Source organism: Lucilia sericata, unplaced genomic scaffold (assembly GCF_015586225.1).
Source record: "Lucilia sericata isolate MDLA Ls3-8-SP2 unplaced genomic scaffold, ASM1558622v1 Contig001418F_arrow, whole genome shotgun sequence".
Taxonomy (NCBI): Eukaryota; Metazoa; Arthropoda; class Insecta; order Diptera; family Calliphoridae; genus Lucilia; species Lucilia sericata.
The window spans coordinates 42,081-114,169 of record NW_023995351.1 but is presented as its reverse complement, the minus strand read 5'-3'; the positions used below and the strand labels follow the sequence as shown (position 1 = coordinate 114,169).

General features: G+C 31.9%; 1 protein-coding gene across 3 annotated transcripts; it reads right to left on the bottom strand.

Moving 5' to 3' along the window:
* Positions 1–15,991: 15,991 nt before the first annotated feature.
* LOC119611310 lies at positions 15,992–63,653 on the bottom strand. Of its 3 annotated transcripts, none has more exons than XM_037966848.1 (5): positions 60,228–60,271; positions 58,979–59,197; positions 20,009–21,063; positions 17,789–19,297; positions 15,992–16,541 (listed from the first exon to the last, which is right to left on the bottom strand). In XM_037966848.1, the coding sequence occupies exons 3-5, from the start codon at positions 20,632–20,634 to the stop codon at positions 16,079–16,081; spliced, it is 2,598 nt and encodes an 865-aa protein (XP_037822776.1). In that variant the 5' UTR covers positions 20,635–21,063; positions 58,979–59,197; positions 60,228–60,271; the 3' UTR covers positions 15,992–16,078. The 3 variants fall into 3 exon arrangements, with proteins under 3 accessions (XP_037822776.1, XP_037822774.1, XP_037822775.1); XM_037966846.1 differs by lacking the exon at positions 60,228–60,271 and adding an exon at positions 59,654–60,048; XM_037966847.1 differs by lacking the exons at positions 58,979–59,197; positions 60,228–60,271 and adding an exon at positions 63,592–63,653.
* Positions 63,654–72,089: the final 8,436 nt, after the last annotated feature.

The following is a 72,089-nucleotide window of genomic DNA, read 5'->3' as shown; positions in this document are numbered from 1 at the left end:
GATATCTGTTACGGGCCTCACCCATATACGTAGTGTGAGTATGTCGTGTGCTGGGTTAAATGATGATGGAAATTACCTTATGCAAGTGATGAATTTTCCTTCCTTGTCCGGGTATGTTCAGGGTTTGCTCTGTTTATACCAGGTTTACCACAATGTGTTCTCTGTGAGTAAGATGGATTCGTAATTCGGTCTACCAGTTACGTCTCTAGGGGCTGTTGCCGACTCAATAGAAGCCATCCCATCTGGTGGTTGTAAACGAAAGTGATGTTTTTGCATCTCGGAAGTTAAGCAAAGGGGCAGCAAGGGTGAAGAGATTAGAGGTTCTAACTTTGAACAAGGGGAAAGTAAAGTTTTCATTTCCAAGACATGGTATCATATTTCTAGTCTTAGGCAGCCTGGATGATCCAGTTTAGGAATTTTGGATTTTAAACCCTAGTAGAAACAGATATTCGAATAAGTAAAGATCACCCTGTCTGTTATTCTTGCAAGGATTATTATATTGATTATAAGGTCTATAACGTTCTATAAAATACTAGCAAGGAAGATTGGGCTGAATACGCTATCCTTCGAAGGTGCAATCTCATTCTACACTACCAGTTCAAAAACTGTTACAGGATGGAATATTTCACTAATATTTAAAATGTTTCGTCATACTATACTTACCACTTTCGACCCACTGTGCATTAATGTAGCACTTTTAATCTGTTTTTTTTCATTTCAAGTGAAAATTGCACACAATTTCCTCAAACACATTTAAACATTTTATATGTATGTTGTTGCATTTTGATGCTATTGTTGTTGTCACGTTTAAAGTGTTATTGTTGTTATTGTCGTTTGTTGTAATCGTCGTATACTTAACGTACTAGACCAATTATGGACAAATCAAGTTGTATTGACGCTTTAATTATTTGTAATTTTTTGGTCGTTGTTGCCGTTTTTTTGTCTTTAATTTTTATGTTTAAAACAATTGTTATTTCCTTTGTCTTTTGTTGTTGCTGTGTCTATAGTTAATTATTTCATTGTTGTTGTTAATTTGTTGTTTATTGTCAAAATTAAAGGAAATTTTGTGTGTGTATGTGACTCTATTTGAGCCATTAAGTCAATTTGTAACGTTTTTCAACAAGGTGGTCGTTAGTTGCCAGTTTTATTGACAGCATAATATTTTATTGTTGCAATTCGCTTCATGAAAATGCATTAAATGGTTGTAAGATTTGTTTTTTGTTGAATTCCATTAAGTTAGAGTTTTATTTATAGATCAAATTGACCTTTTTAGAGTGCAATTAGATTTAAAATGTAATGAGAGATCCTTTAAAATTCGGACATAAGTAAATCTATATCTCAATGCATGTTTTCGTTTCCTATATACCTTGGAGCTCCTGTTACGTATATCCTGTATCCAGGCGTATACCAAGGTTTGTAACGTGATCAAATTGTTTAAAGACAAGGAGAGCAACTCTCCTAAGTTGTGTGTTTACTTTTAAGTTCATTTACTGACGTTTTACACGTCTGAGATAAGCAGATAGATTTATAGAAGCTAGTCCACATGACTACTAAGACTGGCAGTCTCATCAGCAAAGGTGGAAATGGTAGGTAAAGTGTAAAGGTAAAAGCCCGAATACAAATCTATTTGTAGGGGGTTCGGTTGAAATATTTAACTTAAATGTTCAGGGAATACTATGGCTTTATCATTTGGACTACGTACTTAAGTGTCATCAGATTTTCTTAACGGACTTTGACCCTTTGCGGTCCTTCCAAATGAAGGCTTTTTTTGAACTTTATACTTGCTAATATCTTCTAAATCTCCTATATATTAATTTCTGTATTAACAAGTGAGAGTGTTATATTCGGCTGTGCCGAATCTCATATACCCACCATCAAACCGTATGCCTTAAAAGGAATGCTCCCCTATAAACATCAGGGTGATATTACTTAACAAATTAAGTGAAGAGGACCTTATATGAGTGATAGGGTTAATTATTGACCGTTTTTCATAAATTTTTTAGACCAATTTTGGTTTGGATCTTATGGACCGATCCTCAATACATTTGGTAGAGAGATTTTAACTCGTATAAAACATATGTGTGTCGAATTTCATCCCTTGTCTGGTATTTTTTAGCTAGTAATGAGCTTTAAAGTCATTTTCTGAAGGGGATGTCGAATTCCATCTCTATACTCGTACTTTTAAGGCAGTAATGAGCATTAAACTAATTATCTGAAGGGGATCCGATCCACATAAAATTTGCTTATTATTATTAAGCCAGTAATGATCGTTTAAGTATTTTTTTTAAGGGGACCTTATATGTAGGGTAGGGTCAATTATGGACCGATCCACATAAAATTTGGTGATTTTAGTTCGCAAGGAACTTACTTGGTACTCGTATTTTTAAGCCAGTAATGATCGTTAAAGTCATTTTCTAAAGGAGACCTTATATGGGGGGTAGGGTCAATTATGGACCAATCAACAATAAAATTGGTAGAGAGATTTTGGATCATAAGAGACTTACTTATGTCAAATTTCATAGTTATACTAGTATTTTTAAGTCAGCGTTAACTTATTTTTTAAAGGAGTCCTTACAAGGGGGGTAGGTTCAACTATGGACCGATCCACATAAAGTTTAATATGGAGATTTTGGCTTCATTGAAACGTATGTGTGTCGAATTTCATCACTATACTCGCATTTTCAAGCCAGTAATAAGCGTTGAAGTCATTTTCTGAAGGGGACCTTATGGGCCGATCCTCATCAAATTTGGTAGGGAGATTTTGGATCATATAAACTTATTTATGTCCAATTTCATCGTAATACTGGTACTTTTAAAACAAATACGTCCGTTAAAGCCGTTTTTCGAGGTCCACTTGTATGGGGGCTATCCGAAAACGTGGACCGATATTGCCCATTTTCAATACCAAACAAATCTTACTTATTGTAATGTACTTTATAAAAAATACTTTTTTATTATTACTTTAAAAAATCAATGTTTCTTAGATTTAAATTACTATTATTGAAAAATTATGAAAAATAAAATAGTTTTACGAAAGCAAATTTATAAATCAGGTGTGGGGTCGCAATAAAAAAAAAAAATAAAAAATTAATTAAAATGGATCTACGGCCAAATTGACAAAAAATGATTGATACTTTAATTGCATCAGGAATACAATTTCCTGAATCAGCAACTATGAGCCAGTTAAGATGTTTATATGATTCTGTGCTTTTGAATCAAACCCATAATGAGTCAATTCCTTGTGAGAAGATTGCTTCTCCTGTTACTCTTGATTTAACTTCCAATTCAAGTATTGGTAAATTAACAGTTACTACTTCCGCAGCTCTTATTTCTACAACTTCCGTTACAACTTCCGATTTATGTGCCTCTATAATTCCCGAAACTACTTCCGGTGGAATACTTTATACAACTTCCGTCCCTTTTAATTATTCAAACCCTGTTGTTACAATTCCTTCAAGAATCCCTAATGCAATACTCGGTGGAACATCATCATCGTTTGCTGCAACAGCTGACGCAACATTGCCTTTAAACAATGACATACCAAGATATACTTCTGTTTATTCCAATTTCTCGAGAACCGTTCCTCCTGTTACCAATTCTACAACTTCATCTCAAGAGTTAGAACTTGAAACCCAAATTAAGATATTAAAATGAGATGTGAGATGATAAACCTACAAAAACATCTTAACGACCTGGAATATAATTCAGTTAGTAAAACACACAGGATCAATTATGATGAACTGAACAAAATGGTCCCGAAATTTGACGGTGGTAATGACGATGATATTGAAAAATTTTTTAAAAAATTGGAAGAATATACTTATAATTATAATGATGAAGAAAAGCTGTTATGTTTCAAGTGGTTATTGGAAGGAACAGCTAGGGAATTTATGGAAATTCAAGCAATTGGACATACAATAATTTGAAGGGAGCTCTTTTCAAAATATTTAAAAGGGTTATTACCCGAGAAGATGTATATCGCAAATTACGTGCTCGAACTTTGAAGGCTTCTGAATCCTGCATTAGCTACATCATTTCAATGCAAACCATCGCGTCTCAAGCAAAAATTGAAGGCCAGGAACTAGTTGACATTATTATTGATGGTATGCAAGACAGTTCTAACAACATTTCCCTTTTATATGGTTCAACTACTGTTGAAGAACTAATTACTTGCGTTGATAGATATGAAAAACGTCGTAACAGATTGTACGAAAAGCGTCAAGGGAAAACACAAGTAAAAAGCCAAGTAACAACAATAATCAAGATTCTATACGCTGTTTCAATTGCTCTCAATTTGGACATATGAAGAGTTCATGTCCGAAACCCATAAATCCTCCAGGTTCATGTTTCATTTGCCAACAAATGGGACATATTCATAAAAATTGTCCTAACCGTCAAAATATTTCAGCGTCAGTTTTTCCAGAAGATGTTGTTAATTCTAATGAAGTTGTTGTTGTTGATCCAATGTTAATGGTGAGTGTGGCATTTTTCCTACCTTTAAGAAACAAATATGCTAATTACCTTAATGTTTCATGTTTAATTGATTCGGGTAGCCCAATTAATCTAATTTCGAAAACAATTGTGCCAAAATCTATTCAACTTTCTGAAGATCTACTTCCAACCCGCTATGTTGGAATCGGAAATTGTAATATGAAAATGTATGGCATAATTTCGTGTCAAATTAAATTTCAAAATATAGTTAAATCAATTGAATTAGTTGTAATACCAGATAATGATATAAAAATTCCAATGATATTGGGTAGGAATTTTATGGAAAAATTTAATATAAATCTAATTCATGTTAAACGATTAAATGATAAAAATGTATGCATATTTGATTCTAAACAGGAAATAAATAATACAGATAAAATTTCTTTGGTGTCTAAAGTTAATGTTGAGGGTAATTCAGACTTTCAGTTGACTGACACTCAAGAACTTTCAAAAGATTTTATTAATTACAATTCGAAGCTAAGTGATGAACAAATATTGAAATTGAATAACATAATAGATAAGTTTTATATAAATCCTACAGATATTATTAGAAAACCACATAACTACAGAATTAAAATTCGTTTATCTGATGATGTGCCAGTTTATTGTTCTCCTCGTCGTTTATCTGTACGAGATCGAGATGAAGTTCAAAAGATAACATCCGATCTGTTAAATAGAAATATTATACGTCCCAGTAGTTCACCTTATGCATCCGCTATTGTTTTAACTAAAAAGAAAAGTGGTGAAACACGAATGTGTGTAGACTATAGGGCATTAAATAAAAAGACAATTCGAGATAATTTTCCATTGCCTCTGATTGAGGATTGTATAGAATATGTGGGAGGAAAAAAATGGTTTACTCTTTTAGATTTAAAAGATGGGTTTTATCACATAGAAGTTGAAAAAGATTCGATACCACTGACCTCCTTTGTGACACCTCATGGACAGTATGAATATTTAAGAATGCCTTTCGGTCTTAAGAATGCACCAGCCAATTTTCAACGATTTGTTACAAATATTTTCCGAGACCTAATTGATAATAGGAAAATCGTTATTTATATAGATGATATTTTAATAGCTTCAACAGATTTTGAGTCTCACCTTCAAATATTAACGGAAGTTTTAAAACGTGCTTATGAAACAGGTTTACAATTTAAATTGAAAAAATGCAAATTTTGTTATCAGTCCATTGAATATTTGGGATACTCTATAGATCCGTTAGGAATCCGTCCAACTGAAAATCACTTAAATGCAATAAAAAATTTCCCTGTTCCAAAAAATCAAAAAGAACTCCAAACATGCATAGGTCTTTTCTCGTATTTCAGGAAATTTATACAATCTTTTTCAGTTATTGCCAGACCTTTATTAGATTTATTACGAAAAGAGAAAAAATACGACTTTTCTCCAGATTGTGTCAGATCCTTTAAAGAACTTAAGAAATGCTTAATGAAACAACCTAAAAGAGAAACAGAATTGCATTGCGATGCAAGCACAAAGGGATTTGGAGCAATACTGATGCAAAAACAAGATGACAAAAAATTCCACCCTGTTGCATTTTTTTCAAAATCTACTTCCTCAGCCGAGAGTCGTTACCATAGTTTTGAACTTGAGACACTTTCAATTATTTATGCATTACGTAGGTTTAGAGCATATTTAGAAGGAATTCATTTTACTATAATAACAGATTGCAATTCTCTCACAATGACACTGAATAAGAAGCAAGTAAATCCAAGAATTGCTAGATGGGCTTTAGAATTAGAAAACTTTGACTATTCTATTCAGCATCGTAGAGGGATGTCTATGGGACACGTCGATGCCTTAAGTAGATCTTTAAGTGAAAATTGTAGTAATGTTATTACGGACAAATGTAATGTAATAGCTGCTTTAGATTGCAATGAACTTGACACTAGACTACAATTAACACAAGGGAGAGATAGTAATATCAAGAAATTAATCTTAGAATTGGAATCTAGAAAAATTAAAGGATATGAACTTATAGATGGTCTGCTATTTCGTAAGGATGATACTAATAACTTAATGTTGTATGTGCCTAAGGAAATGGAGGAAAATGTTATAAGAATGATCCATGAAAAAATTGGCCATTTAGGTCCAGGGAAATGTTATGATCAAATTCGCTTTAATTATTGGTTCCCAAATATGAAGGCCAAAATTGTTTCGTACATACAAAATTGTATAAAATGTATAACATATTCAGCTCCTGCTCGTGTAAACGAACAAAATTTATATAACATTCCAAAGAAACCTATACCTTTTGATACTATTCACATTGATCATTTTGGACCACTTCCATCATTGAAATCAAAACGTAAGCACATATTAGTTGTCATAGATGCATTTACAAAATTTGTCCGATTATATCCTGTAAATTCAACCAGTACTAAAGAAGTTTGTTGTTCTTTAGAAAAGTACTTTAACTATTATAGTAGACCAAAAAGACTAATAACAGATCGAGGTTCTTGTTTTACATCTATGGAATTCGCAAATTTTGTTTTGAAGAATAATATTGAACATATTAAGGTGGCAGTGGCATCCCCTCAGGCTAATGGCCAAGTTGGACGAGTAAATCGTGTCATTAAGGGTATTTTAAGTAAGATTAGTAATCCGATAGATCATGCTGATTGGTCTCTAAAATTATCTCAAGTTGAGTATGCTATAAACAATACTGTACATGGGTCTACAAAAGATACACCAAGCAGATTATTATTTGGTGTAAAACAGCGAGGTGCAGTAGTGGATGCATTAACAGAATATTTGGATGATAAAGTGGAAAACCAGAATAGTCGTGATTTAGAATCACAGAGACTAAAAGCGTTAGAAGATATTGAACGATCCCAGAAAAACAACGAGAACTATTTTAACAAACATCATGTGCCTGCTAAACAATATTCAGCAGGAGATTATGTTGTAGTCATGAATACTGATAATACTGTGGGTAAGAACAAAAAATTTATTGAAAAATATCGAGGACCTTTAATTGTGGACAAGGTATTATCTAACGATCGCTATATTATAAAAGATATTGATAATTGTCAACTTACTCAAATTCCTTATAAGGGCATTGTAGAAGCTAAACGACTTAGAAAATGGGTGACACCAAATTAATTTTTATGTATTATTTGCCACACTACTTCATTATTATTTTTTATATGTTGTTTTTGATTGAGGTCAATCAAATTGTCAGATTGGCCGAACTGTAATGTACTTTATAAAAAATACTTTTTTATTATTATTTTAAAAAATCAATGTTTCTTAGATTTAAATTACTATTATTGAAAAATTATGAAAAATAAAATAGTTTTACGAAAGCAAATTTATATTATAGACAATATTTGTGGGAAATTTCAATCCTCTAGCTTGTTCCGTTCAGAATCGTATCGTGCTTTCAACAGACAGACCTGGCTAGATCGTCTTAGAATTTAATAAGAACCCAGTTTGTCTTGAAGAATGAGTACTATAGTACTCATTCTTAACTATAGTTAAGTATCACGGGAGAACGGGAAATATTCTTTTTGTTTATGTTGATTACACAGGCCGAAAAATTTTGAAAAAAAGTCTAAACCCTGAGTTAGCCTTTTCTAAATCCGAATCTCTATCACATTTGAGATTTGAGATATCGTGTCCTGAAATTTAAGAAAACGTCAATTTTGGAGACGTTATAACAGCGCCATGAAATGTTGTATGTTATCTGAAAGTCCATTCCGTCAGTTTTAAAATAAAGGCTTAACATTTGACATATCTTCTTTCTCCTTCAAGATATCTTCATCTAAAGTTTGAAAACTCGTGGTTTTAGTATATTCAAGGTTTTTGAATTACTATAGTGCGGTCTCTAGGTTAAAGTATTTTGTACTTGGTTAAGGGAAAAAACGCACTTACCGTACTTCTGACACTGCTCGGGTTTGATTTGAGTACGAATTACTCTCTTCTTTTATTGAGTATTGTTAAATTCAAAACTAAACCGAATCACACTGTTAAAAATTGAAGGACTATTGGTTTATTTAATGGATTTACATCTTTCTAAAACCAATTATGCTTTTGTTCCCGAATATACACAGTAATTAACTAATTAATTTAAATACTTACATATTCAAAAAATTGTATTTCTTTTAAACTTTAACCAATAAAAAAATTATTTAAATTTCATATTTAATAATATTTTGTATTTTTCTCTTTATTTTTAATAATTTTTTTTAATAGACATAAAATATATTTATACGTATGTTTTATATATTTATTTCTATGTACGAGTACATGGTTGTATGCATGGATGTATTTTTTCCTTAAAACAAAAAACTATAATTAACATAATCAAGTTAATAATCAATTTAATCAATAATACGAATACGTTTTAATTAATAATAGAAATGACTGACTGTCTGCAGCAGTGCAAATTCTTCTTCTTTCCATTCTAATTAAACAAATATAATATTATTTTTTTTTTTAATTATTAATACAAATACAAAGACATGTACTATTTATTATAAACTATTAAATTGTAAAATAATAATTAAATATAATAATAGAAAAATATAATTAAAATACATTTAAAGAATTTTAAGTAATTCTTCGTTTTTTTATTATAAATTTAAATTTTAAAAGCAAAGTATGTAAATAATGACGAGTAAATGTTTTTTTCATTTTTTTTAATTTGTGTAACTTTTAAAAAGATTTGTGTTTATATTAATTTATGTTTTATATATTTTTAGTTATAGACATTTATATTGCAAATTTAATAATTATTGCTTGTTTTTGCATATTTGAATTTTTTTTAATTTATATTTCAGTTAAATTCTTTTAATATGGTTTTGTTTATAGCAACAGCTTTAAGTTTAAGTACGGGTGTATTTCTATATAAATATTTAGTTTTTTTTTCAGTTTAAACAATTTTTAATTTAATAAAAATTGCTTATTTTTTTAATTAATTATTTAATGTGTGACTTTGAGAACATTTATGGTTTAGATTTAAAAACTAGCAGGCAGTTTGCTAAAATTCCTCTCCACCTGTTTTTAATAATAATTACTATATGTTATTTAAAAGGTTACTTTTATTGCTAAAATAAACTTTTAAAAATATATAAAAAGTTTAAAATCTTTTAATTTTAACTTTGATAAAAAATTAAAAAAACACTAAATTAAAATCACAATTTTAAAGACTTGACAAATGTTAAATTTAAATTAAATTTTGCTTTTCATTTATGTTTTCATCTAGAGAAAAGTTTGAAAATTTAGACTTTAGTTTTAAAGTCTTTATTTCGGGTGAAAACAGACCTTAAATGAAATCCAATTAATTTTTTTGTTGTATTTGTTAATCTTGTCGTTTAAACAAATTTCATTTTCAGTTGACTTGACTCCAATATGAAATATTTGTTTGAGATAAATATTTAAATGGAATTGTTGTTGAGTTTCGTTTTCAAGCCGTATTCTTTTAGGGTTTAAATAGAGGAAATTTTTTAAAATTTACAATAATATAAATTAAAAAAAGGCACATTTCTTTATTTTTACTTTAAACAAAACAATTAAAGCTATTTTTATTTTTGTCTTAAAATTAAACAAAAAAATTTTGAACACAAATCGAATACAATAGTTGTGTTTAATGATTTATGCATAATTTTCTAGCGTATTAAAGGTAATAAAATAGTTTAATATCCCTGGTATTATAGAAATTCCAGATATGTTATTCGAAAAATCTGTAAAGAGAATAAATATAATTTCCACATTAATATTTTTGCAAATTTTTAAGTTGAAAACATAGAAATGAATTCAATTCTATAAATTATAAATTTCTTAACTTTTTAACTTCTATTCGATTATTAAAAAGAACAGGTCATATGGGGTCCTGCTCCAACTATATTCGAACTAACGCTTTTATAAACTGGTATATTCCTATGGACAGAAAGAGTAACGAAATATCAGTATATGTTGCTAAAATTTTAAAAATATTGCCTAATAATCTTTCAATTAAAACACAAGTAAGATACCAAGCGACTCTCACAGTCGAGCGTCTCTTAACTTTAGCCATCAATACAAATATCCGATGTGTATGATATCATTCTGAGGCATTGGTACCAGAAAGTAGATTGTGAACAAGCGTTAGATTTGGGTAAACTCCTGTGGGAACCTGTTGCAATATGAATGACTCTAAACTGAATGAATGACTCATGCTCTGAAAACTTGGACATCTTCCTAATCACAATATTAGGCGCAAGTCCATGCTATCACGGACTGTGTAAAACATTTTCCGACTAGACTCTACTAGACTATACTAGACTAGACTATAGACTAGACTATTGACTAGACCATAGACTAGACTATTGACTAGACCATAGACTAGACTATAGATAAGACTATAGACTAGACTATAGACTAGACTATAGACTAGACTATAGACTAGACTATAGACTAGACTATAGACTAGACTATAGACTAGACTATAGACCTTGACTATAGACTAGACTATAGACTGACTATAGACTAGACTATAGACTAGACTATAGACTAGACTATAGACTAGACTATAGACTAGACTATAGACTAGACTATAGACTAGACTATAGACTAGACTATAGACTAGACTATAGACTAGACTATAGACTAGACTATAGACTAGACTATAGACTAGACTATAGACTAGACTATAGACTAGACTATAGACTAGACTATAGACTAGACTATAGACTAGACTATAGACTAGACTAGACTAGACTATAGACTAGACTATAGACTAGACTATAGACTAGACTATAGACTAGACTATAGACTAGACTATAGACTAGACTATAGACTAGACTATAGACTAGACTATAGACTAGACTATAGACTAGACTATAGACTAGACTATAGACTAGACTATAGACTAGACTATAGACTAGACTATAGACTAGACTATAGACTAGACTATAGACTAGACTATAGACTAGACTATAGACTAGACTATAGACTAGACTATAGACTAGACTATAGACTAGACTATAGACTAGACTATAGACTAGACTATAGACTAGACTATAGACTAGACTATAGACTAGACTATAGACTAGACTATAGACTAGACTATAGACTAGACTATAGACTAGACTATAGACTAGACTAGACTATAGACTAATAGTCTAGTCTATAGACTAGACTATAGACTAGACTATAGACTAGACTATAGACTAGACTATAGACTAGACTATAGACTAGACTATAGACTAGACTATAGACTAGACTATAGACTAGACTATAGACTAGACTATAGACTAGACTATAGACTAGACTATAGACTAGACTATAGACTAGACTATAGACTAGACTATAGACTAGACTATAGACTAGACTATAGACTAGACTATAGACTAGACTATAGACTAGACTATAGACTAGACTATAGACTAGACTATAGACTAGACTATATAGACTATAGACTAGACTATAGACTAGACTATAGACTAGACTATAGACTAGACTATAGACTAGACTATAGACTAGACTATAGACTAGACTATAGACTAGACTATAGACTAGACTATAGACTAGACTATAGACTAGACTATAGACTAGACTATAGACTAGACTATAGACTAGACTATAGACTAGACTATAGACTAGACTATAGACTAGACTATAGACTAGACTATAGACTAGACTATAGACTAGACTATAGACTAGACTATAGACTAGACTATAGACTAGACTATAGACTAGACTATAGACTAGACTATAGACTAGACTATAGACTAGACTATAGACTAGACTATAGACTAGACTAAGACTAGACTATAGACTAGACTATAGACTAGACTATAGACTAGACTATAGACTAGACTATAGACTAGACTATAGACTAGACTAAGATAGACTAGACTAGACTATAGACTAGACTATAGACTAGACTATTAGACTAGACTATAGACTAGACTATAAGACTAGACTATAGACTAGACTATAGACTAGACTATAGACTAGACTATAGACTAGACTATAGACTAGACTATAGACTAGACTATAGACTAGACTATAGACTAGACTATAGACTAGACTATAGACTAGACTATAGACTAGACTATAGATAGGACTATAGACTACTATAGACTAGACTATAGAACTAGACTATAGACTAGACTATAGACTAGACTATAGACTAGACTATAGACTAGACTATAGACTAGAATAGACTAGACTATAGACTAGACTATAGACTAGACTATAGACTAGACTATAGACTAGACTAGACTATAGACTAGACTATAGACTAGACTATAGACTAGACTATAGACTAGACTATAGACTAGACTATAGACTAGACTATAGACTAGACTATAGACTAGACTATAGACTAGACTATAGACTAGACTATAGACTAGACTATAGACTAGACTATAGACTAGACTATTGACTCAATTTGAAATTTGAATCAATGAGTGTCCATCAGTCAGTCATAAAACTTATATATCAGGTCATGATTCGTCATTTATGTTGGTGTGCTGATATGAACATATTCATTAACAATTGTTATGATTCCATGAAACTAGTAACGGTATTTTTGTTTCTTCTAGTTGCGTTACCCTCAACTTTTAACACCCACAATAGAAAGAATTTAGAAAAATTAAACTATTTATTTCCTACATAACTCAACTAAACTAAAACAATTTACGGCGAATTTCTGTCAAACTCTAAAAAAATTAAATAAATGAAGAAATTGGTGTGTCTGGAAATTCTTTTTCAAATTATGTTTGCTTAACGTACGACTTACAAAGACTATTTGAGTTTATTTTATTTTCTGGCCTAAACTTAAAAAAAAGTTAATTTAAATTTAACTACAAAGACGTTAATATGTTAACAACTTCAACATTAATCTACTGTCGTAGAAGTACCCATCTCCACCTTTACCTCTAGCTCCAACAACATTTTCATTTAATATGTTTTTGTCTTTGGAGTTCTTCCTTTCTGGAGATTTTCTTATTATTTTTTGTTTCTTTTTCGTTTTTTTATAACAAAAACATTAAAATAAATGAGAAAATTTTAAACTGCAAACAACAAATAAAACATTTTAACTCATTTGCGTTTGAATTTTACAACGAAATACAAGAAAAATCGGGACACTAAGGCACGATTCAATTTACAAAATTTGTTTTTTAAAGAAAAAAAAAAAAAAAAAAAGAGTTTTCAATATTCTATTTGCTGAATGTGATTGGCTACAACATTTGTCAACAGTAGAAGTGGAGGAGAAATTATCTAGGTTTGTGTTTATTATTATAAGTTCTAAAATATCGTGAGATGAAATGCATATTTGCTTTCATAGGATGAAAATTTATAACGAACTAGTTACGTGACTGGTTTTTAAGGGTTAGTAAGTGGTTATAAGAAAATAAATCAATAAGTATTAGAAAAGCCGAATTTTTTATGACCACTGTCAATACTTGTACGTATATCAATACTTGTAAGTATATCAATATGATCATCAGAAGAGCTTGGATCAATTATTGATCGAATTCTACAGAAAAAAATATGGACCGACCTTCATGAAATTTCGTAGATAAACTTTGGTTCTTATAAAACCTGTTTGAGTATGAAACAATATTTTAGAGTATTATTTTCGACTACTTAGGCTAATGAGGCAGAATAAGGACCGACTTATTTGGGTCCATATACTGGTCTCGTTGTGTTATCCTATAACAGATCATACCTCGACCCACCTATAAATTATAACATTTCCGCGTTCAACATGGAATCGAACCAACCAGAGGCACGAATGAATCTTATTTGTATGAACACAAGAGAGAGCAGCTAGTTCATGAAACATCGGTCTGCCAAAACCTAATGCCCATCAAGGCAGGACACAGAAAGTATTCTATAGTTTCCTATTCTTTCTCTGGCAATATTCTGTGAGGATGGCTACCAACAGACTTAGCCTCATCCTGAAAACCCCATCAAGCTTAAAGACCTTTGCTCATCATAGAGAGGCCAGGTCATTCCTGATTGATTTTGATCAGGTGGCCAGGAATGACCATCTGAACAGACCTGCTAGATAAGATATTTTTAAAATCAATGTGGGGCGCCAACTAATGTTTCAATATGCCCTGCATGCGGAATCCAGAGCAGTTTCAGGCACGAATATTAAATCAGGGAATAAAGAAAGTACCTCCCTCGCACATTAAAGATTTGGATCCATCAGTATAGATTTCGAGTGCATCATCAGGATAACTCGATATCATAATTGAGAAACTTTTGTCAGTAAGGAGCATGGGGGAGAAGTATCCGATATTTTCGGATGTGTGGATTGAGTTCCCTAAAATATATGCATGGTCGATGTGGTTAGTCTTCTAGAAACATAGAGTCTAAATGCCGATATTAGAACTACTTGATTGGCCATAATATCGGGGAAGCTTCTGATAATTGCTGTAGGCGGATTTTTCCAACGTTTTCCATCAGACATGTGTACCATACCATAACAGTTTCAGAGCAGTTTCAGACACGAATATTTAATCAGGAAATGAAGAAAGTCCATTCCTCACACATTAAAGATTTCGATCCATCAGTATAGATTTCGAGTGCTTTATAGAGAGTAGAGTTATTAACTCGATATCCTAACTGAGAATCTTTTGTTAGGAAGGAGCATGGTGGAAATGTATCCGATGTTTTCGGATGTATAGATTGAGTTCCCTAGAATAAAGTCTTGAGCTATGTGGTTAGTCTACTAGATCGCAGAGACATAGAGTCTAAATGCCGATATTAGAACCACTTGAGTGAGGCTGCCTGCTGATCTATATATTTGCAGTAGGAGGTTTTTCAACGCTTTCTACCAGACAAGTGTACCATACATTAGAATGTGATTTGTTATCATGTAGAAGAGCCATGATGGTGTCTTGTGGCTTATTCCCCAATGGCTTTTCTAAATGCATAACTGGCGATAGATGCCTTAGAGGTTCTCGGAGGACTTTTGTGGGTCTACGATTATTTCCATGTATTTTGCTTTTTTGATGGTGGGAATAATAATGGGAGTATGTATGAAAAGTGTATCCTTTATTAACAGACAGACTGGAAGTCCAAGAGAAGAAGTACTTCTGTAGTATAATATATTGGGAGATGTACAAAATTGTTCAATAGGAGTACTAAATATGTTATATATCTATCTTATATTAAGTGACTAGAAGAATAGTTTATATAGGACTTACCTCATTAATATGTACTAAAGATCCTTGTTATTTTCTTTTTGCTTTTCTTACGAACACTTCAGAGGATTGAGGATTATTTAGAAAATTTATATTGATTTTTGTTTTTATGTTTTCTTAATGTTTTGTTAATGATGGCAACATTTAATAAAATTAAAAGAAAATTGTGTAATCTGCTACAATGATAACGATGACGACTATATAATAGAAATGTATTTATGTAAGTAAATGTATCTGTATCTAATAAGATCCTTGTCGAAGGTGTGTGTAGGTGTTTAAGCATTTTAAGATCATTTTGCTGTTAAACAGAAATTTAGCTTAAAGTGTTTTATCAACTAAACATTTATATCATTTTAGTTTTTGTTCTCTAATTATTTCATTTTCGTTCCTTCTTTCGCACACACACAGCTATGAATTGACTACAAATACAAAGTCGCCTGCTGACGATGATCAAAATGATGAATATATAATTTCTTTTTGGATTTCTCTTTGGATGGCCTTAAATCCCAGACTAAATTCGAAAGACTACGTGGTCGCGACAGACGTCGTGTTTTCTTTTCGGGCAATTTATTGGAATCGCCTGATGTACGACCACCACTGCGTGATGAGTCGAGTGTACCTTCGCGAGGATTATTATGATTGTGACTGTGTGAAGATGATGTGACGTTGTGTAGCATTCCATTTAGACCACCAGTGGTACTAGAACTTTTACTTAACGGCAGTGGTATTGGATGTTGATTGTTGTTAATATTATTGTTATTACATTTAAGTACTAGATCGGGTGGTGCCACAACGACTGGTTGTCCTTTGGGATTTGTTGAGATCGGCGGTGAAATTGAATTACTATCGGGTGTCAACTGAAGACTACTGAGACTTTTATATCTAAAAAAAAAATAAGAAAAAGGATTTAGGGGAGTGAAATGGGGGATGACTTAAAAAAAGATCTTATTATTCTAAATATTCTATATATGGAAATGTTATTTAGATTTTAGGTTACTGGAGTTTTTAACTAATTTTATTACGATTTCATAGTTCAACGATGTTGAATCTAAGAAGTTATTCCGAAAGATATGGCTTGTCTAACTAGGCGAGGTATTTCTGGGTTTAGGGTTTGAATTTAGTCCTTGAATATGGGACCCAAAGTGTGGAATGTCGAAAATTGCTTTTGAGACAATTGCTGAAGTTTTAGCTTGGTCTATGTTGTTAAAAATATCAACCATCACAATTGCATAATACTCGAGAGCTTTCGAAGCTTTTCATATATTTTAATCTTAACTTTCTGGATCTGAAAACATTAAATATTTTGTGGCATTTGAGATAATTTCTGCACTTTTAGCTTGATCTATGTCATTACACATATTAATCATCACAAGTGCATAATACCCTTGAGCTTTCGAAACCTTTGATATACTTTAATCTTGATTTTCTGGATCTAAAAAAATTACTTAGTTTGAAGCTTTAGGAAAGTTTTAATCTTTTGATTACAATGAAAAGATGCAAGCTTTTTGATTCAGCTTTAAGATAAATCATGTGCCACAGAGCACGAAATTTATAACTTTTTTAATATTTGGAAGAGCTTTCGGTTATTTTTGAGAAGTTTTAATCCAAATCTAAAACGGATTGTGTAAAATTGAAATTGGAAGCCTTTTTTAGGACTCATAAGATGACTGTAAAAATGTACAAACATCGTTTTTTATCCCGTTTTAAGAACTTTGCAAAAAGTCCGCAGAAAAACTCAAAGTTGTGAAAATCCAAAGATTGTTAATCACTATCTAAGCCTCCATCTTCCATTTCAATTAAAAAATTAACTTGTTATGAAAATTTGGAGCTGCTAATTACCTTGTAATCAAGTTTACAATATTCGGTAATGTAAAATCTCTTTATTTTTGCTAGCAACACATAATTTTTCTACTACTAAATTTTAAGGAAACATTAAAACTTTGACATGAAAACTAAAACTATAAACAACATAATTGCAACAAGGAACAAACTTTATGTGGGAGTAAGTATGCGATAAAAAAAAAAACAAAAACACGTTGCATTTAACACCCAAACTATAGTTTTAATTAGGCCTTAATATTCTACTTGTAGTACTTACTCACATACAAAGTTGCAACTTTACAACTCACCTGATATGAAATAATGGTGACTGAGGCTCTAAACCACAATCTTTGCTTAGGATGCCAGCACTTAAAGGTGCCACATTGCCATTAATGGGCGTATGATGATGATTACTTGGTGTCAAAACTCTGCCATTAGACGCTGCTACATTACCATGATGATGGTGATGATGCGTATGATGATGGGCTGCCACAGCGGCGGCCACGGATGATGATGTTACATTTACCACCGACGCTTGATGACTATGAGAATTTGGATGATGATGGCTGCTGTGCGGATGCTGTTGCTGATGATGGCTGTGGTGATGATTATTGTGATGACTACCATTGGAACTGCTAGTGTTGGTTGTGTTGCCACTGCCCAAACCACCACCTCCACTACTGCTGCCAGCACTATGAGAATTTTTCAAATAAAGCTTTGGTAGTGTGGGACGTTGACGTTTCTCTGGTAATTTTTTACCCGGTATTGTTTCAATTGGTGGTGGCACTGGCTTAATATCCTCTTGGACATGTGAGTGTTGATAGTGATTGACTACTCCACCGCCAGCACCACTACCGCCTCCTCCTCCACCCGAAGTGGGATGATTATGCGAATGATTCTGATGATGATGATGTTGACTGTGATGTTGCAACTGTGGGCCAACGGCGGCTGGCAAATGATGCTGGTGATGATGATGATGGTGGTGTTGATGACTCTGATTACTACTGCTATTGTGACTGCTGTTGGTGTTTGTATGTTTATTCGATTCCAGACTACTATAATTGTTGTTGTTATTATTTGAGTTATTGTTGTTGTTGTTGTTGCTGCCACCACCATTGCCACTATTATTTAAACTGTTATTATTGCTACTAGAATTATTGTTATTGTTGTTATTGCTGTTGTTATTATGGCTGCTTGAATTCTGATTAACCCGTATTAAACTACAATAGTTACCACTACTATCGGTATATTGTGACTTAATTGTGGGCGTTTCACTGATGGGCTCAAAACGTGCTAAAGCTTTCGACAGTGGCGTCAAACCCCTCACATAATCATATATATGATCAATATCTTTATAATCTTCCGATATTTCCGCAGACGGTTGACTTTTACTATACGAATCACAGCTGGCGCTACGCTTGAGTATATAACCGTTCTCCAACAGACCATTGGCCACATACGCTACACCGGCTGCTGATGGCAACATAACCACGGGTAATTTATTACGACTGCTAAATTTCGAGTCTTTTTTCTCTTTCTCCGACAGCTTAATATCTACTATTTGCAAGCGATCACGTGCATCGCTTAGCAGACGTTGAGCTTTCTCGAGAAATCGTGTGTACTCGATGAAATGTTCCAATTGATCCATATTTTTGGCTCGTTGCAATTTGATTTTAGCATTTAGGGGTACTGGCACCAAGTCATTATCTTTTTGCAATGGCAAAGCAAAAATACGATCAATCTCAACACAGCCCAAAAGACGCATTTCCGGTACGAAAGGTTGTTTCAGACCCTTCGGTACGCTACCATGAACTAATCTGTAAGTAGAAAAAACCGAAATGTGATTATTGCATGATTTGAGCGACATTTTGAAAAAGTAAAAATAATGTTAATTTTTGTTTCTTAAAAGATCAAGTTAGATTGAAAAGATGGACTAACTGACGATTATACAGGCCAATAAAGATTGAAAAAATTCGAAATCCATAGATCTAGATATATTTTCTTAAAGAAAGAAGATGGAGATTAAATCATTATGTTAAGTTTAACAGATAAATAAAGGTGTCTTCTCGCTATTATAACGTATTTTTTTGAGAAAAAACAAGGTATTTGAAACTTTAAGACATGATGTCTCGAAAACCAGATGCGGACTCAGCGCAGCATACAAATAGGAAGTATACTTAGGTTTCTGTGCTCAAAAATTTGTTGGCCTGTATTAAGGATCGTCTAACAATAATGTACAAGAGAAATGTTGAACGAATAACGAAGGGAGAGTTTTATGTGAGGTGTAGAAACCATGACATCAATCTGCATTTTTCGTAATTCTCCTGATAAATAGGTTAGGTTTGTAGTAAATTTTCCTATTTATTTAGAATAATGGAAATAAATGAAGATGTTGATCATATTCAATTCAAAATTTTTAGATAAGAACTTAAGAAAATTAAGACAACATCCTTTGCTCTACACCACTCACACATTGATTTAGATTAGGACCTTAAAAACGAAAAAAAATTATTTTCTCATTAACTTACCTCACAACAACTGGCATTCTTTTCAATAATAGATTCTTCACAGTATGAACTCCGCTTATACTATCCTCCTTAGCTATAGGTGAAAATTTCGCTTTGGTATCGAGTGGCAGATTTATGATCTCATCCTTGATATTTTTACACTGCAACACTTTGCCATTGTCGTTCATGGTCGTCAGCATTTCACCCGCATGTATGGTACGACTCATCTGGGGACAACGAAATGTTTCACGCACCAAAACGCGACAATTGCGACGTTTCGACAACTCCAACACCGATTCGATGCAACGCGTCGAACGACCATCTTCGCTCAGCAGCTCAAAATAGCCAGGATACGTTTCGGGTATTAGAACCTTAGCACCAACATTTGTAGGCTTACGACCCTCTTTTAGTTTTATGGGCTGGGCGAGAATTTGATATTTTTTGCCCGAACTTAAAAAGAGCGCCGTACTCTGTAATGATGGTGCTGAGAGTGTGGGTACGCCGAGATTTTGATGTTGACCCTTGACAATTTTGGCTACAGCCGGTAGTTTTTGTTTCGAAAAGTCACGCAAATAAACGGGTGGCGATGATGTCGAGTCCCCAAAGCGGGATGCGGCCAATATTATTTGGCCATCAGTAGCGGCCATGTCGCGATTAAAGAATGATAACAGTTTGTTTCGCGCAAAGTTAACATTAAATGTAAGTAAATTTCATGGATTTTGTGTTGGATCCAAATCACTAGAGCTGTTGTTTGTTGGTGGTGGTGTGTTTGTGGACGTTGATGGGCTCTCAATGTTGGCGTTTAAATTATCTATACAGGGATTACTGATTGAATTTTGATTGTGGCTAGAGGGGGAGGCCAAATTGTTGGTTGTTGACGTTTTTATCAGGTTTGAGGTATTCGTTGAGGATGTAGCAGTAGTTGTTGCTGTGGTTGAGGTTAGGAAACGTGAGGAAGTTTGTAGGGCGTAATTAAAATACTGCATTCGGTTTGAATCTCAATACTTTGTATGTCTCTTGTTGTCTGATTTTGTTTGGATAATATTTCCACAATATTGGTTTGTTGGCAAATTATCCTGCAATGAAGAAGAGAAACGTTAAGGGGCGGGGGTTAAAAGAGAATATAATATATTTTGCGAAATAATATAAATGGTAGGAACTAATTGGATTTTTTTTAAATTGTGCGTAATACAATAAAATAACATTTGTTAAAATTCCCAAGGCAATTGCATAAATATTTTTGCATAGAAGAATTTAAATTGAAATTATTATGTGGGCAAAATTGAATTTAAACCTTGACTGTTAAAGAGTAATTTTGATCTTCTATAGAATGTGGGATAGTCAGATTTTTTAAATGTAACTAATGTTACTTGATCCATGATTTTTAATTATTTTAAATTTCTTAATCTTGTGTTTTAATCAATCCATTTAATTTAACCACAATATTAAAATTAAGCCAAAGTTTACTTTTAAAACTTTTTAAGTTTTCAAAGAATTCTGTTCTTTTTAAATTAATATTTAATAAAAAATTCCCAAGTGAATCAATCGTTATCACAGTCAATTTGTATTAAAAACTTAATTAATAATAAATGACTTCTTTACGTCACAATGTCGACAAAACTAATTCAATGAGTCAAACTTTAAAAACCCCCCTTGTTTTAAAATATTTAAAATTCTTGCCAGAATTCTGAAATAATTTTTTACATAAACCAACTGTTTTATTGATAATACTCTCAGTTAAAAATATTTTCCAATGAATCATTTTATAGACATCTGTGTTTTTAAACAGTGATTTAAAACAAGTTGCCTTCGAATTAATTTTATGCTAATTTTTTTATAAAATCTGTGGTTGTTCTTGTCATTTCAAATAAAAGATTATTTACATTTTGTTCTTTATAAGAATAGTATAAGAATATTTAATTTTATGTCTTGATTATTGTTATAAAGTGTCTAAATGTTTTAATATTTTATTTATTTGCAATTTAAATTATTCAATTACAAATTAGAGAAATTTAATTTGACAAGTTTTGTAAGCAAAAATTGTTTAACAAATGTTACGTTAATCATACATATTTTAAAATATATTAATATAAAATATTAATTTAAAATGTAAATTTGTTCATTATTTGTTTATAAATATAGCGTATTTTAATCTTTTGTTAAAAAATAAAACAAATATATCATTATTAAATATTTTAATTTGTTTTATTAATCAATTACAAATTTTTTGTTAACATCGTTTTTGCAGTAAGTGATTTATTAATAAATTTTAATTGGCCCGGCATAATGGTTAGTTGCAAGGTTTTCAATACCTGAACCAGTCAAAAAGGTTTGAAAACCAGGAATTGGAGGCATTACTCCATGAAGATCATTGTCAAACTTAAAAAAGCTGGCACAATCACTGATAGTTATAATGTATAGTACCAATTTAAAACTTTTATGACCCGTAGAATTCATCCAAAAAAAGGGAAATTAGATACCAAAACGAATTGAAGTCAAAAGACCTAGAAAGGGGGCTTGATCAGTATGAAAGAAATTAAGCAAAAAAGAAGCGTAAGATACCGGCTAAATAGCCGAATCGATGCAAAATATCGACGGCGTTGAGGTAATACTCTGTTTTGGTTGGAGCTACAAAACCTGACCAGGCCATCAGAGATAACCTACATTGAATAAGACTGATTCGTGTACGAAGAAAATAACAGAAAAGAAGCGCAAGAGCCCGGCCAATCTGTCAAATAGATGCTAAACAGACATAAAAGCGTGGAGAAGTAAATGGAGAAGAGGTCAATGTGGATTTTGGTCGTAAGCTGAGTTGCTAGCGGATGCTGCTATGACACGGTCGGGAGGGCAGATGAGAATGTCAACTGTCACAGGATTCTTCATGTGTTTTGATTTGTTAATGTAGTGTCAGTTATAATGTAGTGTTTTTGTAGCGCCTATTTACTGTTCGGTTCTGTATCTGGTGAGTAGGGTTGAAACCACCTTAGGTCTTTACATGCCCGAGTTAGCTTTAAATGTCGCCAGAAACGCGTTCCGTAACAAATATGGCCGGAGGAGTACAAACATTAACATCACACAGTTGCACGCTCTCCCGATGGATGTCAGGAAGAACCTCCATGTGCAGGATACCTTGGATCTTAATTAGTATGCAGCAGTTTTGAACGACATTCATAGAGATCCCAACAATACCGCGCTTTCAAGTAGCCCACTGCCCAATGCAGAAATGGAGAAGAACTTGCCGTGGCAAACAAGAGTTATTCAGGAACAACTTAGATCTGGATAGAGTAACAGGGTCAAAGCCTACTCGTTCCGCATAGATCATGCCGTCCCCAATGCCAGCATGTGGTTAGGATCCCCAAGATGTCCACTACATATTCTCTTCAGCCCAACCTACTTCACTTAACCCAATGTTGACCAATTTCTTGGTTTGGATCTTAATGCAGAACTCCCTGATTAAATTTGTATAGTTTCAGCTGTTGCAACAACAACGCTCTGTTGTCACATGTGGCCTTAAAGACCAAACCTTGACCCGTTCGACTTCTATTTGTATCGATAGTTGCAGATACGTTTCACTTCGGAACTGGGTGTCAGAAGTTAGCTTGATTTTTTCTTGATCTCAAAATATGAATAGTTCGCGGAGTTCTTCAGGCTCGAGTTCGATTCCCACCCAATACTTTTAAAATTTAAAATTTATTTCTTTTTGTCAAAGTTCTCAAAATACTCTTGAAACAAAATGAGAATGTAAAGTCCTTCCATATAGGAAAACAAATAAATGGTAGCGATTTAAACAAGATCAGACAAGATGAATAAACTTTTTCATATACAAGATCAAAAGTAGATATTTTGTAATTTTCTGATAATTTCAATGTAAATTATTATTGAATATTTTAAATTTAAATTTCTTAAATTCAAAGAATTGTCCTTTTAGCACCATATTTGTAAAAACACATTTCGTTTTTTTTTTATTAGAAATCACTTTAAATGTATAACTGGTTCTCGAGGCAATTTTGATTATCGGTATGATTCTAGGAATTTTATATAAACACGTTTCTCTTCCGTGATTTGTTTGTAAGATTAATTGTTTTTAATATAATATCAACATGGTTTAAATATTACTCGTAATAATAATTTTATTATAGACATATTTAATTTGCAAAAAAAAAAATCTAGAAAAGGGGAAAAATAAGAGCACTAAATAGATAAATACTTGAAGACATGTTATGTGCTTAAATATTAATGTAAATATGTTCATTAGGGGGGCACTATGAAAAGAAAATGTAAAATTTTCTCGAGTTTTTTTATATCATTGGAAAGCTTGTAAAATTTTTCATATTTATTTAGTAGATGTAGTAGTATATGTGCTTATGCTTGTGAAGCACAAACATATTGGATCTATAACCACCTTAAAATATGCCAATCAACTTTCTGAGTCGTTTAAGCTTTTCCATCTGTCCGTCCAGATGATATTTGGAAGATAAGCCTCTTTTAGCTCGCGTACGAGGCCTATTTATATGTCCGAATATATTTCCTTACTTGTTTAATATGGATTAATTTCAAATATTACAAAATTTTATATTCAGTGGAAATAATAAATGTGAAGATCACATAACAAAGACCTGTCTAATGTACTGGCCCACAATAATTCGAAGCATGTAAAAGTGTGGATATGGTGTTGTAAACTTAAGTAATATAATCATAAAATATGTGGCAATATTAACATGAAGAAAAAAACTACAAACGACATATGTACGAGTACAGAAATAAAAATGCCTTAAAACTTTTATAAAACAATTCAAGTGTTTGTTGTAAGTTTTGTTTTTCTTTTTTAGTTTTTCATCAAGTATGGACTAGAAAAACTGCTGATATTAAAACTCATCTAAATGAGAGCTCATCATCAGCATCACTACTATTATCATCACCATCAGCATCATTATGATGCTGAGTGCTGAAGCATCTATCCACACACTCTATGAGGAATTTAAGTTGTATTGGAACACATCACGTTCTTTCGATTTATTATGGTCACAAGGCAAATGATGGCAAATAAAAGTCATTTTATGTTTTTTTATTTTTTTGTTTTGTTGCTTTATGCTACAAATAAATAGTAGAAACATCATCATAAAGATGTCCGTTAAAATATTACTTTCAGAGATCTGTGGTAGTGTCAGCACAGGTCAAATGAATGTTACTCTACTTTGGCATAAATGAATGTAATGAATAAATGATCAAAAATAGAATTACCGTTTAAGTTTTAATTGGCTTCCGGATAATAAAGCACAAACGAACCTGATAAAAATTCTTCTTATTTTATCAGCATACTATAGACGTAAGCAATCACCCCTATTATACAGTTACGCAACGATCGGATGAAGCGTCGCAAAGTTAACAACATTCTAAACGGAGCTACAATATATGTAGAGCTACGATCTTCATGTATATCTTATTTCTCCTTAAAGTATTTAAATTTTGTACTTATTGGTAAAAATTTAAAAAATATACATTCATGTATATATAAGAACACATAGTTCCCACCCTATTATAACAATGTAGGGTATCTAACACATTCCTTCCCTAACAATTCAAAATAAATTAACCAAAGCAATACAAACAGATTTCTCCAAATTATAAGATGAAGATCAACTCCTTCAACATCAACATGATTATAAATATTTTATGATGACAACATGAATTTCTGTATTTATTGCAAGAGGTCAGTCTTTAGTGGCTAACATCTGTGCTATTTGGCCTGCAAAAAAAAAAAACAACAACTTTTGCAGCAATATATCAATATAAAAGGATTTTTTAAAGATCTTCTCAAGGTACTGTATCACACACACAAACACAAACTCGAGATACACATTAAAACTGTTTTCTTATATCCATATTTGACGAGAACATGAAATAATGGTTTTAGGTTAAATTCTTCCCATCATTAGTTAAACGTTGCATTACATTTAAACATGTAGTACTTGCAGCATCCAACCAATTCTACATACAACATACATACATATGTATAGGTAAGCATTGGTACTATAGAGTAGTTGTTGTAACACATATTTGTGTTGTTGTAAGTTGCTCTTAACTTAGATGTTGTTGCTGTTGATGATAATGCTGGTTATAAATTCAATACTTTAAACAAAAAATTATTTATGTATAAAATGCATGTATGTGTGAGGATTTGTAGTCATACTAGGGTAAAATTATATACATATATTTTTGTAAATAAATACATAAAACCCTGCAGATCGAAGTGATTGACCCCATTTAGGTATTTTAACCCTTGACAAGACTACACATTATGCTAATAGACTAAACTATATATAGGCTGTATACTAGACCATAGACTAGACTATATACGAGACTATAAACTAGTCTATAGACTAAACTATATATTAAACTATAGACTATACTGCAGCCTAGACTATAAAAAATGCTATAGAATAGACTATACAAAATATTATAGAATATACTATAGACTAAACTATAAGTTAGACTGTAGACTAAACAAGACCATAGACTAGACAAGGCTATAGAACTATAGACTAGACTATAGACTAGACTATAGACTAGACTATAGACTAGACTATAGACTAGACTATAGACATAGAGTATAGACTAGACTATAGACTAGACTATAGACTAGACTATAGACTAGACTATAGACTAGACTATAGACTAGACTATAGACTAGACTATAGACTAGACTATAGACTAGACTATAGACTAGACTAGAGTAGACTAAGACTAGACTAGACTATAGACTAGACTATAGACTAGACTATAGACTAGACTATAGACTAGACTATAGACTAGACTATAGACTAGACTATAACTAGACTATAGACTAGACTATAGACTAGACTATAGACTAGACTATAGACTAGACTATAGACTAGACTATAGACTAGACTATAGACTAGACTATAGACTAGACTAAGACTAGACTATAGACTAGACTATAGACTAGACTATAGACTGGACTATAGACTAGACTATAGACTAGACTATAGACGAGACTTAGACTAGACTATAGACTAGACTATAGACTAGACTATAGACTATACTATAGACTAGGACTATAGACTGGACTATAGACTAGACTATAGACTAGACTTAGACTAGACTATAGACTAGACTATAGACTAGACTATAGACTAGACTATAGACTAGACTATAGACTAGACTATAGACTAGACTATAGACTAGACTAAGACTAGACTATAGACTAGACTATAGACTAGACTATAGACTAGACTATAGACTAGACTATAGACTAGACTATAGACTAGACTATAGACTAGACTATAGACTAGACTATAGACTAGACTATAGACTAGACTATAGACTAGACTATAGACTAGACTATAGACTAGACTATAGACTAGACTATAGACTAGACTATAGACTAGACTATAGACTAGACTATAGACTAGACTATAGACTAGACTATAGACTAGACTATAGACTAGACTATAGACTAGACTATAGACTAGACTATAGACTAGACTATAGACTAGACTATAGACTAGACTATAGACTAGACTATAGACTAGACTATAGACTAGACTATAGACTAGACTATAGACTAGACTATAGACTAGACTATAGACTAGACTATAGACTAGACTATAGACTAGACTATAGACTAGACTATAGACTAGACTATAGACTAGACTATAGACTAGACTATAGACTAGACTATAGACTAGACTATAGACTAGACTATAGACTAGACTATAGACTAGACTATAGACTAGACTATAGACTAGACTATAGACTAGACTATAGACTAGACTATAGACTAGAACTATAGACTAGACTATAGACTAGACTATAGACTAGACTATAGACTAGACTATAGACTAGACTATAGACTAGACTATAGACTAGACTATAGACTAGACTATGACTAGACTATAGACTAGACTTAGACTAGACTAGACTAGACTATAGACTAGACTATAAGCTAGACTATAGACTAGACTATAGACTAGACTATAGACTAGACTATAGACTAGACTATAGACTAGACTATAGACTAGTACTATAGACTAGACTATAGACTAGACTATAGACAGACTAGACTAGACTATAGACTAGACTATAGACTAGACTATAGACTAGACTATATGACTAGACTATAGACTAGACTATAGACTAGACATATAGACTAGACTAGAGACTAGACTATAGACTAGACTATAGACTAGACCTATAGACTAACTATAGACTAGACTATAGACTAGACTATAGACTAGACTATCATACTCATACTATAGAGCATATACTAGATAGACTAGACTATAGACTAGACTATAGACTAGACTATAGACTAGACTATAGACTAGACTATAGACTAGACTATAGACTAGACTATAGACTAGACTATAGACTAGACTATAGACTAGACTATAGACTAGACTATAGACTGACTATAGACTAGACTATAGACTAGACTATAGACTAGACTATAAGACTAGACTATAGACTAGACTATAGACTAGACTATAGACTAGACTATAGACTAGACTATAGACTAGACTATAGACTAGACTATAGACTAGACTATAGACTAGACTATAGACTAGACTATAGACTAGACTATAGACGAGACTATAGACTAGACTATAGACTAGACTATAGACTAGACTATAGACTAGACTATAGACTAGACTATCGACATAGACCCTATAGACTAGACTATAGACTAGACTATAGACTAGACTAATAGACTAGAACTATAGACTAGACTATAGACTAGACTATAGACTAGACTATAGACTAGACTATAGACTAGACTATAGACTAGACTATAGACTAGACTATAGACATAGACTATAGACTAGACTATAGACTAGACTATAGACTAGACTATAGACTAGACTATAGACTAGACTATAGACTAGACTATAGACTAGACTATAGACTAGACTATAGACTAGACTATAGACTAGACTATAGACTAGACTATAGACTAGACTATAGACTAGACTATAGACTAGACTATAGACTAGACTATAGACTAGACTATAGACTAGACTATAGACTAGACTATAGACTAGACTATAGACTAGACTATAGACTAGACTATAGACTAGACTATAGACTAGACTATAGACTAGACTATAGACTAGACTATAGACTAGACTATAGACTAGACTATAGACTAGACTATAGACTAGACTATAGACTAGACTATAGACTAGACTATAGACTAGACTATAGACTAGACTATAGACTAGACTATAGACTAGACTATAGACTAGACTATAGACTAGACTATAGACTAGACTATAGACTAGACTATAGACTAGACTATAGACTAGACTATAGACTAGACTATAGACTAGACTATAGACTAGACTATAGACTAGACTATAGACTAGACTATAGACTAGACTATAGACTAGACTATAGACTAGACTATAGACTAGACTATAGACTAGACTATAGACTAGACTATAGACTAGACTATAGACTAGACTATAGACTAGACTATAGACTAGACTATAGACTAGACTATAGACTAGACTATAGACTATAGACTAGACTATAGACTATAGACTAGACTATAGACTAGACTATAGACTAGACTATAGACTAGACTATAGACTAGACTATAGACTAGACTATAGACTATAGACTAGACTATAGACTAGACTATAGACTAGACTATAGACTAGACTATAGACTATAGACTAGACTATAGACTAGACTATAGACTAGACTATAGACTAGACTATAGACTAGACTATAGACTAGACTATAGACTAGATTATAGACTAGACTATAGACTAGACTATAGACTAGACTATAGACTAGACTATAGACTAGGCTATAGACTAGACTATAGACTAGACTATAGACTAGACTATAGACTAGACTATAGACTAGACTATAGACTAGACTATAGACTAGACTATAGACTAGACTATAGACTAGACTATAGACTAGACTATAGACTAGACTATAGACTAGACTATAGACTAGACTATAGACTAGACTATAGACTAGACTATAGACTAGACTATAGACTAGACTATAGACTAGACTATAGACTAGACTATAGACTAGACTATAGACTAGACTATAGACTAGACTATAGACTAGACTATAGACTAGACTATAGACTAGACTATAGACTAGACTATAGACTAGACTATAGACTAGACTATAGACTAGACTATAGACTAGACTATAGACTAGACTATAGACTAGACTATAGACTAGACTATAGACTAGACTATAGACTAGACTATAGACTAGACTATAGACTAGACTATAGACTAGACTATAGACTAGACTATAGACTAGACTATAGACTAGACTATAGACTAGACTATAGACTAGACTATAGACTAGACTATAGACTAGACTATAGACTAGACTATAGACTAGACTATAGACTAGACTATAGACTAGACTATAGACTAGACTATAGACTAGACTATAGACTAGACTATAGACTAGACTATAGACTAGACTATAGACTAGACTATAGACTAGACTATAGACTAGACTATAGACTAGACTATAGACTAGACTATAGACTAGACTATAGACTAGACTATAGACTAGACTATAGACTAGACTATAGACTAGACTATAGACTAGACTATAGACTAGACTATAGACTAGACTATAGACTAGACTATAGACTAGACTATAGACTAGACTATAGACTAGACTATAGACTAGACTATAGACTAGACTATAGACTAGACTATAGACTAGACTATAGACTAGACTATAGACTAGACTATAGACTAGACTATAGACTAGACTATAGACTAGACTATAGACTAGACTATAGACTAGACTATAGACTAGACTATAGACTAGACTATAGACTAGACTATAGACTAGACTATAGACTAGACTATAGACTAGACTATAGACTAGACTATAGACTAGACTATAGACTAGACTATAGACTAGACTATAGACTAGACTATAGACTAGACTATAGACTAGACTATATTGCCTTCGAGTGATACATTTAGTGCTTGAAAAGCAGCAGGGAAATGCCTGAGTATCTGTATACAATATTAAAGTATGTATTTAAAAGTTCGTAGGTTTTTAAGTTGTTGTTGTTTCTAGCCTCAATTCATGAGGGCCTAAATGCTCCATTTTTGTTGTTGTTTCATTTGCCATAGTTGCTGTTGTGTTAATAAATAAAAAAAATCTTTCAAATTGCCCCAGTATCCAGTTACCTTGTTGTAGCCACCACTCAGTTTATTATTCTCATCTTAGTTTTTTTTCGCTTTATTTTGTTTAGATAGTTTTTTTTCTTCTTAGTTAGTTGGTTATTTTAAATTAATTATTTTCTCATTTGTTATATAAAATGAATTCATTTTCACTTTGTTCTTTTCCACACAGACCCTGTTATATAGACTGGGGCAGGCTAGTTTACAGATTCTTTGTACGTATAACAGACAAACTCGAGTCGACGACTCTCCTCTGTTCTTTACATTAGAAACATTAAATTGTTACAGCAATAATTTTCTTGTGAAAATTTCTTTTCGTATTTGTTTCCTTTTGTGGCAATTTTAGTAAAAGGAATAGTTTTTTTTTAATAGTGGCAGATGTACAGAAGACAAAAAAAGTTTGAAAAAAAAAAAATTAAAACTAAAACTAAACGTAATTTCTCACGCTCTTGTGTTATTAGTCTTTACAAGCGACAATTGCTACTTAGGGATATTTTTCTTTATTCATCGAAAAAAAAAAAATCTATTACACTTTTTGTTTTACTGTTGTTTTTTTTTAGTTACATATATGGCAGGGATGTGGTTTTTAAGGGGGGAGTTAGTCGGTCACTCAGAGAAATTTAAATTATGAGAGTTATATAATTTTTCTATCAGGCATAAAAAGCATGCCTTACATCAACTGGGTTCTTGGGGGGGCTATGGTTGCCGATCGTAGTGTAAACAAGTTTTTTTGTGATAGTTTAGTACCTTGTATCAACAAGGCTTGGGAAGTTTTGCTTTACTTCTGAAGCTTACTGTTTGGATCACCTAGGTGAGTCAGAACAATTTGATGAACATGAATTGAACCATGGAGATTGTTGTTAAACTTAACAAGATCTTGTATTGGGAGTATGCGGAGAAAACAGTGTTTCTCTGTCATTGCTTGGCTTTTATCTTATTATGAAACACCGATTAGAAAACTCTAAGGAACTACGTCAAGGAAACTAAGTTTCTGAATATAATTTATTTTTAAAGCACGCTATATAAGACTTTGCTAGCAGCTTTTTCTATGAAAAGGGCCGCTCAACTAGAATTCTATCTATTATGAGCTGTTGAAATCTTTCTAGACCTTCACAGAGAGCCTATTCCGAATGCATTGACCGAAAAACGCTCAGAAGTCTTTGGTATGATTTCGGACAGCCGATCACCAGGCTTATAGAACTATTACCCTATCAACTAACCTAAAGGGTCTGCCTAACATTTTATATATGTACGTTTTTTATTGAATCAAATTCAACTTTGATTTCTTTAGACCAAAGTTCTAATAATGTTCTATTGAATAATGGAACCATATCTCATAATTCCACAACAAACCTCCTAACTACGCAACTGTTAGTTGCCACACTATTTTTCTATTTTATCGTTAAGACCAGAGGCTGCATACAGAACCTAAGACAATCATAAGTTATGCGAAAACGTGACATTTTCTAAGCTACTGGACAAAAATTGATGCCCGTTTTTTGTGCTTGAGATTTGCTTCCTTCATTTTTCCCATTTAGCTAGTTTGTTGCAACTTTCAAACACTTATTAAAAAAACAGCTGCTGATGAAAAAAGAAATAATAAAAGTTGTAGAAAGAAAAACTTTGTCATAGAGATGAGACAAAGTACTACTGGTACTTGTTAAATTACTTTGTATTTTTCAGAATGTTTTTTCTCTCTAGTTTTTCTTCTTCCTTTTTTTTCACTTGCAAAAATGTATCCTCGGATATTTGAGTTCATGTCATTTATTTGATGACACAATTTTATGTCTTTCGCCATTTGTTGTCATTTGCTTTAGCCATCATCTTCCTGTTGTTTTATATTACAAAACGTTTGAATGGCTGGCTGGATGGATGTGGCAGGGAGCAAAATAGAAGAAGTGGTTTAAACACTATTTCGATTTAATCAAAAATAGCTTAATTAATTTGTGACATTCTATGCTGCTAAAATACTCATACACACTCTCTTTCATAGACATACTCACACACCTAAAGAAAACTAAACAACTTGCAGCATGTTAAGTTGCAACATACATAGCGAGTATTAGTATCTCGTAGATACATTTCATTATTGTTGTTTGTCTGTCCTTCTGTATTTGTTGCCGTGTTAGAAAAGTTTAAATTTAAAAATTTGCCAAAGCCAGAAAAATGACGACGAATAGTAAAAGATGGTATAGATGGATGGATGGTTGGTTGGTTGGCTGGCTGCTTGAATGGATGAATGGTTAAATGGATGTATGGATGGATGATTGGATGTTTGCTAACCAGCTTAATATAATATAGAATATAAACACGTATGGATGTATCTTTATACGACTAGTGTGTGAATGTATTTCATCTTTGGCACAAAGTGACGCGGTAATCGTTATTTGTTTAATGTTAAAAAATAAAAATACTAGACCCTGATGATGTTACTCCAAGACTTTGTACTCGGTACGTTGTTGTTGTTGTTGTTGCTATTATTGATGCTTATTAATGTGGAGTTTGTTTTTGTTTTGCTGTGGCAGCTACTGCTGACGCTGGAAGTGAGTGTTTGTTTTATTATGTTTTTGCAGTGTAACAGGGGAGGCAGGCCAGGCTGCTGCTGCCTGCCTGACTGGCTTAAGTAGAAAGTGGCACGACATTTCTTGAGGTTTTTTCTTTATTTTCTATTTAGCATTTTGTTTGTTTTATTTTATTAAGATATTTTCTTATTAATTTTTCACACTATTTCCCTCGATGATTTGATGTTCTTTTAAATTTCAATTAAAATGTGTTTGATTTTAATTAATTTTTAATACCATTTCTAGAATCAATAAAGTTAAATTTTGTTTGTAATATATGATGATAGATAGCATCATGAAAAAATATTTTTATTCAAAGTATTTATTTGGTTATTTGTAGCGTACTGATATTTGAAACTCTCACGAGCATTTTCATCTAATTCATATTATTCGGTTCAAAACAAACGTATTAAACCACTCACATTCCACTATGGTAGTCCGAACATCAGAAAAATTCACTCACCTTCCTGATTTCGACAAATATGCAAGAAGCAAAGCATCCGCTCTACATCAGTCCATCTAAAGTCTTCAACGAAAATGATAGAGTAATTTGTTGGAATAAACTTGAGTACCCACTTAATAGTGTAGGCATCTCGGAAAGAGGATTTTGTTTGACAAGAGTCAGCAAGGAGAAGAGAAGAAAGGAAAGGGGGGAAAGAAAGGGCGAAGGGCAGGGGGGCGGAAGAACCGGAACGAAGAACGAACGGAAACAACTAACGAACGAACAACGAACGAACGGAACGAAACGAAAACGAACGAACGAACGAACGAACGAACGAACGAACGAACGAACGAACGAAACGAACAACGAACGAAGAACGAACGAACGAACGAACGAACGAACGAACGAACGAACGAACGAACGAAACGAACGAACGAACGAACGAACGAACGAACGAACGAACGAACGAACGAACGAACGAACGAACGAAGAACGAACGAAACGAACGAACGAAACGAACGAACGAACGAAGAACGAACGAACGAACGAACGAAACGAACGAACGAACGAACGAACGAACGAACGAACGAACGAACAACGAACGAACGAACGAACGAACGAACGAACGAACGAACGAACGAACGAACGAACGAACGAACGAACGAACGAACGAACGAACGAAGAACGAACGAACGAACGAACGAACGAACGAACGAACGAAACGAACGAACGAACGAACGACAACGAACGAAGAACGAACGAACGAACGAACGAACGAACGAAAACGACGAACGAAGAACGAAAACGAACGAACGAACGAACGAACGAACGAACGAACGAACGAACGAACGAACGAACGAACGAACGAACGAACTAACAACGAACGAACGAACGAACGAACGAACGAACGAACGAACGAACGAACAACGAACGAACGAACGAACGAACGAACGAACGAACGAAGAACGAACGAACGAAACGAACGAACGAACGAACTAACGAACGAACGAACGAACGAACGAACTAACGAACGAACGAACGAACGAACGAACGAACGAACGAACGAACGAACGAACGAACGAACGAACGAACGAACGAACGAACGAACGAACGAACGAACGAACGAACGAACGAACGAACGAACGAACGAACGAACGAACGAACGAACGAACGAACGAACGAACGAAACGAACGAACGAACGAACGAACGAACGAACGAACTAACGAACGAACGAACGAACGAACGAACGAACGAACGAACGAAACGAACGAACGAACGAACGAAAAACGAACGAACGAAAGAACGAACGAACGAGACGAAACGAACAACTAACGAACGAACGAACGACACGAACGAATGAACTAAACGAACGAACGAACGCACGAACGAACTAACGAACAACGACGAAGAACGAACGAACGAACAACTAACTAAGAACGAAACTAACGAACAAGAACGAACGAACTAATAACTAACGAACGAACTAACTAACGAACTAACTAACTAACTAACTAAACTACAACTAACTAACTAAAACTAACTAACGAAACTAACTAACTAAACAACGAACGAACAACAACTAACTAAACTACTAACTAACTAACTAACTAACTAACTAACAACTAACAATAATAAAACTAACTAAACTAATACAACTAACTAACTAACTAATAACTAACAACTAACTAAATAACTAATAGAACTAACTAACTAACTACTAACTACTAACTAAACTAACTAACTAATAACTAACTAACTAACTAACTAACTACAACTAACTAACTAACCTAACTAACTAACTACTACTACTACTACTACTAAGGAGTGATGAAGCTTAAATGGAATTTTATTACAAAACTTTTATGGAAATAATTCACGGATTCAATAGGGGTTAAGAGTTTAAAACGGTCATTGACCCCATATTTAATAATTTTAAGGTCCTTTGGAAATGGTGTATCTATTTGTTCATTTTCCATTAATAAAACTAAAACTCATCTATTTGCTTTGCAATTACTCTAATAAAGAATGCAAATTATGAAGAAATTTAATCAAGAATATTCGTAAATCAGTTTTTTTACCAACATCAGTTCTTGTTTTGTTTATTTGCCGCAATCAATTGTATTTACAATAACTGCAACATGCAGTGGCAATTATGAAATTTTGGAAAGTTCTAAAAGACTGACGCCATCGTCATCAGAAAACATAAAAATGTCAGTTAATGTTGGTTGATGAAAATCTAAAAAAGATTTAGCAAAGTTATTTGTGTCAAACAATTAGTGAAAATGACTTCAAATTATACGTAGAGCAACGAGCAAACAAACAGTAACATCAGAATGTGCAGTTTCTGCAACTGAAGAAGAAGAAGAAATTATATAAAAAAAGTGTTTAACGAGTTTAAAAACATGTAATTTTAAAAGTGGTCATAAATAGCAATACAAGACGAATGTTACTTTAAAGTAGTGCGAATAGAAGAAGTGTCAAAGTAATTTTTTTAAAATTTCGAAAACTTAAAATCGGACTTTTGGGTATTCTAAAAAACGATCACGATAACTAGGCAAGACAATAGCAGTTTAAATAAATATTGTGAGTAAATTAAAAAATAGTTCATATATTTAAATAATTTTTTTTTTGTGCAAAATATTTCAATAAAATATAAATTTATTTCGTTTACAAAAACCTCTGTTTACGGAGGGGCAAACAATATTTTGATGACTTAAAAAGATGCACAATAACAGAGATTTTTATTTTCAGTTTGTTATATATCTTTTTAAAAATTTTATGCACAAAATATTTAAAGAATAAATATGATGAAAAGGATAAGAAACCATAAATGTCGTGCGATGCATTATTAATATAAATATGTATGTATGTATTAATATCTCTGTATGTTGATGCACATAAACATGTTAATAAGTATGAACCATTTTAAATGGAATCACAAAAAGTTTCGTTCAGAAAAATCAACCAGGTCTAAAAAAGCAAGTCAGAGTACTGTATTTGTTATAGAATCTCTTTTTTTGGGTCAATATAAAATAAATATGTGATCTTGATCCAACTATGAAACAATCGTCATGAAATTGAGTTTTATCACAATATCGATATAAGTAAAGATTTATGGATATTAGAGTAATATTAAGAAGAGGGCTTTCTAGTAGGTCTTGATACCAATAGGGAATCAACATTACAGATTTTGATAGTGTGTTTTTTGGAAGAAATGTATGCAGTACCCTTTGATGTTGTGAACAAGGGGACATTTATGGACAGATTTCTATCATCAAATCAATACAGTTCTATTTATTAAATAACAAGTCCCTAAATTTTCTTGTAAAATTATAAACATAATTTTTGTCATAATTTATTCTCAGACGATTTTCATCGATCTATGATGAATGATAGTATATCAGGTCCTTATTCTATGAGTTCTAGTGAAACTCTTAGAATCTAATATAAATCTTGTATTACGATATCGTTTGACTTTATATGTATATACAGGGGCCATCCTAATCCCTATATACAAACATAAGTATCTGTGTAGAATCTTAAAGTGCTTGAATGTGTGGATCTGATGTATTACACATGTTGCTTAAACGAAATATAGAATGAAAGAAAAATAAAACGCATGAATATGCAGAAAAAGAAACTACACACCTTTTAATGTAAATGCAAAAACGTGGGTGAAATGAGGAGTAACTAGGAAATTAATACAAAAACAAAATTTAAAAGAGAAAAAAACCAAAAAAAATAATTTCTGGATTTGATAACTTATAAGAGACGTAGAAACAAAAACAGTAAACTCCATTTATATTTTTATCCGAAATTTTTAAGGTAAAGTGAATAACATTGTGCAGATTTATGAATCGTGAGAGTATTATAAAAAGTAAGTCTGATTGTTTTAGGCAAAATCACAGATGGAAAATTGTGTGTGGGAAATGAGAACCTATGTGAATTTTATAGAATATTGAACCTAGAAACATAAAATTAAGCATGTTGAACTATGACGCATACCATAAAAAAGGAGACTTTTTGGTACTCTTTCGTTATTCAAAAGATACTTTTTGAATTTTCTATAATAGTGAACCCATAATCATAAAATTAAGCTTGTATAGCCCGAAATAAACCTATAAAAATAATTTTTGTACTTTTTCGTTCTTCAAAAGGTACTTCTTGAATTTTCTATAATATTGAACCTAGAAACATAAAATTAAGCATGTAGAATCCAGAGTAAGTGAAAACCTATGAACGGAGACTTTTTGCTACTATTATGTTCTTTATGGCATACAAATATATAAAATTGAATACTTTCGGTACTTTTTGTTTTTCAACTGGTACTTTTTTAAGATAACCAGCAGTTCTGTCCTACTCCTCCCCCCGGGGCATGTTTTCTTGATGATAGATCCCATCATGGTGTATTGCAATATCGGGGTAAAGAGGTGCTACCAGTACCTCAAGTCTGCCGGGACTATAAACTGTTGATGTCACTTCATTCCTCGGCTAGTCCTTGTTATGATTTGACATGGGGTCTAACCAGAGAACCACATAATCTGGTACTACGGGTGGCCAGTTGCCCGCAAGTAGTGGCTGTGTTCGCGGGAAGAGTAAATGGCGGTTAAAGGACTGATGTAATGTAAAGTCTATATTTCTGGATAAGATCGGTGCTGTTGCCGAAGACAACAGGTACGCCACAGAGGAGTGACTGTATATGATACAGGATGAGTGTAGTGGTATACGGGCTTTGCCCACCCGTATACCTAGAATAAGTATGTCGTATGTTGTTCTCTTATGAGTGTGTCGGATAAATGAGAAGTGTGCTGGGTTGATGATGACGGATTGAAGGTATCATATACAAGTGGTACCATTGAATTTTCCTTCCTTGTCCAGGTATGTTCAGAGTAAACTCTGTTCAAACCAGAATTACCACAGTGTGTCACTGTGAGAAAGAACAAAGTCTCGGCTGATTTGATGGATTCGTACTTCGGCCTACCGGTTACGTCTCTAGGTGCTGTTGCCGACTCAACAGTGGTTGTAAACGGAATTCATGTTTTTAAATCTTGGAAGTTATGCAACGGGGTAGCAATGGTCAGAGATTAGATAACTCAAGTTCTTGCGCAAAGTGCACGTATACTGGACCGGAACTTTCATATACGTAAATTGCCACCGGCGTTTAATGAAGCGGTGGTAAGTCGTCACAAAAGCTCACGCAATGGTTGAAAAAGACCGCCGTGAAATAGGCCAACATGGCAGGTGTTCGCGTAAAGCACTTCGACATTTGTAGTCCCGAACTACCATAGGGTTAAACCTAGCCACCGACTGCCAAGGTAACTAGCTATTTTAACATGTGCTCGTCCTACGAGCAAGTGAATCGTCACCCCATAGATTACGAAGAGACAAACAAAAAGCTTAAGTTTGTTTTTTAAGTGTCCACTCTTTCCCTTACAAAGGGGACACTCGTTTCCAAAGAGTACATCCGTAACGAAAGAAGACATAGAGTCAACCATATGGTTAGACGTTAGAGGAAATTACTGTCTTTTTCGGATGCATTGACTCTTTGTTGAAGTGCTGGGTAATAATTTCCGATTGGTATGAAAAAAATTTCTTGAAGTAAGTCTATCTTAAGATCAAGTTCAATTTTATTTCTTCCAAAAATTTTCCTTCTTATGTGTTTTTTAAAACTAAATTTAACAAAGATACTTATTTCCACGTACTAGGTATCAATTCGGGACTTATCAACTAAATATATATTTACGGGTTTCATAGCACAGCTAATAAAACTTCACTTAATAATACTTTCATATAAATGAATCACTCTTTAAAATTTCTCAAAAAGAAGGGACAAATGATATATAATTTATAATATCCTAAATCTTGGACTGGTATTTATATGGGATAAGTTCAAAAATCGCTTATCAACGCTATGGTTTCGAACTCAATTTCATGTTTTTGTAAACTGAATTATCTCCATAGCAGTAACTTATCAATAGCAATACTGACACTAAATATTCATAACCGAGCTGGCATTAATATTCATTTGTTGCGGATTTTTGTTACAAGGAGTAAATTTCAAAAGTATGAACGATTCGTTGAGTCGTCGTTGTTAAACGCAAAAAAACGTATTTTCTTCTAAAGTACGTACTATGTATGCTTGCAGGCAGCACAATGTTCTTCCAACTAAAGACAGCAAAGACTCTGGCTGGCTGACTGGTTGGTTGGTTGGCAATGGTTGTATAGTGGTAGGTACTAGCACCTTCTCTACATGTTGATATAGGCAGTGTGGGTGTTTGTCTTTATTTTAACTTTATACACATGGAAGAATATTTCAACAGAATAATCTGGTCTGTATATGTTTTCTTTTTGACGAAGTAAAAAAATAAAAAAGGGGGGAAATAAAAAAATAAAAACTAGAGTTAAAAGTGAAAATGTTTATAAGGAGTTATACAATAATAACAAAAAACACTAAATATACGAGTACGTGTGTTTGTATATAAATAAATACGTATTCATTTCATCATTAATCACGGTAAAAGAGGATTTGGCACACTATTCATGCAACATGATGTTTATGTTTTTATTTTATTTTTCTACTGCCAACAAAAAAAAAAAACTGAGAAAAGGAACAGAAAATAATAATAAAAAAACGAAAAGACCATACAACACAATATAGCAGCAGCAGATCTTAAGAGCCTCAAGTTTTTCCTTTTTATTTAGAGTTTTAGATCTGGAGTGTAAATGTAAAGTCTATAACATACAAAATGCATGAATGTACTCCTATATGAAATATAATCCATACTGCTTCAAGTATGTTTTTGTATGTGATTTTTTTAGAGTTTTATGTTTTTGTTGTTGTTTTTTTTTATATTTTATTCCCTTTTTTTCTAAAATTTACACAAATCACAACAATTCATATTCATCAGCTAGCCCCAACCAAAAGTCGTATGTTAATCTGGAATATTGCTTTGTTAAATGCTAGAATTCCATTTCAGAGCAGCTTTATAATTATTATAAGTAAGAAATTATTGTTGGGAAATACCCATGCATATAATACCCTACATGAGAGATTTTAGGAAAGTGTTATTATGAAGAGGCTTAAAGGAATTTGGAAACGATCGTCATGATTGGAATATTGAATAAAATAGATTTGGGCTGAATTGTACTTTTATTAGTTGTTAAATAAAGTACTTCGGAAATACATTACCAGATATAATTTATACAAAAGAACACTAACTTGCCATTCCGAGAAGTCTTCTTGTCCTTCTCTTATTAGGTTAACCCATATGAGTGGTACTCCCTTTTTAAATTATCAAGCTTGGGGGTAATTATTCCATTTTCAATTACAATTACATTTGAAGTAGTTGTAATTGAAGTTTTGCAGTTACAATTTCTTCTAATTGTCACAATTACAATTAATTACAATTGAAATTTACCAATAACTTGGTTATTGGTTAATTACATATTACAAGTAATTGTAATTAGAAAAACTTCAATTACAAGTAATTGTAATTGGATATTATTCATTTACACATTATAAGTACTTGTAATTGATCAACTAATGAGTTACTTTGTGTAATCATTACCCCCAAGCCTGTGCATTAGTCAGGTTAACTTTCTGGAGTTTCATTCCTTTTATATCCTTTTTTTAATTACAATTAATTATAATTGAAATTTACCAATTACTTGGTTAATTGCACATTACAAGTAATTGTAATTAGAAAAACTTCAATTACAAGTAATTGTAATTGGATATTATTCACTTACACATTATAAGTACTTGTAATTGACCAAGTAATGAGTTACTTTGTGTAATCATTACCCCCAAGCCTGTGCATTAGTCAGATTAACCTTCTCGAGTTTCATTCCTTTTATATCCGAGAGGCCTGGTAACCATATGATGTAAAGCTCACCACTGGAAGATGCCCTTGCATATAATACCCTACATGAGAGATTTGGAAGGTTTTACTATGAAGAGGATAAAGATTTGTACTTTTGTAGCTTTACCAATTACAATTACTTTTAATTACATTAAATTTGTAATTAGTAATACCTAAATTACAAGTAATTATAATTGAAATTTGCCAATTACTTGGTTATTGGTTAATTACACATTACAAATTGTAATTGGTTACTATTCAATTACACATTGTAAGTACTTGTAATTGACCAAGTAATGAATTACTTTGTGTAATCATTACCCCCAAGCCGGTGCATTAGTATGGTTAAATTTCTCGAGTTCCATACCTTTTATCTCCAAGTGGCCTGGTAACTATATGATGTAAAGCTCACCACTGTAAGAGTGTTTGGCTATAGCATTCCTACAGTCTAATACGGCCATAGATTTAACTTTATCAGATGATGTCGCTCTAAATGGTTCAGACTATATTTGTTCAAGGTTTTTGTCTAATCTAAATTCTAGGATAAGCCATATTGTCCAGTTTACTATATCCTAGTTTCTAGTCTGGAATATGGTCTAGTCTATGTTCTATTCTACTTGATGATAGTGTATGTTTCATGAACCTGATAACTGTTTCGAGCTATTGCTTAGTTTTGATAAAAAAAAGTTCGAGTGGGAACATTGCAAATCTTCACTTTTAAGCTAGTTTCGATATCTTAATTAAGTAATGAGTTATTTATGATTTATTCATTTTCAGATGACGGATTTATATGGAAGCTATGACCAATTATGGGCCGATACGAAAAAAAATTACAGAATGATTTGTGTACATACATATGTATATGCAAGCTAATATCAAGAATAATTCTGTCTGGATAACCTTATTAATTCATGAGTTTTCAAAAGTGGACTTTATAAGATGAATTATTCAGAAAAAAATTTTCTGAATAATTTATGTATGTAAACAATATGTTAGTATTAAATTCGATCCCGATATAGGATCATTATGTTCGTTTAATTGATTTTCGGAATTCGATCTTATATAGGAGCTATGGTCAGTTATGGGCCGATCTAATTTTTAGTTAGTAATACAATTTTCATTGATATTAGATATATTTATGTATGAATATGTGCAAAATTTTGTGGTAATATCGATATCCTAGAGGGAGTTATTAACAATGAACTTCCATTTTCATGAGTTGTATTGGAATTATCCTCATATCTCCTTTATTTATTTAAAGACTTTGCTGATTTTAAATAGCGATCTTCTTGAAGGAATGTGTAATAGAATTATTTGAAATTCAGATCTCTCAGATTTCTGGGGTCTTCTCGAGAACTAATTTTAGTTAATAACTTATATAGGGTTATACATTAACCCTTTTTACCACTGAAGTCGATATCCAAATGTTAGAATATTAAAAAATTTAGAAAAAATCTCTGATTTCTAGAATGAAATGCTACTCAATTTTAACAAGATTTTTAGTAAGAAAACATTTTTCGTGGGCCACTCTAGTGTGGTTCCACATAAGTGTATATGGATCCATTATTTGTACTAAAAGTATTTTTTTACTTTACCTTTGTTGTTAACATATTATGTCGTTCTTAAGACTTTTGCTTGGCTTTTGAATACATTTCATTTCTATACACAATTTGATGTTGTTTTTTGTGTTTTTCTTTACATTTAAGTACAAACACTCATGTCACCGTGACTAATGATGTCCACATCATGTAAGAACTTAAACATAAGTAAGTCTGCTTTAGTTTTTCCTTTCAGACAACATGCATATGGATGACATGTTTACAGTTCTTTAAAGTAATTCAGTTATGGTATAGAATTTAGCTTGAGTTACGTAAAATGTTGGAGGGAATCGACAATAACAGAGATAATAAAATAATAGATATTGGTTATTTTAAATTTTTACTTAAAAACTTGCTTCTATATGCACTAAAGTAACCTTTCTCTTGCACTCTATTGCATATAAGCTCAAACATTTATAAAAATATATATCCAAAAAGCTCTCTCTGCTAATTGAGATTGAGAGAAGCTTTAAAGTAGTTAAGTTATTCACTGCATTGAGTGATAGAATGTTTGTTTAAAACAGGTACCGGTAAAGAGCTCTCTGTTTACTTTAAACTAGTTAAGTTATCTTCTGAATTGAGTTCTAGAAAGTTTGTTTAAAATAGGCATCTGCAAAGAGCGAACAATAAACTCTCTGATTAGTTTTTTCTGTACTTTAGACATGTGTGAGGTTACGAGAGTGTGAAAGCTAAATAATAAGACAACTCTTAGACGATATCTGGTTTAAATACAAGGTGTTTCAAAGACCCATAGCTTGACAAGATTTGTCATTACTTCTCAAAACTTCTAACTGAGACAATGGAATATGAATAAAAGCTGCAAAAATCTGTAAACAATTTTCAATTTCCTTGAAAAAGTCTTCATACCTTTAACACTCTTACAAATACATTTTGAATAATATTAATAGTCATACCTAGAAAGAACACGACACATTCACTCTTTTAATATCTTAAGATATTTTTTCCACAAAAAATAGTTTTATGCAAAATAGTCATGTCTCAAAGACTATCATCGCTGGCTTTATAGCAGTTACAATAGTCAAAATACGTATTTTTCAGTTAAACACTTTTCATGATTAAGGTTTTCAAAATTTATTTAGACTTTTTTCGATTAACGCTTGAAACTTTTGAAAACTGAAAGGAAACATCGCATCGCGCACAGCTCAGACATTATTAATTACTTTTTGAGACTTTGAAAAAAAAATAAAATGTTTTGGTGTTGTACGAGTGGAGATGTTTAACATTAATTACATTTTGCGTACGTAGTTTTGGAAAAAAAAGTTTTGTTTCTTTTTTCTCTGTTAAAAGTGTGTAGAGCCTATAATAGTGGGCGGTGTTTTTTTTTTCGTCTTCTCCCGTTTACATGGACTACAAAAGTTTAGTTTAAAATCGAAATGTTGTTGTTGCTTTAGTTGTAAAATGTTAACAAGTAAGAGTGTTATATTCGGCTGTGCCGAATCTTGTATACCCACCATCAAATCATTGCCAAAAAGGAATGCTTCCTTATAAATAAACTTTGATATTTAAGAATCGATGCTTTTGTTATTATCAAAACAATTTTCTCATTTATTACATCTATGTATAGGGAAATTTTTGTCGAATTTTGTCGCTGTCCTTGTATTTTTAAGGTAGCAAAAGCGTTACAATTATTTTCTGAGGGGACGTTTGGTAATTATGGACCGATCCTCGTCAAATTTTCTATAACGATTTTAGTTTAGGCTAGTAATGAGCGTTAAAGCCATTTTCCGAAGGGAACCGTATATGGAGGTAGGATAAATCTTATATGGGGGGTAGGGTCAATTATGGACCGATCCTTATAAAATTTTACAATGATATTAAAGTTTCTATAAAATATGTTCGTGTCGAATTTCTATAGATGCTTATTTTAGACCATTCTGAGCGTCAAAGTATTTTTCTGAAGGGGACCTTATATGGGGAGTAGGGTCAATTATGAACCGATCCATATACAATTTTACAAAGCGATTTAGGTTCCTATAAAATATGTTCATCTCGAATTTCATCGCTATAGATGCTTCTTTTGGACAGTTATGAGCGTTAAAGTCATTTTCTGAAGGGGACCTTATATGGGGGGTAGGGTCAATTATGGACCGATCCTTATAAAATTTTACAATGATATAAAGGTTCCTAAAAAATATGTTTATGTCGAATTTCATCACTATAGCTGCTTCTTTTAGTCAGTTATGAGCGTTAATGTCATTTTCTGACCGGTACCTTATATGGGGGATAGGGTCAATTATGGACCGATTCTTATAAAATTTTACAATGATATTAAGATTCCAAAAAATATGTTTAAGTCGAATTTGATCGCTATAGCTGCCTGTTATAGTCAGTTATGAGCGTTAATGTCGTTTTCTGAGGGGGACCTTATATGGGGGATAGGGTCAATTATGGACCGATTCTTATAAAATTTTACAATAATATTAAGGTTCCAAAAAAATATGTTTAAGTCCAATTTCATCGCTATAGCTGCTCTTTTTAGTCAGTTATGAGCGTTAATGTCATTTTCTGAGGGGGACCTTATATGGGGGATAGGGTCAATTATGGACCGATCCTTATAAAATTTTACAGTGATATTAAGATTCTTATAAAACATGTTTATGTCGAATTTCATCGCTATAGCTGCTCTTTTTAGTCAGTTATGAGCGTTAATGTCATTTTCTGAAGGGGACCTTATATGGGGGATAGGGTCAATTATAGACCGATCCTTATAAAATTTTACAATGATATTAAGGTTCCTAAAAAATATGTATATGTCGAATTTCATCGCTATGGCTGCTTTTTTTAGTCAGTTATGAGCGTTAAAGTCATTTTCTGAGGGGGTCCTTATATGGGGGATAGGGTCAATTATGGACCGATCCTTATAAAATTTTACAATGATATTAAGATTCCTATAAAATATGGTTATGTCGAATTTCATTGCTATACCTGCTTTTTTTAGTCAGTTATGAGCGTTAATGTCATTTTCTGAGGGGGACCTTATATGGGGGATAGGGTCAATTATGGACCGATCCTTATAAAATTTTACAATGATACTATGATTCCTAAAAAATATGTTTATGTCGAATTTCATCGCTATAGCTGCATCTTTTAGTCAGTTATGAGCGTTAATGTCATTTTCTGAGGGGGGCCTTATATGGGGGCTAGGCGAAATCGTGGACCGATATTGCCCATTTTCAATACCAAACAAACTGCATCAATATAAAATATTTGTGCAAAATTTCAGCTCGCTAGCTGCTTCCGTTTGGACTCTATCGTGTTTTCAACAGACGGACAGACAGACGGACAGACGGACAGACGGACAGACGGACGGACATGGCTAGATCGTCTTAGAATTTAATGAGGATCCAGAATATATATACTTTTGTGGGTCTTAGATGAATATTTCGATGTGTTACAAACGGAATGACAAAAACAATATACCCCCCATCTTTTTTGATGGTGGGTATAAAAAACAATTTACTTTCATATGAGTTTTGATGGAGTATGAGAATGAGTGTTATTTACAATTTGTAGACTATTTATATATACAGGGTGTGTACGTTTTCAATATTCCCAAAAGGAATTAATTGCAAATATTGTTTTAGTTTATTTAAAGTGTGGTTTGTTTGTAAAACCATTGGAAGTAAGTGCAAAATAGGGCGCATCGTTGAAATGTGAATAATTAAAAGTTACGCCTTTAGAAAGCTCTAGTTAGTATTGCAATAGTTAGGAAATGTAAAGATTGTTAGGATATATCAAGAGATTGAAATTTTCTTAGTTTTACGTGCCTTTAAAATGTTGTACATTTTTCCTTTCCTCTACATATACATATGTAACTGGATCTATTTGTTTCGAATCTGAATATTTTTCGAAAGTTAAGCGGATAACTAGTGGAAAATAATCTGAATACTAGATCTCAAAGACTCGAGGAAGCGCCCTTATACTATTTAAGTCGATGGAGGATCGACAGTTAACTAAGTGTAAATCCGAGTAGAACTGAGCTTGTACTTTACACTAGAAAATACAAGATCGATCGATGTTTCACACTACCTCGACTAAATTAGGTGGAACTCTCAACCTTTAACCGAACAAAAACTTTTAGTTGTAAACTGGATTTTTGAGGTTTTTAAGTATTAAACCGATTCTATTCTATTGTCTACTGGAAGGCACTCAAACTGCTTAATTCTTGACAAAGATCCTGCTATAAGAATGTCATTCCTTATAGAAACTAAGTCCCTACGCGAGTATTATCTAGAAGATATCTAGGTTCCCTAGTAATACCAAATAATACATTATGAGTACGAGGAAACTGGTATTGGATTGACAACTGTGCAGCTAAGGAATTATCGAAAATGAGAGCCTCAATGGTCGATAGAGAAATATTCTACTTTTGTGGAATTCTGCTCAAAGTGTTCAAATGACAAAGAACTATAAACATTCCCGGACAAGGTGAAACAACAATTTGAACTATTTTCAAGAAAATTTGGCTAATACCGGACAAAGAACGCACGCCCAATTGTATTAACTTAATTTTGCTGATATTATCGGGCACATTATGCTTGGGAACCATACAGACCTGATTTACCCAGACTTGTTTACCTAACTTCAACCGTGAGGACCTTTAAATCAACATCAATCTACAAATTTCTAGTACTTGAGCCGACTTTTCAGACAATCGATTGTACTTTCATTCCTCTACCGGATGATCTTCCTTCATATTCGTGGTATTGTAATTCGGAGGAAAAAAGAAGCTGCCAATACCTGTAGTCTGTCGGGACTATAAACTGGTGAAGATCAATTGTATCCTCGGTCTTTCCTTAGAATGATTTGATATGTGGTAGAACCAGAGTACCGGATAATGTGGCACCACGGGAACCGGTAGCCCACAGGGCAGTGCTTCTGACTTTGTCTTGTTTTGGTTATAGGAGAGGTGACTTCGGGATGCACGGGGTGGCTGCGGTTTAAATTCAAACTCGAGGGAAGAGAATGTTTGTAAAATCTTCATTTCGGGATAAGAGAAGTGACTCTGGGACTATGCTGGATGTAGTGGTAAGCGGGCTTTACCCAACCGAATACTTAGAGTGAGTGTGTTGGAAATTTTCTCAATGAGTGTGTCGGATGAATGAGAAGTGTGCTGGGTTGAATGATGATGAATGGAAAGTATCTTATACATGTGATACCATTGAATTTTTCATTATTGTCAGAGAATTTTTAGGGTTTACTCTATTCATACCAGATTTACCACAGTATGGATTCGTTTTTCGGTCTACCGATTATGCTCGAAATACGTTGGTTGTCCCAGTAAGGTTGTAGATTCGATTCCCATCTTTTACACTATAGCGAACGTTGCCCTGTTCGGTGAATACTATGAAGTAAAATAAATGAATGAACTGCTTACTCAGATCTCTTAGATTAGACTACACATTAATTCATAGAAATAATTGCTATAGATATTCAAAGAATTTGGGTGCATTCTTTTCCATTTAAATCGTCTTTTATTTGTTTTAGACTGACAGCAAGTTTCAAGCGTAAACTTGCAACATGAAGAATATTTTCATTATAAATTTTAAAGTAAAATAAACAAAAGACTCAAGTTATAAAAAAAATCTAATTAATATGCAAAAACGTATGTATAAATTAATATAAAGAATAAAAAAAGTTGTTTAAGAATTCATATAAATATTTATAAATAAATAAATGCTCCAGCTAAGTAGAAAAATATCATACTTATTTAAACACTATATAAACTTAAAGAGGAAAAGGGAGGGGTTAACCCCCTAAGACGACAATTATTAAAAAAACTTAACGACTAAATAATGCTTTCATCAACAATTCAAAACAATAAATGCAAACAAGAGTTAAACAATACTTATTAAATTGATTGTTGTTGTTTTTATTGAAATGCTGTTTTGTTTATTAATATCGATTTAAAAAAAGAAACTAAAAATAACGTTTTATTTTTATAAATTCTTTTTTCTTGTGGGTTCTTTGATGCCTAAGTATTTTTATATTTTTTCCCATATTCTTTTCTTTTTTTTTTAAATTTGTAAAAAAACCAAATGTTAAGTTTGGCCCATAAAAAGGTTCCCACAACAGGAAGTTAACAACATTCAAACTCAACCAAACTATTCCAAAAATAGTTAGAAAAAACACTTCATAAATTTTTATATCGTATGCGACATGTTTGTATGAAGCTTGTATGAGGCCTGTATGTGTCCACCTATTGAATTGAGGTTAAATTCTAATGTTTAAACAAAGTTACTAAAAAGAAGAAAAAAATATATCAAAAAGGAAAAATAAAATATATACATGATACTGTTAAAAAAGGTCTGCCGGTTTGTCTGTCTGTTTGTGTATGTTAAAATATACTATTCATAGTTTTAGTTTAAAAGCAGAGTGTTGAATGTTTGCAATCTTTAGATTTTTAATTTATTGACTAGTATGTGGAGTAGTCTAGTCTAACGTCGAGCATATGAGATTTTCTAACGACTAGTCCCTTGAATAGTCTATGAATTATTCTATTGAATAGTCTTGGAACTAATCTTTGGATTAATCTATTGACCATTTTATGAATTTATGGAATATTTTGTGAACTTTGAATATGGACTAGTATATTGACTAGTGTATGGGATAGTCTATGGGATAGTCTATGGACTAGTCTATGTTTTACTCTATGGATTAGTATGTGTACTAGTTTATGTTTGAACTAATCAATGGACTTGTGGATAGCTTGTACCACTCTATTGACTAGTGTATGGTGTAGTATATGGACTAGTTTATGGACTAGTCTATAGACTAGTATATGGCCTAGTCTATGGAATAGTATAGGACTAGTCAATAGAATAGTTTATGGACTAGTCTATGTATTAGACTATGGAGTAGTCTATGGACTTTAGTCCATAGTCTGTGCACTAGTCTATGCACTAGTCTATGGACTAGTCTATGCCCTACTCTATGGAATAGTCTATGCACTAGTCTATGGACTAGTATATGCACTACTCTATGGACTAGTATATGCACTAGTCTATGGACTAGGCTATGCAATAGTGTCTAGACTAGTCTAGTCTATGGACTAGACTTTGGTCTAGCCTATGGACTAGTTTATGTTTGATCTAATGAATGGACTTATGGATAGTTTGTACTACTCTATAGACTAGTGTATGATCTGGTATATGGGCTAGTTTATGGACTAGTATATGGACTAGTCTATGGACTAGTATATAGACTAGACTATGGAATATAGGCTAGTATATGGACTAGTGTATGGACTCGTATATGGACTAGTGTATGGATTCGTCTATGGACTAGACTGTGGACTCGTCTATAGACTAGTCTATGGACTCGTCTAGGAACTAGTTTATGTATCAGTATATCGACTAGTCTATGAACTAGTATAAGGGCGCGTCTATGGACTAGTCCATAGACTCTTTGGTGTAGTCTATGTGGACTAGTTTATGTTTGAACTAATCAATGGACTTGTGGATAGTTTCTATACAAACCACTATACCACTCTATAGACTAGTGTATGGTCTAGTATATTGACTAGTATATGGACTAGTGTATGGACTAGTGTATGGACTAGTCTATGGACTAGTATATGGACTAGTATATGGAATAGTGTATGGACTAATCTATAGACTACTATATGGACGAGTGTATGGACTAGTCTATGGACTAGACTGTGGACTCGTCTATAGACTAGCCTAGGGGATAGTCTATGGACTCGTCTAGAAACTAGTCTATGGAGTCGTCTAGAGACTAGTCTATGGACTATTATATTGAGTAGTCTGTGGTCTAGTCTTTGCACTAATCTATGCACTAGTCTATTCACTAGTGCCTAGACTAGTCTATGGACTAGTATTTGGTCTAGTCTGTGGACAACTCTAAGTTGACGTACTTTACTGTAATTGAAAGGTGAAAAAAGTCCACCTTTGTTTCTTTAATGAATTAATTCCTTTAAAAATTGTAACCATATATTTATAATTCATTGAGCATTCATTGAAGCTTATCAGGAGACAAAAGAAGACAATAAATGTCGTTGTTGCTTTTTTTGTTGTTGCTGTGATTGTGCATTCGATTAGAGTTTTTTTTCATATTTTCGAACGAAATAAAAACCAACAACAACAAAAAAAAAAAACTTTAAAACAATGTTTGATTTTTTACTTATAATTCTTCTTTACAAAAAAATAGTTAAACATTGTTTGGTATCTAAGTTGTAAGTGAAGAGTATCTGTGTGACGCTATGTGTATAAAAGTGTGTGTTTGTGTTTAAGTTCTTTTGTTTTCAATTTCTTTTACAAGTAACAGTTTGGTGTGTGACACTTGCCTTTTCTGTTTTAGCAACAAAAAAATATTATTAGAAAAAAAAAAAAGAAAAACATAATCATGAAAGAATTTTAAATGAGTTTTATAAGTTAAAAAGTTTATACATATATTGTATTTTTTTTTTCATATTATTGTTTATTTTTTGTTATTGTTAGCGGGCCTGTTGGCCAAATCTGGCAACGAAAGTTACCAACAAACCATCATTATTATGTTGCGCTTCATTGAGGAATAGCATAACAATAACAAAAAAAAAAAAATTATTCACATAAACACTTGCCCGTACTTAGATGGAACGTTAGAAAAAAAAAACACACAAAAATACATTTGGACATTAGACTCCGCTATGGCCTGTTAAGGCAAGGGAAAACCCTTCTTCTTTAAACTCTTTCTGCTTTTGCAAGACAATGGGAAAATTTTGTTTGATTTTCGTTAGACACATAGTACAATATTTTGTTTTCTAATTTTTATTTATTTTCTTTTGGGTTGGGCAACTCCCAAAGTGGCATGTCTGTAGGAATGTATTGTTATTTCTTTTCATTTGTTTGCAAATAAAGTTTTTGTTATAATTTTTTTTTGGAAATTTAAAAATTGTTAACTTATTGACCTTAAAAAGAAAATAACCAGCGATAAGTGTGTCATATGACTTTAAATATTTTACTCAGAAAAAAAGTTTTGAATTTTTAATATTTTTGTTTATTTTTAAGTCTTTGTTTCTTGTGTGTTAAAGAAAGTGAGTTACAAATTTTGTTGCATTATTTATCGTTTTGATCTTGTCGCGATCACGTTTTGATTTGATTTCATTGTTTTGATAAAAAACCTAAATTTTGTAGTTTAAGATTAGTTTTTTTAGTTTTATTTTAGAAATTATGGTTTTTAGAGAAATTTACATGTAAAAGTTATTCTATGTTAAAATTATACTTATTTGGGATTTTTTTAGGGAAGGGTTGGTATTGTTTTTTGTTGAACTTTAGTAAATATTAAGGGGTTATATAGATTTTGTCATTCTGTTTATAAGATATCTAAGTTTTGGTCCAAGAAGCACAGAAGATTATATATTCTAGGTTATTTTCCATTTCTAAGACTATAAAACACGATAGAATCCAAACACATATAGATTATAGATTCTCATTTGATTCTAGACCCCATATATGTAATTATAATTCTAGAACTATAACAATCAGAACCATTTCATATTCTTTGAAAACATCATTAATTGTGTAATACCTACTCAAATTAATTCACAGTGGTTTCAGAAGTACGTTAAGTACGGCTTTACTTAAATCAAATACAAAATACTTGATTCAAGTACGAATTAAGTACTAAAAACCTAATTTAAGGATTTTTTGGGTTAAAGTAACCTTACAATTTGAGTCTTATTTTGAAAAATTTCGGTCGGATTTAAGGTGAAATGCATACTTGATTTGAGATGCAAATCAGATTGATTTAAGAATGTAAAAGATTGAATTAATCCCAAAATGGGATTGATTTGAGAACAATTAAGCAAAAAAATATTTACAAAAAATTGTTAAATATTTTGTAAAAATCGTATTTTCCATAATCACAATTTAAGATAAAAATCGTTGGCAAAACCTGTTCTAAAGAATGTGTATGTGTTCTCTACAGTTTTACTAGAACTAGTTCCGAGGTTGAAATATACATATATGAACCCATAGGAATTTGTATTACCTCCATAACGCTTCCATAGAACCATTTCCGTAAGTGATAATTTCTAACAAAAATCATTGGTCTCAACGTCAAATTAGAACGAGTGCAAGCTATTCAATATATTTATTTGCGTTCTAAAACTAGTTGTGGAACTAATAACATTTCTCCTGAGATTTCTATAAATTTATCGAAATTTTTTTTCTTTGAAAAGAAAATTTATCGAAAATTTGTTTTTTAAATTGAATATTTAACGAAACTTAATAGAATATTAAGAGGATAGGATCAACAAGGCACATCGGTGCTGGGCGATATGTAAGAGAACTATAGGCATGAAATGGGGTCCTAGTCCTACTATGACAAATTGACTTTTTAAAAGTGTAATTACACCAATTCTAGCTTATGCATTTATAATCTGGTGGACAAAAACTGTAATATCAAACTACAACAGGGAGTTCAGCGTATAAGTGGTATAAGTGGTGCCATGTGTACTACTTCAACCAAGGCTCTGGAAAAGTTGCTTGAAATTCGACCCATTGAAATATATTTAAGATATAAGTCGGCGCTTACAGCCGAACGGCTCTTTACTTTAGGCGAACTGGCAAAAAGCGGTTATGGAACACGTCATTAATGTATACTGTACACATTGGAAAGTTATACACAATCATCGGACGTGCCTGATCGCATACCAGACACAGAATATGTAGGAAACTTTGAAACGCTGGTCCCAGATAGAATGTCTTGAGCAAGCGGAACATTGGAGCAAATACCAGTAGGAATCCGTTGTTACACGGATGGCTCTAAATTGGGGGACAAAGTGGGGCTAGGGTTCTATATTGAAGACCCGGAAACAGAAATATACTACCGTTTACCTAATCATAACACAAACTTCCAGGCAGAAGTACGAGCAATAACGTAATGCGTAAATTGGATGAGAATAAATATGGCGCCCATAGCCCTTAATATATTTACCCACCCAGCCAGAGGGCAATTAGGGCGATATCAGGTGATAGAATTAAATCTAAGACCGTATTGGATTGGAAGAATGCTTAGACTGAATACTCTATAAAAGTAAGGTTTACATCATATGGGTACCAGGCCACTCGTGAGTAGTCGGCAACGAAAGGGCGAATGTAATAGCTTTAAAGGGAAGGAAGCTTGAGGCAATTAACGTGACAAACTCAAAATCATTCGACGCAACAAAAGCTGAATTAAAAATATGTGTGAGAGAATCCCATAAGGCCTCTTGGAATAGTAATTGGAAACGATGGGTAGAATCACAAAGATCCTAAGGGGTGACCCTGAAGAGAGCAAGACGAGAAATCTCCTCAAAATGTGCAATTCTGAAGTTAGTATGATGGTACGTATTCTGAGTGGACACACAGGATTACAAGCACATCTATGCAAAGTGGGAAGTGGGGATTCAGACGAATGTAGAACATGTGGAACAATGAAACTCTGGAGCACTTTCTTTGCCACTGTCAGGCATTCGTCGAAGTTAGAACCAATTATCTTGAAAGTGATGTTATTCCGGAAATTACATTCCTGACTAACACTGATTGCAAGATTCTTAGGAATTACGTCCAGGAAACTAAGTTTCTGAACAATAAAAAATAATTCATTCAGTGAACTTTTTTTATGAAAAGGAGGTCACAACAGGCCCGATAGTGGCCTAGGTGTATTTCTTCGGATTTGATGTAGTATACATCATCCTATCAACCCAACCTAAATTTATTAAAATTTTCTTTAAATGGAATGAAAAAAATATCAAAATTTTCATATAAATATTTTAACAAATTAAATTTTCGAAAATGTTTATAAAATAATCATAATATGGTTAAGTTATTCATACATAAGTAATAATAGATAACAAAACTTCAATATCTGTCAAAAATGATTTCGTCAAAAACATAAAAGCCAAATATCTCATTAATCTTTGCTAAATGCTTTATATTAATCATTAACAAGATAATGACCTCTAATCATAATATTTGTAATAAATGTTACAAAAAAAAAAAAAAAAAAAAAAAAACTATATTAGTTAAACTAAATCGAAATAAATTTAATAACTTACAATTATAAGAAACAGGTCTTCTATTTAACAAAAAATTAAGTACAAATTTTATCTTATAATCGACCTTTAGAGAAATAACAAAAGAAAAATTATAAAAATTATTAAATCCTAAAAACTATAATTTTCAAAAACGCCTACTACAAACACAAAACTTAACAATAACGAATGTATTTAAACACTAATCACACAACTAATCCAAATAATTTGTATTAAAAAAAGTGATTTTAATAGAAATCATCTTCAACACACAAGTGGTCATATTTAAATATATTGACTATTTGATTTAAATATGTACATATATAGATGAAATAATAACAAAAACATAAAATCCACCTAAACGTCATAAGGTCGTTTAAATGGTGTGAATAACCAGTAACATATAAAAAAAAAACAAAATAATTTCTACAAAATGAAAACAAAACAAATAAATGATTTTAAAAACAAGATTAAACCACCAATTTTAAACAAACGTCATTCATGCAAAATAATGAGCAACTCAGCAGCACAGCAATCAACAAACACTTTGTGATGAATTCAAAAACTGGTCGTTTAAAAAAAAAACAAACCGAAGAGTTTAAAACATCAAATGCCAATAAAGTTGAAATTATAAAAAAAATCACAAAAACCAAATACTGGCGTCTAAATAAAATCTAAATGAAATTCAGAAATCAATTTTTCAACACAAATACCAAATGAAATAAAATTGAAAACAAAAGAATTTGTTGTGGTCACACAACAAAACAAATAATTTTATTTTCGAAATTTATTCATCATTCATTTTTTTTTTTTTTTGTTGGTGGGAGTTTGTGTTATGTTTCAAATGTTAAAGAGAGGTATAGAAAAATGTATGGCGTTTATAGTTTATGATTTAAAAGAAACTATTAATTTCTCTTAATATTATATTATTTATGAATAATATTAGTTTAGTTGTAAATGTTGAGTTTTTAGAGACTTGGTTGTCTGAGCTTTATTAAGACTTTCTGACAACTTACTGTTAATATGTTAGATGTTCTCAGTTTATTATCCAAACTTTTAAAACAAACATGGAGTGATCGAGCAATAATATGAAAGTTACTGCACAGGTCCTAAAGGTCGTTTCGACCCTTAATCTTAATTGATTAAGATGGAATAATTAGAACAAATAGTGGCCAGATATATGGCGCACAAAAGAAAATTTCTAAAGCCTATGTTCCGGGAAGAATATATCAGTTATCGGCAGTGCCCCACACTTTATGTAAGAGAACCATAGCCACGAAATGGGCCTTTAGTCGCATTATTCCGATTCCGATTCCAACTTATATTTTAACACCTATACCCAGTATGCTTTGCTACCCTAAAGTCAATATAAATAAAAAACCCACTTTACGATTTTTGAAGATTATAGCTCTAATAGTTTCCCAAATACACGAATTTTTGTACTTAATTCATATGGAATGTGACAAGCCTCTCTAATAAAAGTCCGCCCATTTTTTTCAAAATGTTCAAATTGATAAAAAAGTTCTTCGTACAAAATTTTAAGAATCTAGCTCCAATAGTGGGAGGTACCATGCCCCTAAAATTTAGTCCGTCAATTTATTAAGCAAATGTGCACATGGAAGTTTTAGCTCTAATAGTTTCCCAGATATACGAAATTTTATATTCAATTCGTATGGGAGGTATCGAGACCCCCTTATGAAAGACCACCCATTTGTATCCTAAATTTTCACTTGGATGCTAAAGTTCTTTGTGCAAAATTTTAGTTTATCGGATAAACGAATTTTTAAATTTAATTCATATGGGGGTTGCCACGCCCCCTTTTCTATTTCGCCCATTTTATATCCTAAACATTCATGTTGATACTCCGAAAAACAATGAGAACTCTAGCTGTTAGTGGTCTCAGATATATCAATTTAATATTTTTTTTGCCACGCCCACTGTAGCTATACTGCCCATTTTTTCCTATGTATTCATATGGATGTCAAAGTTGTCCATACTAAATTTTAGAAAGTTTCCGAAATTTGCGACTTTTATTACTTATTTTGTATGTGGGAAGTAAAAAATAACCTATAGTTCCTTCTAGACATACAGGAAGACACAGTGAAAATTTCAGAAAAATGGGTCCAGCCGTTGAGCTGTCTATAAAGTCCAAACATACTTTGATTCCAGATAGAATATCACGATTAAGCGGAACATTAGAGCGAATGCCTGTAGTTATCCCAAGCTCTATGCTTAGTGGATATACAAGCATACGGGCACAATTACACAAAATTGGACAGGCGTAGTCGGTCGAATGTAGAACATGCTGAGAAAACAGTAAAACGTGTAACACATTCTCTTTTTTTTGCCAGACTATCGTCGAAATATCTTGAGAGCGTTGTTATTTTAGATATTACTTCCCTCAGGAACTATACACAATAAAATTTAAGAAAAAAATATTTGATTTCCTTGTACTCACCCTGTACAATATTTTTACTAGATAAATACAGAAACGGGGTACAAGTCATTGAGTGTTTGAACGTTGCTCGATAATTCTTTTCATAGATCGATATATAAGGTTTTTCTATGAAAAGAAGCCTACTATAGCATCTATACTGGCATAGATGTATTTTTTCGGATCTGATCTTAACCTAACCCATACGTAATTCATATGTAGAGAACGACAAGCCTAAGAATTGTAAATTCAACAACTTGGAAATACCTCAATTTTGACTATATCGTTACGATATCTTGAATAGTTCACGAGATACCGAATAATTTCACAACTAAACTCTTTTTAACCAACTTTTCATAATTTTGTTCATGTTTGTATCTAAATGTTTTGGTGAATAATTTTGAGATAATATTAAGGGACTGACACTGTATTTTTTTTAATATAATTGAAATCGAAGCATAAATGTGGACTTCTTAGGCAAGGTGTGTTGCAAGTAAAACCAGAAAATTTGTATTTAATTATAATCATAAAATTTTTAAACTTTTTTTACTTTGGTGTTTATTTGTTGTTTTTTTTTTTTTAATTTTTGTAACATTTATTTACAAACCGTTTACTTACTTATTATTACACTTTTAACACTTTTCCTTTCAATGTCACAATAAATTTCATTTTCTTACGAAATTTTTGAAAATAAAAAATTTCACCCAAATTTCTTGTTTATTTTTTTCAAGTTATTTTCATTTTCAAAACGGTTTATTACTTAACAATATGAATCATGTCATTTAGCTGCAGAAAATATGTTTATGAATATATGTATAGGTGGATGTGTGATAATATTGAAATACTTACAAACAATAAAAAATATATTCAGCACTTTAAATATAATATAAATTTCGCTTTCATTTTTTGTATTTAACGGCTGGTCACAAAAACAAATAAACACTTTTTTTGTATATTTATGGAGATTTTTTTTTTGTGATATTTTATTGAAAAAATTAACACAATGATTTTAAGAGGAACAGGCAGCTGTTTTAAATGCCGATAAAAATAATTTCACAGCAACTGGATCTAAAAGACAATAACAACAACAAGTAATTTGTTAATTTTATTTATTTTTTTTGGCTTATAAATATTTTTATTTATTTGTTTTTAGCACTTTGTTTTGTTTTGTAAATTAAATAACGGTAAATTTTTTTAAAATATTTCATAATATTCTGTAATTTGTAAACAAAAAAATATTTAAATTTTATTTTAAAAAGAATTAATAAATTTTTTTCACTTTTTTTGTTTTTTTGTGAATTTTTATTTATAATTAATTGTTATGTTAATAACTGCTTAAATTTTAAAAAATTTTATATTTTTCTTCTTTTAAAGATTTTTTTTTGTAATTTTTTTGTATTTTTTTACTTTTGCACAAATTTCTTTAATTACACGCCTGTGTCTTAAGTCTTTTGTTTTATTTATTAAAATTTTGTATTTTATCAATTAAACTTTATGTATTTTTTAATATTTTATTTAAATTACTTTTTCTTGCTTTATTAATTTTAATAATTAATTGTGTGTTGTTAATTTTTTTTTGTTTCGTTTTGTTGTTTAATTTCTTTAGAAGTAAAATTTTTTCTTTTCGTTTTCTACCGCAACCGCAAAGACGGTTAAAAGACACATTAATAAAATGGATTCTGAGTGAAGACTAAACCTACAGAACCCGTACTGACATTAGTGTGGCTAACAAAACTTTTTTCCAACTTTTTTTTTCGTTGTTGTTATTATTGTTTCCTCTCTTTTAAGCGACGACAGGCACACAGTGACGACGGCAACGACAACGACTACAAATACTAAAGAATTTTTTTTAAATTTTTATTTTAGTTTTCGCTGTTGTTGTTGCAGACAAACGTTGACGACGTGTATAGAAAAAGAATTAAATTAAAGAATATTGTTTAATACACCAAAAAAAAAAAAAAAAAAAACGGAAGATTTTGTTGTTTGTTGTTGTTTTCTTCATTTTATTAACGATTACAAAAACGAAGAGAGCCCCGTTTAAAAAAATATATAAAAATTTAAAAGAAAAAATCTAAACATATTAACACAAACGTCTTACACTCAGTCTCAGAAATAAGCACGGAGTAATATACAAACGTTAAACGATGTATACTGAAAGCAACTAAAAATTATACACAAATTATAAATTTATTTTTGCCGATAGCTTAAGAATCAATGAAGCTTAAACTTAACTACAACAATAAAACTACAGAGACAAAGCACACATACACAACGATTCAAAATTGAAGCTCAACAGTGAGCACTTTTAGGGAGAAAATATACAAACGAAACGCAAAAAGAGAATTTGTAAGATTGTAAAACAAGAGAGCAGTGTTAGCAGCAGCAGCAGCAACAAAAGCAGTTTAAGAATGTCAAGTGATGTCGTTTTCATTTCATTTTATATTTATTAAAGAGTGAATTAAAAAATAAATTTAAAACCACAACAACAACAGCAAGAACTAACTCGTTAGTTTGTTAAAAAATATATATTAATATTGATAGGCAGTCATACAGTCAGAGAGTCACAAGTAGAGACAGACAATGTTAAAGCGCATGCTTAACTTCAGCTAGCGTCGCTGTAGCTTTAAGTGATAAAACGTTTTAACATTAACACTGTTATGTTTAACAGAGCTATGTTAGGTATTGTTGACAATCAAAAAACCAGTCTAAACAATTACAGGATGCGGCACAGTGGGTTAGAAAAATATTATTAAAAAAAAAAAATTAAATGATATAAGTTAATAGGAGGATGTATACTACATCAAATCCGAAGAAATGCACTTAGGCCATTTCTCAGTTTCCTGAACGTAATTCTTAAGAATCTTCCAATCCGTGTTAGTCAGGAATGTTATTTCTGGAATAACATCACTTCCAAGATACTTGGATCTAACTTCGACGAATGTCTGGCAGTGGCAAAGAAAGTGCATGCTCTACATTCATCTCAATCCGCACGTCGAATTTTGCATAGATGTGCTCGTAATCCTGTGTGTCAACTCAGAATAAGTACTATCATACTAACTTCAAACTTGCTCATTTTGTGGAGATTTTTCGTCTTACTCTCATCAGGGTCACCCCATAGGATATTCGTGGCTCTACCCTCTCTTCTGTTTCTGGGTCTTCAATATAGAACCGCAGCCCCACTTTGTCCCCCAAATTAAAATGATATAAAAACAAAATAGATTCTGAGCAATTGCCTAGTGAAAAGTTGCTCAGATTTTGACCAATTATTCTGTGAAAATATTGCTCAGATTTTATGCAATTTTTCTATGACATGCAAGCTCTAATTCTGTGCAATTGTTCTACATCATGATTGCTCTGATGAAAACATTGCTCGGGTTTTAAGCAATTTTTCTTTGAAACGATTGCTCTAATTCAGAGCAATTCTTCTATATACTGCATAGATTCCGATACATTTTTCTGTGAAAGTATTGCCCAGATTCTAAGCAAGGCTTTGCAAAATGGTGGCTCAAATTCTGGCTAATCGTACTACACAAATATTGTTCATACTTTGAACAATAGTTATACGAAAAGATGCTTAGATTCTTAGCAATTGTTTTATAAATAGATTGCTCAGATTCTAAGCAACTATTTTAAGAAAGAATTCTTAGCAATTGTTATATAAAATGTATGCCACATTCTGGGAAATTGTTCTATGAAATGATTGCACAGTTTTGGAGCAACAGTTCTACGAAAAGATTGCATACTCTGAACAATAGTTCTACGAAAAGATACTTATATTCTTGGCTATTGTTTTGATTGCTAAACACTTATTCTAAGAAACAATTCAAAGCAATTGTTCTACGAAGTGTTTGCTTAGATTTTAAGAAATTGTTCTAAGAAATGATTGCTCAGATTCAAAGCAACTACTGTATGAAATGATTCTTCAGATTCCGAGCAATTGTTTTATGAAATATTGCTCACATTTTAAGTGAGTTTTCTATGAAATTACTGCTCAAATTCTGTGCAAACGTTCTATGATTAGATTGCTCAGGTTCTGAGCGGTTGTTCTATGCAAAGATTGTTCAGACTCGGAGCAATAGTTCTATGAAAAAATTATCAGATTCTGAGTATTTGTTTTATGATATGATTGCTCAGATTCTAAGAAATTTTTCTATGGAAATATTTCACAGATTCCAAGCAATTCCTCTATATAAAAATTGCTTAGATTCCGAGCAAGTTCTTTGCTAAAGTATTACAAAGATTCTGAGCAATTGTACTATAAAAATATTGCTCAGATTCTGAGCAATTTTACTGTAAAAAGATTGCTCAGATTCTGAGCAATTGTCTTATGAAATAATTGCAGGAATTCTGAAAAACTGTCTTGTTAAAGGATTGCTCATATTTTGGGCAATTGTTCTGTAAAAAAATTGCACAGATTTAAAGCAACTAAAATGGTTATTCAGATTCTAAGCAGTTATTCTATGAAATTATTGCTCAGATTTGTTCAGATTCTGGGCAATTGTTTAATAAAATGATTGCTCAGATTCTAAGTAAATATTCTATGAAATGATTGATCATTCTGACCATTTTTTCTAAGAAAGTATTGCTCAAATACTGAAAAATTGTCTTGTGAAAAGATTGCTCAGTTCCTAAGCTGTTGTATGAATTAAAAATTGAGTTTATAAGTTTCCATTATTGAAGACAGAAGAACTTTAAATACAGATTAAGGCATAGTGTCCCCAACAATGCCATCAGTAATAAAAACAAGTTTACATGTTATACATACATATATTCATTGCTATGTCTTAATTTATGTTTTGATCAATGTAAAAATTATTTTTACTATTTATATTTCCCTCAAAACCACTGTACACGAGTTTGTTTATTTCAAGCTGTTAACTAGATTTGTTGTGAATTTTGTTTGAATTTCTTAACTAAATGTTTGATTTAGAAAAGATAAAAACAATCGTTTAATATCTAGCCCATTTAAAGCTAAACAGAAAAACAAAATTTCTTTGGCTTTCCAAACAGACTCATTTAGTTTTGTTGTTAATAGTTTTAACAATGATGTTAATGAGTTCATTATTACTCTAACTTATAGTAGTTGTTTTTCTTTTTGTTGTGGAAAAAAAGTGAAATGATTTAATTTTGTCTAACAAGTATGAAACTAAAACATCAGCAACAGCAGCAATAACAAGCAGACAACATCTTTTTGGTTTAACAAGCATGAAAACCCTGAAAAACATTTGAAAACTTGTTAAATTGTCTACTAGATTCTTTTCTTTTTTTATATCTAAAAAAATTCTTAGTATGAATAAAAGAAAACTAACTATTTTAAACAGTTTTTTCTCACAGCATTTAATTTGATAAAAATTATTGCCTTTTATATGTGAGAACCGTTTTATTTTAGTTAGTGTTAGCTTTTGTCTTCCCCCCCCCCCCTCTTGCACGAGTATTATGATTTATTTTAATTAAATTCTTACCTTTTGTTTAATTTTTAATTGTGTACCCGGTAGTCTAGGCGTGTTAAGAGCAGATCTCTGTAAATAAATAAGAAAAGAAAAAAAAAAAACTAAATTATAGTGTTATATAATTTGTATGGAAAGTTAAGAAACACAAAGAGAAAGAGAGAGAAAAAGAAAAGAAGGAATAATTTAAACTATAATACCTTGAATTTATTTAGACACACACACACTTATTTACATGTTTGTGTCTTAAGTCTTTTGTTTTTTTTTTCGTTTCATTTATATTAAAGCAGAAGTCATAAAAATGTTAAAGCTTTTGTTAGAAATTAATGTCAGTCAATAAAAATAAAATAGTAGCCGGGATTTAAACTGTTATTAAAATATAAAGTTTTAAATTTTATGTCTATTTTAAAATGTTTGTCTTTTTATTGTTTATGTTTCTTGATTTTAATATAAATCGTTAAAATTGTTGACAGTTTTGAGTATATACAAAGTAGGCAATCCTTTTTACTTTCTGAGACTGGTTGATAGTATCACAGAATCAATAAGGGATCATTGTATAATAGTGACAAATATGTGGTTAATATCCTTCTTTCCCTTTGATCTTAATTCTGCAAATTTTACTCATCAAATGCTACTTTAAGAATTTTCTATAATATTTTATCCAGAATGTTGAATTAATGATAGATGATATTTTATGTGCGTGAGAATATAACTACTACATATAATTTTAAAGCAGTTTTATAATCCCTTTTCCCATCTTTCAGACAAAAAATGGATTCCGCTCCAAAACTGTTACAACCAGTATTAGATCATATTAATCTCAAGTACTCTGTTATGTCGTGAATCTAGAATAGATAGCGTTCTATATCGATCAAACCAAATAGTAAACGGATGGAGGCAAAACTTTCCAACCACGTCTTTATACATAACCAAATAAAAATCATTAATGTAGCGATTCGTCGGTTTAAATACACATTCTCACGCTTCGGGTTATCGTAATCAATTTTTTTGTCATTGGTGCAAAAATGTAATTTCTTACATTAAACTTCGTCTTTCAAGGTCTGTTACTTTTGGATGTATCCTGCTACTCGCAAACTTTCAGAAATTACTGCTTGAGTAGCTCCTTGTGAGTTTAACAATAATCTTTATGGATCAATGGCTTCAGTATTTGATCTTCAAACTTGTTTAACTTGCCTACGCGATCTTTATCTTCCATATAAAAATCTCCTCACAAACCATCTCTTGCATGTCGAAACTGATGAGAATTATTCATCATAATTTTCTATGAGCAAGCGTTGAGCTTTAGCGACACTTTTTTTCCAAATGTGTACTACTTCAAACAAGGCTCTGGAAACGTTGCTAAATATTCCACACATTGAAACATATTTATGATATGAGGTGGCACTTACAGCCGAACGGCTCTTTACTTTAGGCGAACTGGCCAAAAGTGGTTATAGGACACGTCATCAATGTGTACTGGACACATTGGAAGGTTATACACAATCATCGGACGTGCCTGATCGTATACCAGACACAGAATATGTCGGAAACTTTGAAACGCAGATTTCAGATAGAATGTCTTGGCCAAGCGGAACATAAGGGCAAATACCAGTAGGAATCCTTTGTTACATGGATGGCTCTAAATTGAAGACCCAGAAACAGAAATATACCAACGTTTACCAAATCATAACACAAGCTCCCAAGCAGAAGTCCGAGCAAGAACGGAATTTGTAAATTGGATTAGAATAAATATGGCGCCCACAGGGCTTAATATATTTACAGACAGCCAGAAGGCAATTAAGGCGAGATCAGGTAATACAATTAAATTTAAGAATCTGGATTGTAAGAAAGCTTTAATTGAATACTCTCCTAGAGGTAAGCGAATCTAATAATTTTAAAGGGAAGGGAGATCGAGATAGTTAACCTGGCAAACGCAAAACTATTCGACGCAACAAAAGCTAAATTAAACATATGGATGAGAGAATCCCATAACGTCTCTTGGAATAATGAAACGGTGGGTAAAACCTAGGGATGCCAAACGGGAATTCCCGATTCCCGAAAATCCCGGTATTTTCGGGATTTGAAAGTACCGAAAACCGGGATTTTAAAAAATGTAATCCCGGGAAATTTCGGGATTTTAAAATCCCGAATTTTTAAGTATTTTTCCGCTATTTTATACATTATAAAGTACTAAATAAGAGAATTTAAAAAGTTTTTGGACTTAAGATGACTCTACTAACTTACAAGCTGAAATATCAAAAAAAAGTAAGTATATTCGGCTATGACGAATATGCTTTTCTATAAACATCAGGGTGATATTACTCATCAAATTTACTGATAGGACCTTATATGAGAGGTAGGGTGAATCATTGACCGTTTTTATAAAATTTTTCATAATTTTTTTAGACCAATTTTGGTTCATACACTTTCCGGTAGGAAGATTTACGTTCCTATAAAAGTTTCTTAGCTTTTGGCGAGTAAGAAACTTACTTATCTCAAATTTCATCTCTACACTCGTACTTGTAAGCCAGTAATGAGCGTTAAAGTATTTATCTGGATGGGACCTTATGTAGGGGTAGGGTCAATTATGGACCGAAACACATAAAACTTGGTAGAGAGATTTTGACTCGCATGAAACATATGTGTATCGAATTTCATCGCTATACTCGTATTTTTAAGCCAGTAATGAGCGTTAAAGTCATTTTTTTAACGGGACCTTATATGGGGGTAGGGTCAATTATGAACCGACCCACATAAAATTTGGTAGAGAGGTTTTGGCTCGTCAGGGATTTACGAATATCAAATTTCATTGCTATACTAAATAGGCATAGATACTATCAGATATATAAAAATAACAAGTACGAAATTATAGGCGGGCGAGGCCGACCATATAACCCCATACACCAGTTATGAGAGTAAAATGTAATTTAGTTTTCATAATAAAAGTATACCTCGCCTCCGATATATTCTAGCACTTTATTGTTAAAAAACTATTTTTCTGAAATATGCTTGGGGGAAGGACGCCATCATATGAGTCGATCCTCATAAAATTTGGAGGGCGAATTTACGGTTACATAAAATGTTTTATGCTGAATTTCATTGCGACAGTTCTCTTTTTAAGCGAATTGTGGACACTAATTCTTTTTTAAAGCTGTGTTTTGTATGGGGGCTCTGATCAAAAGCCCGATCATTTCAAATTTCATCAGCGTATTTTAGGAGAGTATAAAACAAAAGCACTACTCCGGAGAAACCCAATATACCATCCCTACTAAGGGTATAAAAAGGGCAATAAATAGGCATTGATACTATCGGATATCTATAATGGAAGTCAACCTGTCAATAAGATGGCGAGAAGATAATTCCCTTGGTTAGTGAACACGGGATATAAGGTGGAGGAGATATAGGTGCAGTACAGGTGCTCTATGTAGCCTCGTATGGATCCCCATTACACATACTATTTAAATATTATTTGGAAACCATTGTAAATTTGGATATCATGAGTATTATTTCAGGTTTTTATTCTACTATTCAGTGCCTGGGATGGAAAGATTTTTATTCTAAGTATGTACTTTGAATTAATTTGTTTTTCTTTTCACAAAATGCTTATTGGAAAGTAAACACCTACTAAGAGTATTCATATTGCAATATGAAATAAAACATTTTATTTTTGTCGGTAAATTATTAAGATTTTTTGAATTTTTTTTTTATATTTTTCGGGATTTAGAAATCCCGAAAATCCCGGGATCCCGATATCGGGATTCCGGGATTTATTTAAAAATCCCGAATTCCGGGATTTCTAAAAACCAGTCCCGATTGGCATCCCTAGTAAAACCACAAAGATACTATGGGTTGATGAGAGCAAGACGAGAAATATCCTGAAAATGAGCAAGTCTGAAGTTAGTATGATGGTACGTATTCTGAGTGGACACACACGATACGAGCACATCTATACAAAATTGTACATGCGGATTCAGACGAATTTAGAACACGTGGAGAGGACAGTGGAACTCTGAAGCACTTTCTTTGTCACTGCCAGGCATTCGTAGAAGTTAGAACCAATTAACTTAGAAGTGATGTTATTCCGGAAATAACATTCCCGACTAACACTTATTTCTGAACATTGGAAAATAATACATTCAGTGAACAATTTTTTTTCATGAAAAGGGGCGCACAACAGGCCCGTTAGTGGCCTAGGGGTTTTTCTTTGGATTTGATATACTATAATACATCCTCCTGTCAACCTAACCTAAAGTAGTAAAGCAACACTTGTTGTTTACATTATAAGCCAGCAAAAACTTACATTGAAAAGTAAAGCTATTTTAAGCTGTTCAAACTACTTTTCCCTACTTACTCACTGGCATTTTAACTAATTATTTTAACACGGCTATATTATTGGAAGCAAGTACTTGTATGCACAAAACAATGGATCCCGAGTTAGTTATCCCCTGACAATACCAGTGCTTAGTCACTTTATTGAGCATCAGACAATGGTTTTCAAACAACCCAGCAAAAATTCTTCAAATTTTGGTATTGAGTAATCTAGATAATGTAATTATTCAACACATTACCTGGTAATGAGTAGTCGTTAGCAATAACATTATTTAATTTTTTTGAATGGGATTTGTAGGCAATTATCTTGAGCATCAGTTCAATTATCTAAAGCATCTATTCAAAGTTTGTGGTTCGAATCATAGTTGATATCAGTATTTTTTTAAAAAGTCGATTTATACTTTTATGTAAAAACTATTCCAAAAAGTACTATAAAATAACTTTTATACGGAGCACTGAGTAAGTGGAAAGACAAATAAACACAAAAATAACTTAGAGGTTTAAGCCCGGGAAAGTCGGGTAAGCACATTTTTAACCAGTTATTTTTGAACCTCATCGAACAATTAGTACTTCTATATTGTTACAATATTACTTGCCTGCTTACCTGCTTACCGCGATACAATGGCAAAGCTCAAAGAAGGTACTTACTTATCTGATTATAAGTAAGTCATTATAAGACATCTTAAATGTAATGCAGGTGGTATGTAGTAATTACTGTAAAGCAAGCTGTTCTGTTTGCTAGGAATGTTAACAGATATTTTAATGAACAAAATTATTCGCACTTTACAAGAATTTACTTCTTTGCTATATAGTTTAATGAAGTAAACATTTTTTTATATTTTTTTGGAACTATTATGTTAATATATTTTTATTTAAAATCTAATAAAAACAACAGTTATTTAAACATTAATAAAAAACTCTAAGAGAAAATCTTAAATAAAAATTTTTGTCAACAAAAAAATTAAAACATTTATACAAAAATTATACATATTTTTTATTATGTTTATTTTTATAGCTATAAAATAAAAAATATTAAATTAAATTATTTTTATAGTTTGTTAAGACGGTAAGTTGTCAAACGTCAGTCAAACTTTTGTTTATAATAAGTTTGAGTGTGTACGAGTGTGTATGAATTTATGACAAGTGACCAATTATGACGTTAAGAAAACAATACAAATGAACTCAAATCAACGTCTGAAATATAAATAAAAAGAAAACTAAAGAAAACGAAGAAGTGGCAATAAAAATTGTTTGTTTTTTTTTTTGTTTAGTTTTGTTAAAACTTTTAACCTACTTCCGTTGCGGAAAGCACGTAAATTAAACGGTTTTTATGCACATTTTTTGTAGTTTATTTATATGTTTAAGTTGTAAAGGTTTTCTTGGTAAATAATTATTATTTTTTTTGTATTACTACTAGTGTAGTTAATAATTAATAATAATTGAAAATAAAAATTAAGAATATTTTTAGATGGCATTTTGTGATAATAAATATGTATATTTATTTAGCAAATTTTTACATAAATTCGCTTTAAATAAAGACTGGTTTGAGTTAAATTGTGCTTAATAAAATTCCATATAACTAAAGTTTTAACTTAAGTAATACTGACTTCAAAATTTAAATAATTACATTATTTTGTTAAATTTAACTGCTTCCATCATTTGAATACACTCTGCCATTTAATGTTCATTATTTTTATATTAAAGAATTTATTTACTTTTTTTTTCAATTTATTTATTTATTGCTGATGGCCATTTAAATATTACTTATTGTTTTTATGGTTTACATTGAGGTGGTAGTTGTTAGTTATATTATTTTTTTTTATTAGTTCTTTGTATCTAAAATCAATATATTTGTAACTGAATACGTGTATGATTTTCAACAGATTCGTGTAATGAAAATGAAAGGTTTGTATTTAAAACAAAACTAACAACAACAGAAAAGAAGCAAACCAAAAAAAAAAAACCAAGAAAAAATCTCAAAGTTGAACTGCTGATTCTTTATAGTTTTAGTAAATTTGTATCTTTACGAGTAACACTCTAACAAAGCAATTGCAACTGAAGAAGGCTTTAAAAGTTCAACTGATGCTACTAAGACTTCGACTACTACTACAACTACTACGGGCTAGAGTCGTCTCCAGCGTCATCATCATCACCAGCAGCTAAAGCTGTTTTAATACCAGTTGTTGCAACTGCAAACAAAACCATCATCCTCATCATCAGCATCATTATTATTTCTTTGGTTACTGTTGTTCGTTTTACAAAAGTTCCGTTCAGGATTATTCTTTTTCTTAAACTTTAAATTGCACAACTCATTGTCTATTTCTTTTTTTTTTCTTTTATCTTTTTGTGGTTCTATTTGGTTTGTTCTTCTGTAAAATTCACTTCATTTCATTTCGATTCATTTGTTTGTTTGTTTAGTATGACATGCAAAATTCTATATTTGTACATGTTGTTGTATTGTGTGGCAAGGAGCTACAAAAAGGGTTCCTTTTTTATCTTCTTCGTTTTCATTTGATTTTTCCTTAACAATTGTTGTTATTATTTCTCTGTTGCCATTGTTAATTGAAGGGTTTTTTCCATTTACTAGTTGTTGTTGTTGTTAGTTTTTACAACTTTTTTTATAACCTTTTTTTGCAGCATTTGTTGCTTTTTTTATAAAGGATTTCTTTTATTTGTTTACTTTGACTTGTTTAAGAATAAAAACACAGTCAAACCATTTCGCCTGGTTTATATTGTTTGTGTTTGGAATTAAGGGAGTTGAAAGGAAAACTATTTATAATATGGGCTGTTCCATGGGGCCATAGCTAAATTGCTGTATTTATAAATACGCATTTATTTAATTGCCCCAGTTACTACTTAGAGATAAATTAGTAGTTTCTTTATAATAGCTTTGCTATAAATATGTCTATACTTAAAGCTATTATTTCAAGTGCTTTATTCCTTTTTGTTTAAACCAAGCTTTTAAAGAATTTTAAATTTAGGGGGAAAGGGAAAAATAGGCAAAGTAATATTGAGGCCAAGAATGAATAATATCAATTTCGGATACCCTGTAGAGAAGTAAAGCGTATAACAGAGGTTACCTACTGGACTATTGGATGATATGGATCTGGACTGTAAGACGTGTGAGGCAAAACTTCGCAACCACTTCTATATAAATAGTTTTTAACTGGTGTTGCAACATGTATCCGTGAACTGTCATGGTATATCACGCTTTCAGGTCTAGCTGTATATTTTGGGTATTTTTAGGCAATATTAGCTCAAACGAATCAGTTGCATTCAGTACAGGTTCTCTATGATGGTCTGGGCAGATTTCAGCTCATAGTAGATAGAACACTTTTGATTCCTTTGATCCATTCTTGCTTGGCAATGGTGTCGATTCGAATGGTTGGACGGTCTTTAGTACCACGGTCTCATAGTAGAGAGAACACTTTTGATTCCTTTGCGCCATGTATAGTTGGCAATGGTGTCGATTCGGATGGTTGGACGGTCTTTACATAGGATTTATTATGCTTTGGCGTATCTTAATGGATCCAATTTTCATTATAAGTAATGATTTAGTACAAATATGCAAAATCATTTCTCAGGGTCCCTCGGTTTCAATTCGTATAGTATCCATTTTTTTTTGCTTTTTGATGATTCCTGCTGCTCGTAAACATTTAAAGTTTGATCTTTCTGTTCCCCCATTTGGATTTCAAAAACTTTTCTTAAGAAACTTTTTGATTTTTATTTTCATTACAAAAACTTTTCTAGAGAAAATTTTGAAATAAAACCTTTCTAAGGAATGTTTAGTTTCGAAAAATACAGAATATTAAAAAAAAATCCAAACAATTTTTGAATATAAAGATTTTTTACAAAAACTTTTCTACAAAAAAGAATTATAAAAACTATTATTTTTCATAATCTGGAAAAATTTAATACATATTTCAAAACTTTTCTTAGAAAGCTTTCGCATTTTGAAAACTTTTTTAGAGAAAACGTTGCATTTTTAGAAAACTTTTCTAAAAAGTTTACAAAAACTTTTCTACAGGCAATTTTGTACTAAAACTTTTCTAAAGAAAGTTTGATTTCGAAAGCTACAAAATATTTAAAAAATAATATATAAAAGCGTTTGATTAAAGATTTCATATTAATTACATATTTCAGAATTTTTCTTAAAAAACTTTTTGATTTTGAAAACTTTTGTA

Excerpts from the sequence above, each read along its gene's own strand:
- LOC119611310 (XM_037966847.1), bottom strand. The coding sequence starts at position 20,634 with ATGGCCGCTACTGATGGCCAAATAATATTGGCCGCATCCCGCTTTGGG. Across the intron at positions 19,298-20,008 it reads AGAATGCCAGTTGTTGTGAG|ATTAGTTCATGGTAGCGTAC; the intron begins GTAAGTTAATGA and ends TTCTACTTACAG. Across the intron at positions 16,542-17,788 it reads TCACCATTATTTCATATCAG|ATATAAAAGTCTCAGTAGTC; the intron begins GTGAGTTGTAAA and ends TTTTTTTTTTAG.